The sequence below is a fragment of the Pristis pectinata genome, chromosome 7 (genome assembly GCF_009764475.1).
Source record: "Pristis pectinata isolate sPriPec2 chromosome 7, sPriPec2.1.pri, whole genome shotgun sequence".
Taxonomy (NCBI): domain Eukaryota; kingdom Metazoa; phylum Chordata; class Chondrichthyes; order Rhinopristiformes; family Pristidae; genus Pristis; species Pristis pectinata.
In genome coordinates, this window is record NC_067411.1 from 68,515,316 (window position 1) to 68,576,263 (window position 60,948).

General features: G+C 40.3%; 2 protein-coding genes across 3 annotated transcripts; one reads left to right on the top strand and one right to left on the bottom strand.

The window, feature by feature from the left end:
- Positions 1-29,218: 29,218 nt before the first annotated feature.
- On the bottom strand, positions 29,219-40,013 carry hint1 (histidine triad nucleotide binding protein 1). Its single transcript, XM_052019591.1, has 3 exons — positions 39,850-40,013; positions 35,280-35,384; positions 29,219-29,541 (listed from the first exon to the last, which is right to left on the bottom strand). The coding sequence occupies exons 1-3, from the start codon at positions 39,943-39,945 to the stop codon at positions 29,377-29,379; spliced, it is 366 nt and encodes a 121-aa protein (XP_051875551.1). The 5' UTR covers positions 39,946-40,013; the 3' UTR covers positions 29,219-29,376.
- Positions 40,014-43,430: 3,417 nt separating this feature from the next.
- On the top strand, positions 43,431-58,067 carry lyrm7 (LYR motif containing 7). 2 transcript variants are annotated; one of them, XM_052019593.1, is made up of 5 exons: positions 43,431-43,514; positions 48,429-48,501; positions 50,644-50,714; positions 51,625-51,710; positions 55,620-58,067. In XM_052019593.1, the coding sequence occupies exons 1-5, from the start codon at positions 43,497-43,499 to the stop codon at positions 55,624-55,626; spliced, it is 255 nt and encodes an 84-aa protein (XP_051875553.1). In that variant the 5' UTR covers positions 43,431-43,496; the 3' UTR covers positions 55,627-58,067. The 2 variants fall into 2 exon arrangements, with proteins under 2 accessions (XP_051875553.1, XP_051875552.1); XM_052019592.1 differs by having other exon boundaries at positions 51,625-51,706.
- Positions 58,068-60,948: the final 2,881 nt, after the last annotated feature.

Genomic DNA, 60,948 nt, shown 5'->3' on the forward strand with positions numbered 1-60,948 from the left:
ACTGAGTCCTTGCTTGCAATACATATAGAATTTGGCCAGAACTTGGGCAGCATTATAATCTTTTGCCAGCTGAATTTGCCATTTGAGAGCCCCATGCACTGATCCTTTGTACTATTAAATATGAGGTTCCATATTTATGTAAGACTGTAGCTGCAAAATGAAGAATAAAAACCTCAGAAACAATAACATGATAAGATATCCCTGTACAAATGTATGGCTTTGTATCACAATTACTTTTTCTGGAAAAAACAGGGATTTTCCATCTTGTGCACGTTTTTTGTATTCAGAAGCATGAGCTAATAGGTTTGATATTAGTAGCAAAACTGTCATAAATACCTAAATGGGCCAAAGTAATAACAATTTCTCATTGGATCTTCTTTCCAGAATGAAAATATACAATTTCTCATTGTTTTTGTTTCCATATAAAACACCTCAATTGCTGAAATTTGCCTTGTAGCTTTTCTGAATTGTTTCAACATCTTTCCAGCTTGTCACCAGAACTACACCCATCATCAAGGTGCAATCTGACTAGTGCACAATAAAAATTGATCATTACTTCTGATTTATAATTTATAGTTAATTGTCCTATTGGCTTTGTTGGTTGTTACTCTTCATTAGTTGGACATGTTAATGTCGAGTCTTTTAAGATTCCTGTATTTAATTTCAATTTCACTCACCAGTCAATCATAAAGTGTGTAAACTATTTATACTTTTCTCATCTTGGTCCTGATCATCCTACCCTGTATTCATAGAATGTAACCTTTGGTTCTTGATCTCCCGGTCAGGGGAACCATCCTGCCTATACCCAGTGATTCTAGTTGTTGTCAGAATGTTGTATGTTTCAATGAGATCCCCTCTCATTCTTTTAAACCCTAGACAACCCAGTCTATCCTCATATTAGAGTCCTGTCATCCCAGGAATTAATCCACTGAATTTTTGCTACATTTCTTTATAGCAAGTATATACTTTCTTAGATAGGGAGACCAAAACCATACAGAAGCTTCCATATAATTGTGGCAAGATATTCTTGCTCCAACATTCAAAACCTCTTGCCAACTTATCATTTGCCTTCTTAATTGCTTGCTGTAACTGCATGTTTGCTCTCAGTGACTGTGTACAAGAACACCCGGATCCTTTTGCATATAAACATTTTCCAATCTATCACCACTTAAATAATACTCTGCCTTTCTGTTTCTTTCCCAGCCAAAGTGAATAACTTCACATTTATTCACATTATACTGCATATGCCATAAATTTGTTGACTCAATCAACTTGTCTAAATCGTCTTGAAGTCTCTTTCCATCCTCTTCGCAATCCTCAATCATGCCCAGTTTCAAGTTGTTTGCACAGTTAGAAACATTAAATTTGGTTCCCTCTGCCAAAACATTGATGGGCATTATGAATGGATGGGGCCAAAGCAGTGATCCCTGCAGCGCCCCATAGTCTCTGCCTGCCACCCCAAGAGAGTCCCATTTACTCCTACTCTCTGTTTCCTGTCTACAACCAATTTTCAATCAATGAAATTCATCATTTCACACTATAAGTCTCTCACTGAGAAAGAACTCACATTAATACTGTGCTTTCTGCATAATAAGGAGATGTAAACAGCAAATGGCAATGAAACATTACTGCATCAGTTTAATAGATTGCTGCAAATAACTGATGCTGAGATGCAGGATGTTACTGTTGTTAATTCAGTTGAACTGCACACATCAATAATTTTGACTTGACTTGAAATTCTCAAAAATAAAAACTTGTAACTAATTTGCATGATTGTCAAAGGAAAGTTCTAGATTTTACAGTCAACCAGAAGCATGAATATACTGAAACTTAGGACGTTGCTGTTTCTGAAAGCTTGCTGTGAAATTACTGTCTGTCTCCATTGCTATGTTACAACAGTGACCACACTGAAATCAGTTATAAATCCATTTGAGATGTCCTGAAATTGTGAAAGCTGCAAGACTTTAAAGTATCCAAAGCGCATTGAGGATGCATGTCACATTACCCACTGTTGTAGAGGTGACTCGCATCAAGGGTTTTGTCTCATAGTTCAGTGAACTTCCTTAAAGCGGTTATTATCAATCATTCTATCACAAATTGATTTGTGTTCTAAAATATAAAGAGGATAATTGATTTATCTCCCTTTTCAAAGATGGAATTGCCCCAATATTTAACATATGGTGTTTCTGATGATGGTTTAGGAAATTGAGATTTGGTTGTCAACCATCTGTCATATATTGTAATTTGTGCTCATGTCAATAATGAAAATAGATTGGCAAGTCCTAATTGTAGGCAAATCTGTATTTTCTCTTGGCTTCTCATACTGTGTTATCACTGTTCTACATAAAACATGCATTAAAAAATAAATTCAGTATAACCTAATTACAGAGAAGTCAGATATAATATAATAGGAGGGTGGTAATGGCACCATGTATTATTAAAAGTATATTGGTTTTGTTTAATTCCCATTAAAATAATGTTTGCTTCCGTTTTTTTCACTTAAAATCATGCATATAACATACTGTAATAATGCTAATGATTTATTTGCTTCTTGCAGCTAATCTTAAGAAACATTGAAAGGGTTCTAATTTCAAATGGCTTGACTTTAATGGAAAGGAGATCTAAAATGTATTTTTCGGAGCTGGCAATACAATATGGGACGGAACAGGAAAGACATGCAGAGAATATGACATAACGAGCATATGGTGCAATGGCAAGGCTCATGCAAGTATAAAGGATAGGAAAAGAGTTCAGTTTGTGGTGTTCCTGATAGGAAGTTGTTCTACAGCACCAACTACCACCCAGATGGATAATTATTGCAAGTGTTGCCACTGGTGTCAAACCTGTCAGTTGTTTCAAAATGTGGATTGCCTTCACGAAAAGGGTCACACTGAGAAATCCTGGAAATATGTTAATTCGGCTCTGGAAATGATTATACAACTGTAGGAGAGACCCAAGGATAGACTGAATGGTCAACATGGCAAAACTTTGCAAAGGTCAACGGCAGAAAGCCAACAGAAGTAATATTAAGACAGCAAATCAGGAGGCCAACCACTAATGTAATTCCAAGACATAATAAGACTGGAGAGATTTGGAGCTATCTGAGAGGTGCCTTCCAGCAGAAAAGGTTGATACGAGATGGGAAATCTGTAACATTGGGTTGGATTTCAGTCCAGACATTCAATGGGCAGACAGCAGGTGAAAATCCCACCCTTTCCTACTGACAGTGGTCATGTCACTTCCCACTGTGAGCTGCAAACTCCAAACAGACATTTCATTGAGGCTCACTAACTCTGAGCTGAGACAACAGATGGCTAGAAGGTTATGTGGCCCGCAGGCAAGCACATAGAGGATGGGAGGAGTTGATTGGTGGGGAGGGGCTCTGGGCCAGTAGTGATCTTTACTATTCCCGCAGGGCATGGAGGAGGAAACTAATCATTCAAACTTAATTTGAACTAACTTTCGAGAGGTCCTATAGAGAAATGGCTGTCAAGGGAGGTGGGGTGGGGGGGGGGGGGGGGGTGGGGGAAGGTGGGGGGAATGGCAAGCAGAAGGGAAAACTGTGGGTTTGGTGCTCAAAATTTCCATCTAGGGTGCACAGAAATATTCCTGCTCTTCTAGGTTCCCCGGGAAAATAAAAACCGAGGCCACATTTGTTTTATTTTAATGAAACAAGTGAATTTTGCAATTTAAAGAAAAAAGAATGTAGACATTGTGTGAGATTTAGTATATCAAGGTCAGGATCACCAGAAAACAACAGGGAACAGAGCTGTTAATTTGAACAGTGTTGCAAGGGACGTTCAGTATTCAATGTTCAGTTATCACCAATGCTCATTGGTGATTAACATGCCTCCATCAGAAAGCTGGAAAATGACTGGTGTCATTCGTGCGCCTTCTAGTGGCAAGTTTCAAAGTGACAGCCTTTTGGTCTCTGAAAGCACTGACCATGAAGAAAAACAACTCAAGATCAAAGCTGATAAATACATTATTTCTAGCTGAGCTCATTGTTTACCTTATCTTGAACTCCTTTAAGATAATGACCTACTTCAAACCACTATATAAATGATTTATATATCTTTTTATCTTCCATTAGATTGTCAATCACCAAGGTCCTACTATGGGAGAGAAATTTGTCCTTAGTCGCTGGTGCTAAAACATGTAGATGAGTACTTCTTCTATATTTTTGGATCCATTGACATTAACGAAATTGAATGTGTGAAGGTGAGTCCAACCAATTGCTGATATTCTTATACATGTTTAGCACTAGCAACCAAAAAAGAATTTCCACCCCAAATCTTTACGACAAAGATGGTAACACAGGAAATGTGTCTCACTGTTCCAAGCAAAGAAAGATAGAGACTGAAAACAAGACAAGCGGTAGGTTCATGACATATAAAATTCATCTCAGAGAAATGTGAAGGGTTTCATATTGGTGGGAAGAATGAAGAGAGGAAACTACTGGTAATGATACATTTTGGTATTGGTATTGGTATTGGTTTATTATTGTCACTTGTACCGAGGTACAGTGAAAAACTTGACTTGCATAATATTCATGCAGATCAATTCATTACACAGTGCAGATACATTGAGTTAGTACAGAGTGCATTGAAGTAGTACTGATGAAAACAATAACAGAATACAGAGTGAAGTGTCACAGCTACAGGGAAGTGCATTGCAGGTAGACAATAAGGTGCAAGGTCATAACAAGGTAGATTGTGAGGTCAAGAGTCCATCTCATCGTATAAGGGAACCGTTCAATAGTCTTATCACAGTGGGATAGAAGCTGTCCTTGAGCCTGGTGGTATGTGCCTTCAGGCTCCTGTATCTTCTGCCTGATGGGAGAGGAGAGAAGAGAGAATGACCCGGGTGGATGGGGTCTTTGATTATGCTGGCTGCTTCACCAAGGCAGTGAGAGGTAAAGACAGAGTTCAAGGAGGAAAGGCTGGTTTCCGTGACGCACTGGGCTATGTCCACAGCTCTCTGCAGTTTCTTGCAGTCCTGGGCAAAACAGTTGCCATACCAAGCCGTGATGCATCCAGATAGGACGCTTTCTATGGTGCATCGATAAAAATGGGTGAATGTCAAAGGGGCATGCCAAATTTCTCTAGCCTCCTGAGGAAGTAGAGGCGTTGGTGAGCTTTCTTGGCCATGGCATCTACGTGGTTGGACCAGGACAGGCTATTGGTGATGTTCACTCCTAGGAACTTGAAGCTCTCAACCCTCCTGACCTCAGCACCATTGAGGTAGACAGGCACATCTACACCGCCCCCTTTCCTGAAGTCAATGACCAGCTTTTGACAATTGATAATGAAACAATTTTAAAATAAGTTCAGGAATGACAAGACCTGGTGTTATATGTGAACAAATCTTTGCTAGTGGGAGGACAAACTGAGAAGGCTATTAAGAAAACATGCGGTAATCTTTGAGTTTATTAACAGAGGTGAATAATACAAAAGTAAGGAAACTATGTTAAATCTTTACATATTATTGATTGGATTCTAGTTGGAGTATTGTGGCCAATTCTGGACACCATACTTTAGAAAGTAAGTCAACCTTAGAGAAGGTTTAGTTTTATTATAATGGTACCATGGAACATAATTGCATTATTACCCCAGAATGCTACATTTTGGAAAAATATACTAAAATATTACCAATAACCAAAAAGCATGTTGCTGGCAAATCCTGTGTTAACCATCTGCTATATACAAGAGCTACTCTCTTGAAGATATACTTCGAAACATAGAACATAAGTTCATTACATTTGTAATTAATGAAGTCTTATGAGAATTCTGGAACTACAATTAAATTGTAGAAATAAGGTTTAAAACAAAGATTTAAAAGTATTGAAATAGATGGGTCGAATTAAGCACTGGGAAAAGATTAAACAGAATAAATGAATTGTGAAAGTCTGTCAAGTGTAGAAAAGAGATCCAGTATTACTAGCTAATTAATCCCTTCAGTTAGTATCTTGCTTTGCTTTCAGTCTGATAGTATTCACATTTCCACAGTTAATGTTATTTTTTTCCCATTTCACACACCAATTCGTTCCAAAATCACACATAAGAAAACTGTTTCCAGAACTTTGAACAGAAAAGCTTCCTCTCAACGTAAGCAGAATGCAGGCGCCCAAATGGTTTAAATAAAATAAATACGCTTAGTAGGTTACATGGAACTGAATAAAGAATAAACATTACCATTTACTAATTTATTATCTTAGCATTCCTGTCTACCATGCAGCAATTTTAGGAATTAGTTGACTTCTTTACATTCAAGTGGTGATATAAGTATCATTTCAGGTACCAGAGATAGATTAAGATATCCATCAGAAACCAATGATCCCAAAATCCACCCCCACCCATCACCAGAACAAACCTCCTTCACACAACAGTACCTTTCATTTTTTTTCAATCTTCCTTATGTCATTGCCAGCCAATCTCATTCTATCACTTCCACTGGCACAGATGTAATATAAGTAACTGCTCAGACAATGGAGAATGCAATTATCATCACCTAATGATGATAATAATAGTGAACACCGTCATTTGAAGTAAAAAGGCCTCATAAATTCTACATTTATTGGATTGCTGATGGAAACAATAAAATTCCTTGATGATATAATGGTATAAATAATAGGTTCAGACATTTCATAAATTTCTCCCCACTACATTGTAAGATATAAAGTATACGTGCACCATTTGTTGTTCAAGATTTGCAGTGGTAATCTTCATTATACTTTTTATTATTTAATAGAAGAATACAGCACAGGAACAGCCCCTTCAGCCCACGATGTCTACGCCAACCATGATGCCAGATTTAACTAATCCTATCTGCCTGCACGTGGCCTATATCCCTGCATTTCCTGCCTGTTCATGAGTCTGTCTAAATGCCGGTTAAACATGGATATTGTATCTGCTTCTACTGGCATCACCTTCCAGGCAACCACCATTCTCTGTGATTAAAAACTTGCCTCATAAATCTCCTTTAAACTTTCCCCCTCTCACCTTAAACCGATGCCATCTAGTATTTGACATTTCCACCCTGGGAGAAAGACAGTACCCTATCTCTGTCTCTCACAATTATATATACATCTATCAGGTTACCCCTCAGTCTCTGACGCTCCGGAAAATACAATCCAAGTTTCTCTTAAATACTTCTATCAGACTCCTCAGCTTCCTTCGTCCCGGGAAAACAAGCCTAAGCTATTCAATTTCTCCCACAACTGAAGTCCTCCAATCCAGGCAATATCCTAGTGAATCTCCTCTGCACCCTCTCCAGCGTAATCAAGAGCAGCGGCCTTTCATCACCCCTCATCCTAAGATCATGCATTCTCTTTTTTTCTCCTTTGTAGCATAGGGCTAAGGGGATTTCAAATGGAAAGTCAATGTTTACAGTGCAACAGTCGAGTGTCTGCAAAGGTGATTAGCTAGGGCACTTTAAATCCTGACAGACTCCTCGGAACACCTTGAGTAGTCAAAGCAGAACCAAACTCCAGCTGTTGCAAGTACAGAATGGGTTTGCCATACTGTCTCATTACCGTCTCTACAACTCAGAATAGACTTCCCTAATGTCGGTAGTAATTTGGGCAGATAAAGAGTGACCTGGACTACCTGGGCCTGCCTATCACCTGAACTCACCTACCCCCTGCCTGTGTGTGCTCCTCCCCCTCCCTTCACCTTTGTATTCTAGCTTCTGCCCTCTTCCTTTCAAGTCCTGATGAAGGTTCTCAGCCTGAAAACTCAACTGTTTATTTCCCTCCACGGATGCTGCCTGACCTGCTGAGTTCCTCCAGCACTTATTGTGTATTGCTAGAGAGTGAAGAAGTCACCATGACCGTATGTAAACATGATTGTAAGTTACCTCTGGGTGCTGAGGGGCAATTGTGGGTTTCTCAAAGGGCAATTCAATTATAGTAGATTTCCAACAGTAACCATTCCCAACTCAAATTTTCTTTTTAATGTATTCATTCACCAGATGTGGACATCACTGGTGAGGTCAGCTTTTATTGTCCATCTCTAAGTTCCTTTGAGCAGCCTTCCTGAAACAGCAAAATCCACACACTCAGTGTTCTTCCATAGTCTGGTTAGGAAAGGAATTCCTGAATGTTGACATAGCAACAATGAAGGTCACAATGTATTTCCAATCCAGACTGGAAACTTGCAAGTGATGGTGTCCCCATGCACTTCCAACACATTTCATTCTAGTGATGGAGATCCTGTTAAAGAAGCTGTGGTGAGATGCTGCAGTGCACTTTGTGGCTGGTGCACACTGGAGCCATTGCGATGCAGTGGTATAGAGGAGTTGAATATTCAAGGTGCCACTCACGTATTCTGGATGCGGTCCATTTTCCTGATTGTTGTCGAAGCCATATTCATCACGGCACATGAAAAGTATTCCTGACTTGCACTGGAAAAGTTTTGTGGAGTCACTTGTCACAGGATACTCAGCCTCTCTGACCTGATCTGGTAGTCATAGTATTTATGTGGCGAGTTCAATTAAACTTCTGCTAATGGCAATTCCCGGGATGGTGATGATGGATTGAATTTGGCAAAGGTAAGGCTACTGAACAAGGAGGTAGGCAGTTAGACATTTGCTTGTCAGAAATCACAGAATCATAGGATCGTCGTGGCACAGAAGAAGAACTACAGTCAGTAGCTTTTGCAGTACATGCTGCTTCAGCAAAGCAAATTATTCTGTCCCATTCCCCAGCCCTTTCCCCTAGGAACTCGATTTACATTCCTTCAAGTGCCTATCCAATTCCCTTTTGAAAAAGTCAAAGCCAAAGTCAAAGTCGAGTTTATTGTTATGTGCGTAAGTACATGTATGCTCAGGTATGACGAAGAAACAAAGTCCATTGTTGTGCAAAGTGGTCAAAGTGGTCCTAGTGTTACTGTACTGTAGTGATCAGGGTTGTGCAGATCGGTTCAAGAACCGTATGGTTGAAGGGAAGTAGCTGGTCTTGAACCTGATGGTATGGGACTACAGGCTTCTGTACCTCCTGCTTAAGGGTAGCTGCAAGAAGATGGCATGGCCTGGATGATGGGGATCTTTGATGATAGATGTTGCCTTCTTGAGGCAGCGCCTCATGTAGATACTTTCGATGGTGGGGACGGATGTGACAGTGACGCGTTGGGCTACTCACTGCAGCTTCTTACACACCTGCATGTTCGAATTGCTGTACCAGACCATAATACAACCAATCAGGATACTTTCAACAGTACATCTGTAGAAGTTTGCTGGAGTGTTTGTTGACATGCTGAGCCTCCTTAACCTTCTAAGAAAGTAAAGACGCTGGCGTGCTTTCCTTATGATTGCATCTATGTGCTGGGCCCAGGACAGGTCATCCAATGTGTTAATGCCCAAGAATTTAAAGCTGTTGGCCCTCTCCACCACCAATCCACCAATGTACACTGGCACATTCTAGAACCCTAACAGACTCTTTTTCTAGCACCATTTGAAGGCAATGATTTCCACATCCTAACTAGACTCTGCCTAAAAATGTTTTTCTTCACACCCCCTCCCCCTCCTGTGTCATTCTTCTAGCAATTGAACCTATGTCCCTTGGTACTCGAATCTTCTGCCAGCAGTCATTGTCTTGTACTTGTCTGGAGCAAAAGTTGTTTGCTAGCCATCAAGCCTAACTCTGAAGCTATCCTACTTTAGCTGCACACAAGGGTGGACTGCATCATTGTCTGCGGAGGTTCAACTAGAACTGAAAACTATTCAATCACTGTACATCCACACTTTAGAACTTATGATAAAGCAGTTAAAGGTGATTAGGCCTAGGGCATTTCGCTTAGAAACTCCTACAGCAATAATCTGCCCTTCAACAACCACATCCATCTTATTTTGTGCCAGGTATGGTTCTGCTTAATAATTCCCAAGGATTTCAACCTTACTGGGCCTTCTTGAGGATGCATTGCTGCCTTGAGTTAAGAGGCAGTCACTCTCATCTGAGTTAAGAGGCAGTCATTCTCATCTGAGTTAAGAGGCAGTCACTCTCATCTGATACTTGGATCAAGGCTCTAATGATGCTGGGAGCAGTGGGTGATCCTGACAGAACACAAACTGACTTTGGTGTATAGGCTATCGGTGAAGTGTGCCACCTGATGATCACATTACTGATGGGGTGATAAATGGATGGATTGGGCTTATCCTGTGTTTTTGTGGACAGATCACATCTGGATAGTTTTGTGTTTTGTTCGGCAGTTGCCAATAGAGTAGTTGTATTGGAACAGCTTAGTTAGAAGTGCAGTTAATTGAGAAGCACAAAGTCTTAGCACCACAGCTGGGATGTTGTTAGAAACTGTAGACATCTCTTTACCCATTCCTTGGTATCATGTGGAGCTAATTAGCTGAAGAATGGCATCTGTGAAAGTGGAAACCTAGAAAACAGGCCAAAATTAAAATTCCACTCCACAATTCTGGTTGGAAATGATTGTAAATGCTTTAGCCCTATCTTTTACAATTATGTGTTGGTTTCATAGTTTAATTGTCTACAGCCGTTTATGACTGGACATGACAGGACTGCACAGCTGTGATCTGATCCATTGGTTTTACAATTATTTGGTTCTGTCTATAATAAGCTCTTTCTACTGTAAAGCATGTGTATTGTCCTATTTTATATATTGACCTGATGGAAATCTTAGGTTTATGTATATCTAGTTCTCATTACATCATGTTTGGTCCCCTAGTCTGATAATAATTAGAAAATCACAGCCATAACATACTCTATTTTACATCTTAAATTTATCTAGAAAAAACAGGCAGTAAATCAAAGGAAATTTCAGCACAGAGACAGCAATAAAATATGGTATATTAATTTACTCTTGTGGCTGTCTTTAATTTACTAGCAATATCCAAATATATCAGAAAGCTTTTCCTACTTCAGTTGTAGTTCACATGAGGTTTGCATTTCATTGGTGCATTTAGAACTTTTAATGTCTGTTGAGCAGAGGCAAACTCATGCAAACTGACTGGACTATCTTAAAACCCAGGCCCCAGAGGTAACAGCCCAGGAGTTCTGTCACATAACACAATGCTTATGTGTGCTACAGAATAGGATTTCTTGGAAATGCCATTCCTGTGACTTGTTATGCACTCCATAAAGTCTATGATTTTCCTTTCAGGCCCTTAACACATCTGATGCACTGCTGCTTGGACAAATGCATACATTGCAAATCTGGACACGACTTCTGTTATTTCCTTTGGCGCATGAGTGACCCATGAATAGTGTTGACTGCAGAAGTAGGTTCTTAAGAGGCTTTTCAGGCCTGCTTTCGTGTTTTGGTAACTGAGTAGATCCCAGTGCATGGAGTCCTATGCTGGGAACCAACTTCATTGAAAGTAAAAGACATCCTTCATGGCAGCTCTTCCTTAGACCCCCATGCCTCTCACTTTACAAACTGATAGTAACCTTTATCACTCTTCAGCAGCTGATTTCAACCCCCCACCTCTCCCTCATTGTCTCACCTGCACCCTTGAGATCCTTATTATCCACCTGATTGTCACATTCATCTTTCAACCACCAGGCCTTGTGACCCAGACCCAAGTGGAGACCTTTGAATATGTTAAACATGCAGCACTTGGTCTTTTGTGCATGGTGCTTTCAAACATGATGAGAATTGCAGCGGTGACTCCAAACGAAAGATGTGAATTGGCCTTCCGTACAACACACATTTAATGCACTTTTCCAGGTGACAAAGGATTTCCAGGTCAGTGTTCCATTAAGCTTCTTGCTCATGACTGTAATGGATAGCAACAGAAATAAAGATTTCTAATGATAGAGACATGAATCTATATAAACCTTCAGGAGAAAGTTTTCTCTCTTCACTTTTTGACAGTTTTCAGTGGAGAAGTGTTAAAAGGAGAACCATGATAAATCTCCTCATAAGTTACTTCTGTGATCAACCATGAAGAAAATTATTTTCTCCTGTTAATTTAACTTGAGAAATCCCAGGGGCTAAATTGGATAGCACTGGAAATGCAATATGCGATTAGCACACAGCAGCTTGGTCCAGTTCAGGACAAACATAAAATTAAAACTGCAGACTCATTAATTTCAAGTCAGTTAGCTCTAACCATCCTGTTCATTGTCTTAGAGTATCATCTGGCACCCAGTCTTGTGAATACCAGCAACAGTTCAAGCCAGCTAATTCTTAAGGGCCGAGAAGTGTATGGATATTGGTTGTAAGTTAAAGTCAGCCACAAGAGCAAATTAGTTGATTAAAGTGAATTTCTTATCTTAAAGGGCTGGTAGTTTATGACTAGAACTCTTGGTGTAAGTCATTCCAGAGGTCTTACTTAGTAGCTTGGTGGTAAAGATAGGAGCAGGGTGAGGGTTGGCACCAAATGTCCATGTCTGCTAGCTGCTGGTTGTGGTTAGAGTGTACAGGTCTAACAGCAGTCACAATTCTCCCTGAAAACTTCTACGTTCTCATAATATCAAATAACACCAGTTCTTCACAGCCAGCCCTCCTGCCAGTCAATCACCAACAAACCAACAAGCAATGACCCTTCATATAAAAAAGATGTTATGATAAAAGTACACATTATTTTTAAAAATGCTTTAACTCAGTGACTGCATTGCCAAGACAAGGTACATCATAGCTACAAACCTTGATTTTGCAAGCACTGATAAGAGATCATAGAGTATAGTCCTTCTGGATTTACAGACTTCCCATTTCATTAAATATCTTTCATTCTGCTGTACCATTTAACCTCAGACTGTATCTGTCAAAGTACTCATGGATGATTTTAGTCAAAGTACTCCCTGTTCTCTATTGCACTTATGATGCATCCTTAAGTCTCATGTGTGCTCACAAAAAATATTTTATAAAAACATCCTGAAGAAAGTCCCATGGCAAAGTACAGTGCAATCTATTTTTAAATCCAAACTGTAAAAATGATCCAAATGTGTTTAAAGGTCAGAAGTGTAGGGATATTGTGGAGGATTACAGGATGGTTCACTCTTTTAAAATTATAAAAGAAATTGCAAAGTACATTTTTCAAGGGCACCACTTTATTCTTATGCACCACAAATGAAAATGCTGAATCTGCTTCAAAAAGTCTCTCCCCAGATATAGTTCAGCTATCACTCAGCAATTCCAAGGTTTGTCTCATGGAACTTAAAGCATCAAAGTTATCAGAAGTTGGTAATATGGTATTTAGATGTTGTGCTGCTGAAAAAGATCAACTTCAATTAAATCATTATTGAAAAATAAAAATAAAAAAATTGTAAAACTTGCAGCCTCTTCTTCATTATTTTGACAGGAATAGACTGACAATGCAGAACAGTTTGGTACATGTTAAAGGAGATTTAAGAGGCTCTTAGACACATGAATGATAGAAAAATAGGGGGCTATGTGGCAGGGAAGGGTTAGGTAGATCTTAGAGCAGGATAAAACGTCGGCACAACATTGTGGGCTGAAGGGCCTGTACTGTGCTGTAATGTTCGATGTTCTATAAGGTACATCATTGGTTACTCGCCTCTGAGTTATTGGTATGCTTCTATGGCTAAGAGAACAAACAGAGAAGTTCCCAGGACTTTATTTATGATCTTCTGAAGTACATGCTGGAAGGAGGGCAGACGTACATCTTCCTGTCCAAAGCTTTTCAAGGGCCAGATGCAGCTCAGAGGAAAGGTCTTTGTCCCTGAGTCAGAAGGTGACAGGGTGAAGATTTATCTTAGGACTCGAGCTTGAGGCCATAATTCAGTAGCATGAGTGTTCCCCTGCTGCTGATGCTATCTCTAGTGTGAGGTGATGGAGTGGGGTTCAGTAATACCATGTCATGCAACATTAAAAGAAGCTCAGGAAAGATGTCCTAGTCAATGGGTTGGATAGCAATTTCCCTGGTCAGCGGGTTAGAAGGGTAGTGCCCCCTTGCTACAAGCCAACATCCTCATAACTTCTGCATTGCAGTGTGTAAGTTCTGGGTGCACTGGAGGTCAGATGTCAGTGCATCCGATCTCTCATTCTGCTGCTGGACTCACCACTCAGGCCAAAGGTAGTTTCAGGTGGTCCTGAGCTGAGAGACCAGGTGCATTGTATCCAGAGCAGCCCCATTCACTGGGATGGGGTCACCACCCTTCATTAAAAAAGTTAAGTGAAGCAGGTTTTTCTTCTTCCTTTTCCTTTATATTATTCTATTTTTATCATTTAATTTACACAGCATTTCAGGGATGTTTATTTTTAATTTTATTTTAAGTAACATTTAATTCTTTTATTTAACTGACATGTAGGTTCAGCTGTAAAGTCCTTCTCAGGGCAACAGCTGTCAGGAGGCCATCAGAACAGTCCATGGGCGGGGCCTCAGGTTTGCCATCTGGGACCACTTGTAGCCCACTCTGCCTCCTGCACCCCATCCCCCTTTCTTGCTTCCCTCCAACTAAGACAGTCCCTCCTTTACTCCAAACTCCACCCTCATTCAGTTTTTCCTCTTCCTTTTCCTCTTCTTTCTTACTGCCTGCCCACTCCCTAACCCTGACTCTGTCCTCACTTCCCCATCTACCACTTATATTTGCCCCTGATTCCAGTGGCTACCATTACCTCCTCCTCACCTTCCTGCCCCACCCCCACCCTGAACCTACCCTGAAAAGGCCATGGTAAACTTCCCCTTTGGCTGCCGGATGCTGGCAGACTGCTGTCTCCATTATGTTTTGGGTGGGTTGTTGGCTGCTGATTCATCCTTTCTCAGTCCATGGGGAGGAATCCGTCCCCACTTTGGGAGAGTGCTTCACACCTCCGCCATGACTTGAACCTGTGCCACGACAGGCGCCAATAACTGCTGGACCAACCACCACCCAACCTGAACCCTGATTCGAACTTTCCATCAGCCTAATCCCCAAATGACAGTGGCAACAGAAGTGTAGCTGTGAGGAATCAATGTTGAGGGCCTCAAGAGCTACTCAAAGACAGCTCAGCTCAGGCCGTGTCCCACAGACAACCTGACAACTCACTGGATATGTCACTTAAGGCCTGGTTTACAATAAGATGAATATGCCATACCATCCCAAAGGTTCCATAAATTAAAATATCTACAATTTGTCCTGTATAAAGCATTGAAATATATGACACATATTCCTAATCAACAGATTGGGAGGAAACTTGACAATCTATTTAAATAAAAACAAAAAACGCAGCAAGTCTGGTCATACCCATGAATAGAAAAATAACACTCACATTTTAGATAAAGACCTATCATGAGAATGATTCATGTTTTAATTTGCAGAATTTAACTTTTATACGATAATCAATGTGTTTGCCCTAAGGCTAAAGTGACAATCATTGAGCATTTTTTGACTGAGGTTTTGACAGAGACTGAGACCACATTTATAACCATCTCCATGTGCTTCAAAGTCATCAAAAGGAGCAATACAGAGTTATAGCTTTGGAATTTGATCTTAACTCCCTTTGTTGATCTTGGCATGAAACAAAGAGCAGACGCCTTTAAATATTGAAAAGAAGGGAACAAATCTTTGCTCAGGTATAATATTGAGAAAATAAATGTTAGCAAAGCTTTCCCAATGTTAGCAAGGATTTCCCAGGATCAAATTTTTAGAGAGAATGTTAATTTTTTTCAGTGTTTGGTTTTGATTGAGATGACTGGGGATTTGATTGAAGTAATTGAACATTTGACTCCATGTGACGTATCAGTAAATAGAGTGGCCTATAACTCCATTTTATTCACAGAAGTATGGCCTATGCCTCTGTCCTTGAAAAGCAGCAACATTGGGCAGTCAAGAAATTAATTTAGTTATGATTGCAACAGTCCTTGAGGCCTTGAAAGAGGTGGGATCTTGTGTAATGATAATTGGTCTGCAGATTGGTTTCTTTGGTCTTTTGCTTACCTCATCTACACCATTTACTTTTTAGCAAGCACCACATAGATGTTTCATTATTGAAAATGGAGGCTACTGTAATGCTAGTGCTAGTTAAATGGGGATGTGATGAACTGTTCCAATAAATGTGATCTATTTGGTCTGAACCAAATATTAACATTTTGACTGGTAGACCATCTGCCTTAGCAGCAACCTCTCATTTGAAGTTTCCACAAAGCCAACACTTGTCTTCGATATACCATTTAAATAATCAGATAGATTGAATGCAAACATTATGTGGTGTGTTGCTCCAGCCAATGCTTTGCCATATGGTTAAAATATAGGCCAACACATATCACTTTGCCAAATAAATCATGGATACTGATGTGTACTTGTTCATTTCTTTCTTCCTACATTGAGAATCCTGTGCCATTAATATATCAGAATTCACAAATTCTACAATAACTGCAAAAGTTGGAAGAGGTTACTAAGGTTTTCAAATTGCAAAATAAATCTATATTCCATTTGCATAAAAATTAATGACAAAGTATTTTGTTTGACTTTTTAATTAAAATGCAAATGACAATTCTGCCATATTGCATTCTTTTAAAAATGGTATGTTATAAAAGGAAACAGTAATAAAGTAGGTCATAACCTCAAATAAATTTAATTTCATGAATATCATATTAGTTCTCCAGACATATTGGCATGCTAAGCTGTCTAATATTAAGACATTTTAAAATAATTTTACATACTGTATGTATGAACTATGCACCATACTGGAACATGTTATTAGACTGATATCCAAGATGCACATTAAAATGAGCCAATTAAAAAGGTAATGATGATATGTATAATAATTACAAAACAGCAATCCAATCCTGCTAGCTCCAAGACTGAGCAAGGAACTTTGAAAAATTGTTTTACAGCCCTCCTGGTCATAGCTCTGTAAAAGAAAATTAACATAATATTTGAAAAAGTGCGGCATGCTTGCTGAACATACAAATTTGTTTGTCTGACCAGAATACATTCTGAGTCAGTTGTATTAATGGAAATAAAATTGTTATTTCTTGCTAATGCACTGAGTGTCCTGCAATTCTCCTCTGGTGAGCATCCTTACCAAATTTGTGCTTTAAAATGTTCTGTGTAATTTAAAGTTGATTTAAAAACAGAAAATATTATAGACATTAATGCTCAGAGAGTATTTGTGAACAGATTCACAGCTAAAACAGTCACTAACAGTTCTGATGAAAGATCACCTACCTGCAATCTCAACTCTATTTCCCTATCCACAGATACTGCCTGACCTGTTGGTTATTTCCAATGTCTTCTGGTTTTATTTTCAGTTTGTCAGCAAGCGAGGTATTTGCTTTTGCTTTAGTTTTGGTTTTCCTGAATTATTGCAGCCAAATTGAAATCAGGTGCATTCAAGATATTTTCACTGTGCCTTTGGAAGGCCAGAATCCATTCTGCAATTTGGAGAGCAGCTCTTATGGAGTAAGTAGGGGTCATTTGAAAGGTGAGCTGAGATCTCATTTTAGCTAAGTGTGGAAAAAAGAATGAGAATTAATGTCTTTGCTCTCGCCTGCATTATAATTCACAGTGCCAGTGTTCTTTCTATTTAGATATTTTGTCACCTCATTCCGTAAGTTCTAGAATTCCTTCTCCAATTCCACTCTCCTTCCTAGGCTGGTACCATTCATTAATGTGTTTACTCCGGACATAGATAATGGTTTCTCCAGCCTGATCCCATTGCTGTATTCACTGTCTCTGTGGCAGATAGTTGAATATTCTGCTGGCTATGTTACTTTCTGCTCCTTTCCAATGGTTGGACATGTGTGACATGCCAAAAAGAAACAGCTTTGCTTCAGCTGCATCTTTAGCCATCAGGGTGATGATATAATTGACACAATGTCAGGTTTGCAATCAAAATTCATTGCAGACATCTCAGCACTGGTGCTCATGAAGAAATATTCTCTCCAAGTGTTCAGAAATATGTTGGCAAGTTTTCGTAGTTAAACAGAAAGGGTAAGGGGGAATCTAGCTCAGATTGTTGAAATGGTAAAATTCATAGTGGCCTCCTTTTAGCACAGGGGTCGTATGTGGCATATCCTATGCAGTTGTATGTGGGTAGCTCAGGCAAATATACTAAGTGAAAGTACTGTCACTGCCTAATCATTGTAAGAATTGGAGTCAAAAGGTGGCACTAAGTCAATGATAAGTTCACTAAATGTGTAAACTACCCAGCAGCTTGCAACAAGAAAGAGGTACCATATGAGTTGTGGATTGTCTAACAACTCTTGGTTGCTAGACAACTTTTGTTTCTCCACATAGAAACAGCATCTGGGCCCCAACCATGAATTTCAAGAAATCATTCCAGTTGCATGTTATTTGCCAATTAGACTACCCACAGAACGTCTGGTTAGTTTTTAACAACAACATTACATTTTAATGGAAAAATTTCTGTTCTTGCAGTGTCATTCAACCAAGCAAGCCAATAAGGGGAACGTTTATTCTGTGAACTCCTGTACCTACAGCTAGCAATTCGTTGTAACATGTGATTAAAATTTATAACCTTACTTTTTTTTCTTACTTTTCCTCTTTCCCACATTTTTTCTCTCTTAATCTGATTGTATTCCTTCATTTTTCTTTCTGCACCTGCTTTAATTCCAGTTCACGACCTTTATTTCTCTGTTATTCTTCTGTTCCCTGTCAGTCTTTAAAATCAATTGGTTGCTGAGATTCCCTGTTAGTCACTTCTTTCTCCAAGGTTTTGGATTCCCTCTTGAGCTTGCTGCACCATAATCAGTTCGCACTTTCAACTTGACTGAGGGAAATGATCGAGCTAATGGCATGTGTCACTGGACATCCCTTCCTCAATAAATTCCTGATGTTAATAATAAGGTAATCTGCCAAAGACAGATAGTAATTGTTTCCATGTTGCTTGGAAGCTGATATTAAATGATAAAAAGATTCTCATCCCCCCATCACAAAAAGTAAGGATTGACTTGCTTTATTTCCAAGTTAATCTGCAAACTATACTCAGATGTTTGTAACTGTACGTCTTTCTGCTGCTCCTCAATTCAGATTAAATAAACACATTTAAAACTGCGGATAAATAGCTTAAGAGCAGGGTATACATTCATTTAATGATACAAGGTATAATTTTTCTGTGTTAATGAAATGAATTGCCTGGTCAGCAAGACGTTACTTATCCTACTTTTCTTAAAAGATCAGTTAATGCACTGCAAAAAAATTAAATCTAAAATTTACAAGTTGCTCGATGAAGGACTTTCAGATGTTGCTTCAATTTATCTTTGCCCGGTAAAGTATATATTGAGAATGGATCTTTTGTCCCTTGAGACCATGGGGATGCACATCACCCAGCAAGGAAGGAGATGATAAGACAGGTGGAATACTGAGCTGTCTGGCCTTCTCCCATGTTTTGCTTTAACTTTGGCTCCTGATGAACATTTTCGTGTTCCCTGTGGGAACATCCGACTCCCTGCACTGTAATTATGACCTCTTATCTGCATATTAATGCTGGAGTCAGGGTACAGATAAGCTTGGGAAATTGGTGAGGACACTCATGGCTAGAAATTCAATTTCACCCTGATTTGGTTAAATGTGTTTTGCACACAACACTCGTGCTAAACCACGGGTCACCAAAAAAGTTGCAAATTGGAGACATCCTTGCTTTAAGCAGTCTTTATCATTTAGAATCAGTAAAGCACGACATTTCTATGCTGCCCAGTAGGAAGTGAGTCATTTCAGTAAAAGTGCACCCTCCGTGGCCCCGCACAGGGTAAAGAGAGGGTGAAGGGGGGAAATGGTGAGGGGAAGAGGGAAGTGGCTCCCCAGCCTCTTCATGAAGTTTTTCCCTGCAACAAAGAGCAGTGCAAGCAAACCATGTGCAGCCTCAAGCCACTGTGAGCAATGGGATCAATGGAGTCCTTGACAGCAACATCTTACACTGAGGGGCACAGTTCCAAGATGCTGTGATGTGAGCTGGTGCTGCTTGTGGTGAAAAGTTCAGCAAACAAAAATAGATGTGGGATATCAGTGCTTATAAAATTGATGTCCCAGTGTGGACCCTTTAATCCACATACAATTCCTAACCTGCTGCATGGTTTGCCCCTTTTACTGCGAATGAGACAGGAAGTTTGATTTTTGACTAAAAGAAAATAATCGATGCCACATACATGAATCACGATTGGGAAACGATACCTGTGTTGAGGTGAAATGTAGCCACAAGAGACTGCAGATGCTGGAATCTGGAACAACAAAAAATCTGCTGGAGGAACTCAGCGGGTCGAGCAGCATCTGCGGAGGGAAAGGAATTGTCGATGTTTCAGGTTGAAACCCTGCATCAGAACTGAGAGTGGAGACGGGAGATGGCCAGTATAAAGAGGGGAAGGGCAGTGCTGAGAATGGAGCCCGAGGTGATTGGTGGACTGAGGAGAGGTATGGAAGGGGAGTGGGAGTGGGGGTGAAATGTGCCAGGTAGAGCCTGAACCAATTTCCAGATGGGCGAGACCTCAACAGGAAATGGCTGCAATACCTCAAAACATATGCATGATGAATTTTATGTCCAGCAATGTCTGAAAGATTGTCAGTTAGAAAGATTTACCTAAATCAAATTGCTGTTCCATAATTGCCCACATGAGGGCAGTTGTGATCATAATTCAAAATAGCAGTTGACAGCAATGCCAGATTAATTAAATTATCCTGTTGAAGACAAAACTAAATTACATTGAAATTAGGGGCAATGCAAACTCAGCATAAATCTAAGTAATTCTGTGAATGTAGTTAGGTATGTATTTATTATATGCAGAATTGTATTCACTTGAAACATGCTAATAAACCTTCTACAGATATCTCCAAGAATAACCTTCCCAATCAGTGTGTAGTTGTTTACTTAATTAATACAGTTAATGCTGCTATGATTCCACTGAGAATTCCATCCCAAATAAATAAAATACTTCCTGGGATCACTACGAAACCCGTGTTAGTCTCTGCCTCCTTACTTGTAAATACACCGTTGATTTTCCTGTGAATACCCCGTGACTTAATGGCATTGGGATTAAATTTCCTTTGGGGTGCAGTCATAAAAATGTAGAATCAGAGGAATCAATGTGAACTGATATTTCTGCACTGGATTGTCAGGCTGTGGACTAGGCTGGGAACATTTCCGAGCTTTGTATTCAATTTGGATTAACAAGCAGCTCACATCCCCTGTAGTAGGGAATTTAAGTCTGTTTGTCTAATGCTATGTTCAGAGACCCTCTTGTTGCATCCAATTGAATATCATGGCGTGTGAAATTGAAAATGATCCATAGCCAATCAGTGACACATTCACTGCCGGCATTATTGCTCAAGATTATAGGCCCTTTAGATATGTACATTAGGGGCCTAAAGCCTTCTGAAGGAACATGGTAAGAGTTCTCTCTTGTCCCAGAAAATTGTTCAGCCACCCCAGCAGCCTCAGCAAAAAGGAGGGTATATTTTGATAATATTTTGGAGTCAAAGCTCGCTGGATATGAGTGTTCCCTGACTCCACAGTTATGATGAGAAGCCTCACCCTACCCATATCTCATTCCAGCACCACCCACCCACAGCCCCTCAAACCCATCTACCCAGCAATACCTGGCCACAACCTACTCCAATAGCCCCACCATCTGACCACTCCTATTCCCACACTTTCAAGCACTCCATGCCACAGGCCCCTGCATTCCTCAGTTCATTCCCTGTAAATATCCTCCTCCATAACCCACTCCAAATTTCAAGCCTTTCCAAGCTCTGCTCCAACATAGCCTACCGAAAAGCAGAGACCGTTCTAAATCACAGCCTCCCTTCCATTACCAAAACTCCCTCCTCAGCAGACACCATCAACCCCACCCCCCCACAGTCCATTCCAATCCCTACCCCTTGGCCAAATTCCAACCCTCCTACAGACCAATGCAACACCCAGCATTCTACAATGCTTTCCATCCACTCTCCTGGAACCAGAGCCCACTCCATCCACCTCCCTTCTAACCCACTCCATCAAGGCCCTTTGATTCCTTTGGCCATTTGATCAAGTGTGTGCTGCTTGCACAGCACTAAGGCTGGGTCTGAAAATAGTATTTGGACAAAATCATCGCCACAACTTAACAGTTTGTTATTAGAGGAAGTCTGAAATCAATCCCACTAACTCAGGAGCAATCCTCTTGGCAGGAATTCATGCTCCTCCTACAATTCTATTAAAAGTCCTGCTACTTGAAAAAGATAATGCTAAGACAAGTACTCCCATTTGGTTTCTACTGATACAAAAAAATGAATACTGCCTTTAAACCTTTCCATTGTAAATTTTAAGGTACCAATGTAAGAGTCACAGATTCTTGCTCTGTATTTTTGCAGTAGTGGGGAATGTATGCACTGATACCCATTCTACACCCAAATAATAATTTAGGTGTCACTTTGAGGTCAATGCCAATGATAAACAGAAGAGATATGAATGGGACATTGATCCAATGTCATTTAACATACTAATCCCAAATCAAAATCATCCGTTCTACACTTCACTCAAACTCTCTTATTAATACTGCATCTCCAAGATCATGTTCTCCTGTGTAAGTAAATCTATAAAATCTAAGTCTCCAGTGCAAAAGTTTATTTGCCCACATCTTCTTTCTAAGACATGCATAACGGAATCCAACCAAGTATCAAATGCTCAATGACAACCTTGCAACGACCTTCAGCTTAGCACACACAATACCAGCACTGTCCCTACCACCATATTTTTGTAATGTCATTAATTGTTTGTGGAAATTGTTTGAAGAGGCAAACCATAGCCCCAACCCTCTTTCCATGTGGTCATAAGCTCTTCTGACAGGTTTTAACCACTTTTTAGATTCTTTACAGTTTAGTTTGAGATGGGTTGGAGAAAACACAGGATGTCTCAGCAGAGTACTTCAGGGTAGTGCCCCAGGCCCAACCATCTTCGGCTGCTTCGTCAATGACCTTCCTTCCTTAAATCCTAAGGTCAGAAGTGCAGACGTTCGTTGATGATTGCATCATGTTCAGCACCATTCGCAAATAATGAAGCAATCCACATCCAGGCCTGGGCTCATAAGTGGAAAGTAACATTCACGCCACACAAGTGCCGGGCAATGACGATATCCAGCAAGAGAAAATCCAGCTATCAGCCCCTGACATTCAATGGCATTATCATCACTGAACCCCCCCCCCCCCCCACTATCAATATCCTGAGGGTTATCATTGATAAGAAACTGAACTGAAGTAGCCACATACACAATGTGGTTATAAAAGCAGGTCAGAGGATAGGAATTCTGTGGCAAGTAGCTCACCTCCTAACTCCGCAAAGCCTGCCCACCATCTGCAACACTCAAGTCAGGAGTCTGATGGAATAATCTCCACTTGCCTGGATGACTGCAGCTTAAACAACACTCACGAAGCTCGACACCATACAGGACATAACAGCCCGCTTCATAGGCACCCCATCCACAACCATTCACTCACTCCACCACCAACGCACATAGCAGTCATTTGTACCATCTACAGGATGCACTGCAGCAGCTCACCAAGACTCCTTAAACAGCACCTTGCAACCCATAACATCTATCAGCTAGGACAAGGGCAGCAAAAGTATGGGAACACCACCACCTGGAAATTGCCCTCCAAGCCACACACCATCCTGACTTGAAAAGATATTGCCACACTGTCACTATCACTGTGTCAAAATCCTGGAACACGATCCTGAACATCATTGTGGTTATACTCACACCTTAGGGATTGAAGCTGTTCTAGAAGGTCACAGACCACCGCCTTCTCAAGGGTAACTCGAGATGGGCAATTAAATGCAGGCTTGGCCGAGACAGTCCACATCCCTTGAATGGATAACAAAAATTAAAAAGGGAGGTGCAGTTTATTGGGACCCGATGTATAGCGAAAACAAAGAAGATACAGGAGTTCAGCACCATACTCGGTGACGGACTTAGCTGTTAAACCACTCATGCTTTTTTATCGGAAATATCTATTTTTTTCTTTCATGACTTTTCCTTCCATTTTTATTAGCTTCATTGCCCTGAAGAAATGCACATAGCAGTCAGAATGAGCTTGTTAAATTTGATAAGTGGTGATAGTCAACTATTAACATTAATTGAGGGTGAAATTCAAACTAATGACCTTCTGTTTAGAACATTATGGTTTTTTTACAGGAATTCACAATTCTGGTGCAACTTGCTTCCAATTCCTACTAAATACAGACATATCGGAAAGCTGATAAAATACATGCTAGCATTTAAGATGTTGGGATTATTCATTTGCCTCTATCAAAATTAATAGACATTGTCCTTGAAGCCCCTTTTACCATTTTTGATAAGTTTTAATGTAGTGGAGAAAGAGCAAAGATTCAGTCGGCTTCCCTTAGAATGAGGGAAAATACCCAAGGACCCACTGCTTGCTATATTTTATTGTAAAAATAGCTGTCCCATTTGGCCAGCAGTCTTTGCAAATGATGATAATCATATTTAACTGAAGACAAAAGCAACAAGATTGCACACTTCTTGCTCATCAGTTTTGAAAGGTTGCAGCCTAAAGTACAAAGTCATTGATCATGGAAGGATGAAGTCATCCAAAAATGCTTCTGTTGAATGCTGACCCGTAACACCTACATGTACATGTGTGAGTACAAATTAAAAGCAATGGGAGAAAATAGGAAATTCAGGAGGAACCTTTTACCAAAATTTTGGGAACTGCTTTGCACAGATTACCAGTATAGGCTGCATCAAAAGTTCTTCACAGGTTTCAAGTCAGGCATCGTCAACAAATAGGATTTAACCTATTGGCAAAACATGGAGGGGATACTTGTAGATGGGTAAGCTATATGAACTGAAGCCTAATATTGTTGCTATAACATTACTAACATGCCAACAGGTGCCTCTGTAATATAAGAGAGTATCTTTGTACCAAGCAGCAGATGAGAAACAGGGGGGAAAGATACTGCAGAAGGAAAATATATTGGTTTAAATGAGATTTCTCATTTGGTTTCAGAGTACATGAAGTAGTTAGATAGTTATGCAGAGTAAGATTCGTCCTCTGTAATAGGGAAGCAGGTAGTTATGGTTCAGGAAGACATTATCACAATAAGTACTTAGAACAGGATTGAATGTGGCCTCCTAAGGTAGAATAGGGGTGGAAGAGTGGTGCTGCAGTGAATGCAACTGTCTCACAGCTCCAGCGAACCAGGTCCAGTTCTGACCTCTGGTGCTCCCTTTGTGGAGTTTACGTATTCTCCCTTTGACCGCTGGGTGCTCTGGTTTCCTCCCATATCCCAAAGAAATACTGCTTGTTAGGTCAAATGGCCACTGTAAAATGGCCCCAGTATGTGGATGAATGGTAGAAACTGGGGGGGGAAGAATCAGTTACAGGGAAAAATTAGTAGGGGGATGGGATTGCTCTGTGCCAGGTTGAATGGCCCCCTAGGTCATAAGAAAATATGAAATATCACAATCAGGGTCATTGGTCAATTGCAGCTTGTTTTGTTCCATGACCCACATTCCTTTCCAATGTTTTAGCAAGAAAGAAAATGGGGAGTGATGTAAACAAGCTGCAATTAATTAGATGCCCACATTGCACCAATGCCAATGACCAATTTTACCATTGAAGTGCCTAAACTGTAGCTCTTAAATCAATAGCACAAGGTTGGACCACAGGGCTAAACAGGGTACTGTAAGGGAAAGTCTGAGTGCAGATTTCCCAAACATTGATTTACATGGTTGCAGCCTCTTTGAGTGTATTCTGGTGCAGACATCAAAAAAATTATAGAAGTTTATACACAACACAATTGAATTTGTGTCTGTGCGTGTGGTTGGGGGCAGAGGGTGGAGCAGGGTTTTAGGTGGTGGGAAGTGGTTTGCAGTGTGAAGGTGCTAGTTGAAGGGCTATGTAAACAAAAATTGGTGGATCTTCCTGTCTGTATTTCTTTAAGGTCTTCACTGAACGATCAGGAAAATAAAGAGAACAGTTCATGGGTCAGGACATTCTGAGAAATGCTGGAAGCTGCATGCCAAACTGCTGAAGTTTCTTTGCATAAATGCCACCAAATTCAGATTTGTGTGAAAATGTGTTAATCCAAAACTTGCTGCATTATCTTCATTGGAGCAATAGCAATAGCAAGTCCATTCACTTTTGACGGAGGAATGGCTGCAAGGGAGAAATCATTAGGGTAATTTACACTTTAAATTAATTGTACTTATAATTTTTTTATTGTTATGTATTTAAAAGTACTTGAGTATTTTATTTTTTAATAAGTTTAAACAATTCTGATTCAATAATTTTAATCATTTTGACTGTTTCTGAACATCAGGGGACATTCAGAAATAGGAATCATAGCTTTGTCCATAAAGTTTTGTTCCTGGGTGCAGCTTGTTTGGACCCCTCCCCACATGCCATCATCATGTTGCACAAGGCCCTGCCGCCATGGAGGGCCTCACCATTTTGGATCAGGATCACACTTACCAGCAGATCAACACTGGCAAATTCCACAGTAGGTTAGTTTGTATGCAGGTTAACAGCAAGCACAGGCAGCTCAACCCTAATAGCAATTCTGGACCAGAACTTTCAGAAAAAAATAATTGCCTTGTTCACAACTTTTACAATCATCATGTAGACTACAGTTATGAAACTGATAGCAAATATTAAAGTTTTCTTTTAATGTTCATGGTATCTTTTGCCAATTTTGAAACAACAATGACACCTAGTGTTCAAAATGCAGAGAAAGCTACACTGATCTATTCCAATGATTTCTGGTTGTTTTCAACATCATTTGACATTTGGACAATAATTGTGGTATGAATCCAAGGTTGCTGTCAATCAATAGGCAGGAAAACTTGGTGAGGAGCCATTATGTGGAACTCTAGTTAACTTGAAGAAACATATTGTTCTTTAACATTTAATTCAAATGACTAAGGAAATAAATTCTGGGAAGTAAGACCTACCAACCTTCTGCGATTATAAATAAAAAGGCACTCCAATGACATATTTTGGTAAGATATCAAATTGTTAATTTGCATCAATAGGATCTCTTTCTGTTAGCTATACCAACATGGTAAATGCATGCTAAAAGTGTCCTTGTATATTTTGTTGGAGGAATATTTTAAAGAGTTATCAATGCTGTAAAATAGTTATTTTTCTTTCTTCTTATGTAAGATGCATTTTCCATTCTGCAAGGCTCATATTATCAATTTAGATCAGGCATGCAGCAGCAGGCAAGTCAGGTACGGTCTGTGCCATTGGACTTTCACTCATTTTGAAATTAACATTCTTCCCTCTGCCACTTAGATAGGGCTGAAGTACTTTCAAACAATGATATGCAATGATGCAATTCGATTTTATAATCTGTTAAAATCCTTGAATTGCTACACTGAAAATGGCAACTAAATCCACTATACTCCTACCAGTTCTTCCACTCTGGGCATCTCCCCTAATCTCATTTCAGTTCTTTATACATTCTCATATACTTTAGCCTTCTCAAATACACCCAACTCCTCTTTTCTGTCTTTTCCTCAAACCTGAAAAATCCAACTTGCCCAATTTCTTACCACAAAGCATCCAATGCTTTTCTTCCACTGGCACAATTATTGCCCTATACTTCAGGAAAACCAACATCCCTCTTAAAGTGAATGGGTGAAACAGATGCCAAATGTGCCACACACTCCAATTCTCCTGGAAAACATGTGCGATATTCGCATTTCTTTGACTATGCCTGTTAAATAAAGTATCACAGCAGAGAAGTGTCCAGTTTCTTGTGCATGCATGTTTAAAAAGGTACAGAAACAATCAATAGGAACATGTGAAAGAGATGCAGTTAACTTCAGCCAGTGGAAGCTGAAAAGTTGGTTATTTGAAGGGATAGCATCTTTGAAATCAAAATACTGGAATTCAGCACAAATACCCAGAAGCTGCAGAGAATTAAGCAGCTGTATTGTAGATAGTCAATTTATTGGAAATCAAGTCAGGAGTCTGCATTTGGCCTCTTCAGGGAGAGTGCAAATATAAGCAGTATTTTCTCCCCACCTCATGCAGTTGCAAAAAAAAACCCTAACAAGATTTTTCTGTGGATCACACTGGGTCATTCTGAATTCTACAGATGTGTATTCCTCAGATACGTCATGCAAGGACAAATGCATTTGAACATTCAGCATCCGTGTGAGAAAGTTAGCATTAGTTTCCAAGTGATGGGTCAGATGGTACTCAGAAAATTCATTCCAATAATAGTTTGGCAATGACTATAAACCTGAAAGATGCATTTTAATAACCGTTTGAGAAGTCTACAAGCCTCTAATTTCAAATGCTAAGTAAATGATCACCTCATTTCTCAAGTGGTTCAGTTGATAGCACTCTCACCTTGAGAGAGTTCAGCAACAAGATTCCTTTACTGAGATTGGAGGGCAAAAAACTCCAGAAAGGGCCTTGAACTACTGGAAGTTCAGTCTTTTCCACAAGATATTAAACTGAAACCCAAGCTGGTCTCTCAAGTGGATGCAAAGATTTAAGGAGAGTTACTCCAAATGTCCTAGCTAATATTTATTCCTCACTCAAAGTTACTAAAGCAGACCACCCAGTCATTATCACAATGCTGTTTGTGGGAGCTTTGCCTGGTTACCTGAAATTAGAAAATTCAATGTTGTGGTGTTCTCGGAACATATTCCACCTAGATAGTCTACAGCCCAATGAAATGAACATTGAGTTTTCCAATTTCAGGTGACTTACACTCCCTGTACTCCTTTTGCTCTTCCTCCGATCCATTGATGTTCTCCCCTCCCCACATAGTTCCATCCATCAGCCACACACAATATCCCCTCCCCCATGGGTTCCCCCTGCCCATCATTTCTCCCTCATCTGGTTCCACCCATCACCTTCCTTGTTTGTCAGATTCCGCAACTGCAGCCTCAGGTCTCCACATTACCTCCTAGCCTGTCTCTACCTTCACCCTCCCATCTCCATCTGCCCCTTCCCTGCCCTCTCCTTATTTGTCTCTACTATCACCCACCAGCAGCCATCTCCCAACTTCACCCACACCTCCCAAAACGTGGTTCCATCTGCCCACCATTTCCCTCCTCACCTGTTTCCACCTATCAGATGCCAGCTCACCTCACCCCCTCCCTCTCACTTCTATCTTCCCTTTACACTCAGTCCTGATGCAGGGCCTTAACCCAATATGTTGACTATCCCTCTGCCTCCACAGATGCTGCTCAACTTGGAGTTCCTCCATCTGTTTTTTCGCTCTTTACACAAAATAATTGGTTGCAAAAATCAGTCTTGCATACATGGTGATGTATGGCACAAGATCTCTTTGTAAGGCAACACAGTTTAAATAAACAACATGCAAAGAAGAGATTCCTTGAAAAGGAATTTATTTTACAATCATTACAGCAATTGATACATCACAGTAAAACTGTAATGGCACTTTCAAATTGGTACTCCATTTTTTCCATGTTCTTTGTTTAAAACAAAGCATGAACCATTCTACAGATGAAGTAAATGTTCAGTAACAATTAACCAGGTGGCCATTTCATTTGACGCCCACCACAAACGTGCAGGTGGATCTGGTAGACAGACTGTCCGCCATCCGGGCCTTCATTTAGAATAAGCCTGTAGCCTTTCGTTAAGCCCAACTCTGTTGCACATTTTTTACCAACAATCATCAGGTGTCCCAGAAGCTGCAAGATATTTTTAAAAAAATGAAATGAGTAGTTTAACAAATTCATCAAATTAAGTTTACCAGGTAAAATGCAACAATTATACAACTATCAGCATTTAATATGGGGGCTCAAGACATTGCTCAATGCATGCTTGGCCTCATGCCTGTTACTTAACCACAATGGCATTGTTTGATTCCATTCTGACCACACTTAAATTAGAATACTACAATCAGCTAGGGGAAGGGGGAAAAAAAAAGCACTTTCCAGCTACAAATCAGCCTGTATTCCTTTAGTGAAAGGGTATAGATGAATATCAGGAAGACAGATCGGACTCAATTTATATGGAGCCTTTACGCAAACATTTTAAGATGCTTTACACAACCAGTGAAAAACAGAAATTGACACCAAGCACATAAGGAGCTGAGGGCAGATTACCAAGAACGATGTCAGAGGTTTGCAAGGCTGGTGGAGACTAACAATTGACAGCAGCAAGAGAATGGCATCAACCACAATGATTTGTGACAATTGATAGCAGATCATTTAACTTCACATAGGAAAACTGACCACACGTTATGGTGAACCAACACATTTCTAATCTGATAATTCACTATTTTAAGACCACAATGTAAAAATTGGTATATTCAACTGCTTTTTCCTGTAACCTGCTGCAAATTCTAGTCCAAAAGTACCAAAATAAAATCAAGTCTTTCAGTGAGATCAGAATCAATCTAGAAATCTGGCACTAAAACTAAATTATATAAACCTGGAAAGCAAAATAAAACTGTAGACACTGAAAACCTGGAATAAATATAAGATGTGGGAAATAACCAGTTAACTTTTCAGGTTAGACTCTGCAATCCTGACAAAAAGGTCTCAAATGTTTTCCCTTCAGATTAGAAGGCTGCAGCGTGATTCACTTGGTATTTAAAATGATCTTTCATTAAAGTCATAAATCTTTCCAATAATGCAAAATTTGAGTTACCTTCAGCAATATCCTGAACTGTGCATGGCCCACCCTCAAGCAGTGGGCAGACCAGAAAAGTTGCTGCAAACATGGGTCTCTGGAATGGCAGTGTGGCACATCCCTTTTGACTCGCTGATTTGGGTAGAGAGGTGGTTTAAAGCCTTGCAGTTGGAGCAACTGCCCTTGCCCCTGCAGGAACCTGCCCAATTGCCCATGCTGACCCAATTTTAAATTAATTAAATGGAGCGAATGAAGAAATTACTTCCCCCTCATGGGGAATGCAGAATAAAGGCATAGTCGCAAAGCAACCATCAGGAGTTAGGAGTGAGGCCCTGAGTCATTATTTAAAAAGCTGTGGGAATCTGGCAGTCTATCCACCAAAGGGTCAAACAAAACAGGCAAGCCCAAGGAAAGATAGTCGTTGGGCATGGGTATCCAGAGATACGGAATAAGTAGATGCAAAATGATGCCGAGGTATACATCAGCTGTGAGTTAATATAAGTTTAAGAGCAGGAGATCAAGAGACTTGACAGAACTCATTCATATTCAATGACAGGAAGCTAGATACAAGCAATTCTTGTAATAAATAGATTTGTACAAGCGAACAGGAGCAAAATAAGTTGTGTATCAGCTTTCTGCTGATGTCTTCCTGTAATCTGGTAGATTGTTGATTGATTAATAGCAACATCCCTTCTACTGATTCTCAACAATCAGGCTCACACCCACCCTCATCTGAAGGCTTTTAGCAGATTCACACACACACACGCTTGGCCTGCTGCTCGACATTCAACCACCACAGAAAAATTTATTCTTCCAACACTGATCAAGTACTCATTCCACAGGCCCCACAGCTAACATTCCACACAGGTCAAATGCTACTCAACTCATTAACCATGGATGTTTCTTTTAAATCCCACATAACCATTCCCACATGGCCTCTCCACTACACCCAGCCCCTCCCAAGGCATATTTTCAAGCTTGCTTCCCATCTACAGCCTCTAAACTCCTTAAACAACAGCCCCCTACAACCCCACTATAGCTCGTCCTTCTCCCCCTTCCAAACCACTCCCAATCTTCCATCCTTGATAATGGCTTCCTGAAGCTGAACCATTTCCCTGCCACTTCACTTGTTGAGCCTTATTCATCTCCAGTGTAAAAGCAACTGACACGCCTCCTCCACTCAGCCCAGCTTGCCCCAGTCCAGCAACGACGACTAGCATATATATTTGATGCAAGTCTAATATAGGTCTATACTAACCAGAGTACTTCAGGTGTATAAATCAGGCAAAAATGGCCTAGTTCTGAAACACCATCTATCCGCAGCTTTGCTTCCATCTCATTTACTGCCACACGAGTTTCCAGATTTCTAGCTGTCTCAGCTTCAGACCATCAACTCCTGAAACCATCAATACCCATTTTCAGACCACCTCTTCAGAACTTCCATTACCAGCTCCTTTCAAAAAAAAAATCCCAATGTAATCTTTTCATTTTTCAATTATCACCCCATCTTCAACCTTCCTTTTCTCTCAAGTCTTTCAACATATTGTCAGCTATTATTTCACAAAGTCCCTGTTCAAAACCCTCCAGAATGGTTTCCTTCCATCTCAGCACCAAACAGTAATTAGGGAGTTTGTTTCTTTTATCCACAGTGCTGACTATTCCTCTGCAAGTCCTCCACTGCACAGCTCTGTAGGTCCCAGATAAAAACAGAAAATGCTGGAAACATTCAGCATCTGTGGGATGAGAAAGAGAGTTAACTTTTCAGGATGAAGACTCCGTCACAACTGTGACAGGGAAAAATTAGTTTTAAATTGTAGAGAATGATAGATAGCACAAAGGGTACATCTCTGATAGAGGGAAGCTAGAGTTGCTGTGAGGATAAGCTTCAGATGGAATCATGTAATGGAGGGGTTAGACAGAAAATAAAGGAACATAAAGGTAATGGAATGGGAGCAGTCAGAAAGAAAGAACAATGCAATACACAAAAAAGGTGTGCAATACAAAGCTATAGAAATTAGTCAAAGAGAAAGAAAAAAAGCCATTGCTGCAGATGACCTATGGCAGAATTTAACAGTTCTGCAGCAAACAGATGAGTTAGAACTTAAGAATCCAAAACGCCATAACATGCCCTGACAGAAGACGAGGTAATGTTCCTCAAGCTTGTTGAGTCTCAATATAAAGGAAGCTCACAGTCATCCCCTGCAGACCAAACCCAGGTGCTATGCAAGGCAGTTGCCCAATATGCATTTGGTTTCTGCAGCGTAGAGTAAACTACACTGTGAATACCAAATACAGTACATTAGATCAGAAGATGTACAAGCGAATTGTTGCTTCATTTGGGAAACCTGGTTGGGTCCCTCAGTGGCATGAAGGGAAAGGTAAAAGGACATGCAGAACAGAACAGCAAGCACAGGAACAGGCCCTTCGCCCACAATGTTGCACCAAACTAATTGAATTTCAACCCTGGGAAAAAGATACCGGTTGTCTACCCTACCTATGCCTCAGTCTTATAAACTTCCATCATGTCTTCCCTCAGCTGCCACCAGTCCAGAGAAAACAACCCAAGTTTGTCTAACCTCTCCATATAGCACATGCTCTCTAACCCAGACAGCATCCTAGTAAACATCTTCTGCACCCTCTCCAAAGCCTCCACATCCTTCTTATAATGGGGCAACCAGAATTGAATCCAATACTCCAGATGCAACCTAACTAGTTTTACAAAGCTGCAACATAACTTCCCAACACTTCCTCAACCAATAAAGGCAAGCATGCCATATGCCTTCTTTACCATCCTATCAACCTGTGCTTCCACTTTCAGGGAGCTAAGAACTTAGACCCAAAGATCCCTCTGTATATCAACACTATTAAGGGTTCTGCCATTAACTCTGTACTGTCCCTTTACATTTGATCTCCCAAAATGCATCACCTCACACTTGGCCAGATTAAACTCCATCTGCCATTTCTCCACCTATATCTGCAAATGATCTATATCCTGCTGTATCCTTTGGCAATCTTTCACAATATCCACAACTCCACCATTCTTTGTATCATCTGTGCAATAACCCACCCACATTTTCATCCAAGTCATTTATATACATCACAAACAGCAGAGGTCCCAGTATGGATCCCTGCAGAACATTAGTCAGAATAAGTGCGATTGACGACTATCCTGTGTCCTCTATAGGCAAGAGAATTCTGAACCCAAACTGTGGATCCCATGCATCTTAATAGTCTGGATGGCCCTACCATGAGGGACCTGGTCAAACACCATACTAAAATCCACAGAGCAGTGGATGTTGTCGACCTTCAATCATCAGACCCGTGTTGCATGGGAAAGTGTTGTAGTTAGGGGTGGGGCTGATGAAGAAGAAAAAGCAGAGCAGTGAGTTGTGAAGGGGCAGTCCCTTTGGAACACTGAAAGTGGAGGCAAGGTGAATATATGTCTGTGATGAAATTTTGAGAGTGTCATGGAAATCAAGAAAAATGATCTATTGAATGCAGCGGCTGATGGGGTGGGACCAGGGGATCTCTATTAAGAGTTATCCCCATGGCAATCCTAGCCTCATATCAGAGATAGCACGTTATTTTCAGCTCTCACTTTTCAATCTTTGATTACCCAAAAGCCATTCCAAAGTCTAGTCTCAAATTTCAGCTCCCTTCAAAAGTTGTCAACTTGCAACCCTCCACTCCATGATTGCATCTTCCACTCCTGCTCTAGTTATTCACACCCTCTGCACCTATTCAACTCCTGAGCTGTGCCTCAAGCTTCACATCCACTCCATCTTTGCAAAATAGTCATGTCCAATGCTGACGTATTAACCGGTCACCTACAGACTCAATTCCAAACACTTATCTTCTACCCATCATAAACTCAAAGTTGGGCAACTCGTTGCTGCATACATCATGTCTGCTCTTCCCATTACCCTAAAACCTACCGATCTACACTGGCTGCTGGTTCCCAGTTCCTCAACTTTAAGTTCTTTTCCTTTAACTTGCCCAACCAATCTTCACCTCCACCCCTTTCCTGGCCCTCAGACTCACCATTCTGACTTGAAGCTTTGCAATAAGAACAAGAACATCAACAGAAGAGTTGACCTTTCTTCTTACAAAGCTAAATAACCGCCAGCTTCCTTGGCCACTTGTTTCATCTCTCTGTACCTTCTGCAGATGTTGTGCGATCTCGTCAAAGGTCATGTCCATCTAGTTTTGATCCAATATCATCTCCATTTTCTACCCTTCCTTCTTTTGATACCACCACTGTCAATAGACCCCTCAGCTGCATAGTTTATATTCTCTGGTGTACCCTCCTTTAGACCCTTTTCCCTTGCTATTTCCTTCCTTTTAAAAATAATCTAAGCCCAATTCTTCAACCAAACATTTGGTCAGTTCCCAAATATTCTTATAACTTGCTAGCTTTTTTCCTACAGTTTTAGTTAAACACACTGAAATATTTACACAAAGTTAACTAAGTGGGATGATGTAATTTACAATTATTTTTTTCTTGAAAAAGCAAAGACCCTGGAGTTCCCATCCAAACCAATAGATACAATTACTACACAATGCAGAGGTGACAGTATTGGGATCTACCCAAGTCTACATTTTTAAAGAATGCCCATAGAAAAGATAAAGTCAGTTAAAGTAGACCACCAGCAGGCTCTCAGCATATACTTCTGTGGCTTTACCAACTGATAGTATGATCCAATAAGGTGAGAATGGTATTAAAGTATACAGTTAAAATTTTTTTTAAACATGGTCAAATTTTTTTTAAGCTAAAAATTTAAACATCACTCACCTCTGCATCAGAATCTTCTGCTTTAGACAATTGGGATATAGGCTTTTTGGGAACCACTAGAAAATGTGTGGGAGCTTGTGGTTCAATATCATTGAAGGCAACACACTGTGAAAACAATACCCAGTTAGTACTAATGAAATGATAACTATTTCTCTTTCCACCACTGATGATTTTATTGCACAATAGACTCAACAGACCAGTTCTGTAAAGGATAATGGTAACAGGTTTTTATTTATACAAAAGCTCCTTAGATAGCAAATATATCCTAGTTAATATATGAATAACATTAATTTTGAAAACAAAGTGCATTTGAATTATTCAGTCTCAGTAATTTGAAAAGTTAAGCAAATTTGTGTGCAACTTTAAATTACTCCCCCTCCACCCACCCCAAAAAAATGTCTATTTCTGATCAAGCGCAGGTCCTTAAAACAATTGAGTCAAAACAGTGCAAAGTTATGGACATGCAAGAGATGCATTTACTGATGCAAGCTTGTGAATAACAGATTTTTCCCTGGATTATTTAGTCAGTGACCAAGAAATGATGCTCGCTATTGATCTTGAAGAAGGCTGCTTATAATGATTTAGTGGGCTAAATTATAGATTTCCTATTTTCTAACACATGTTGCATTCCAGAGCCAACTACAGGGAATCAATCTTTTACAAAGGTAACATTATGAAGCTCCAATCAAACCGAAGAATTATGACATTATGAAAGTTTAAAAAACACCAACTTTGTTTAATTTTCTAAACATGTTACACAAGGTGAAATAAAGATTGGGGTATGACTTATGGGATTAAGATAAAATATCAAACTTAAAATATTAAATTCAAAATGTATCTAATTATGTTATTCTGAGGAATGAGAGACCAGAATTACAAAATTAGATTTTCACAGGAAATTTTAATCTACATATTGATTTGACAAACCAAACTGGCAAAGGTATTGTAGAAGATCTTGTAGAATGCATCAGGGATTGCTCTTTAGAGCAGTACATTGCAGAGCCTACACAGCAACAGGCTATTTTAGCATTGATCTAATGTAACGAGGAAAGATTAACAAATGATCTTGTAGTTAAAGATTTCCCCAAGGGATAGTAGTGAACATGATTTGGTAGAATTCCAAATGCAGTTGAAGGATGAACACCATGCATCCAGAACCAGTGTCTTCAATTTAAATAAGGGCAATTATAATAATGGTTTGAGGAAGTTATAGTCCAGGTAAACAAGTTAAGAGACAGATCAGTAGAAGAACAGTGGCAGATATTCAAACAGCTGGTCTATAATGCTCAGAAATCAAAAGGAGGGATTCCATGTGAAAGAGGCACGATCTGTGTTTAACAAAGGAGGTAAAGGATAATGTTAAATTGAAAACTAGCATATACAAAGTGCAAGAGCTAGTGGTAGACCGGAGGACTGGGAAGTTTTTAGGAGCTAGCAGAAGACTAAAATGCTCATAAGGGAGAAAATAAGTGTTGAGAGAAAGTTTGCATGTAGTATAAAAACAAACAATAAAAGTTTCTAAGGATATACAAATAGGAAGCAAGCAGCTAAGTTAAATGCTAAGAGAATGAGGCTGGTGAATTTATAACAGCAAACAAAAATGGCAGATATGTTGAACAACTTTTTTTTTGCATTAGTCTTCACCATGGAAGACATTGCTAATATCCCTAAGAAGTCAGATGAGCAAATTTCAAATAACATGGTAGAACTTACCAAAATCCCAAATACACAGGATAAAGTATTGGAGAAACTCAGGAAGCTAAAGGCAGACAAATTGCCAGAACTTAATGGACAGCATGCTAGGGTTTTAAAGGAAGTGGCTGCAGAGATAGTGGACCTATTTGATGAAAATTTTCATAACTCACTGAACTACGGGTGAGTACCAGAAGATTAGAACAACCAATGTGATTCTCTTGTTCAAATAAAAGAAAGGCAGAAGGCAGGGGACCACAAGCCAGTTAGCTTTGGCAAGATTGCTAGAATCAATGGTTAAAGATAAAATAGCTAATCATTTAGAAAAGCCAAGTATAATTAACCCTAGTCAAAATGGTTTATGAAAGGCAAATTATGTTTGACAACTGTGCTCAAATTGTTTGAGGATGTAACAGGAAGAGTTCATAGAGGGGAACTTGTAGATGTAGTGTACTTAAGTTTGCAGAAGGCATTTGACAAGGTGCCACATGGAAGGCACGTGCATAAATTAAAAGCCTATGCTATTGGAGAAGTGTGTTAGTCAGTTTTCAACCCATTCTGTCTCAAAGAAAACAGTTGGAATAAATGGTCCTTTTCAGACTGAAAGCAGGTAACTAGTGGAGTACCACAAGGTTCAGTTCTTGGCCTGCAATTGTTCCCTATTTGATCTGGAGCAAAGAACAGTTATACAAAGTTTCCAAATTTGTCGATGATACGAAAATAGGTGGAAGAGCATGTTGTGATAAAGAAACTGCAATTGTGAAATGGGATATATATAGATTGAGTGGCAAAATATTGGAAAATTGAGGTCATGCACATCAGTAAGAGAAAAAGGCAGAATATTATCTAAAATGGAGAGAGATTGCAAGTGAGTGTAATAAGAGAGATCTAAGCAGGAATCACAAAAAGCTAGCAGGCAGGTCCAACAAGTAGTTCACATGACAAATGACATTTGGGCCTTCATTGCACAGGGGCTGGAATTTAAAAATAGGGTGATTTTGTTGCAGTTGTGCAGGGTGTTGGTGAGGCCTCACTGCAATACTGCATACAGTTTTGGTTCCCCTACCTATGAAAACATAGTAACTTTGGAAGCAGTACAAAGGAGATTCACCAAGCTAATACCTGGGATGAGAGTGTTGTCCTACCAAGAGAGACTAAATAGTTTGAGCCTATATTCCTTGGAGTTTAGGAGAATGATGGGTGACCTTATTCAAACATACAAGATCCTAAGGGGGTTTGACAGTGTAGATGTTGGGATGTTTTCTCCATTAGGAGAGCCTTGAACAAGATGACATAACTGCAAGACAAGGGGCCTGTGATTTAAAACTGAGGCATGCAGAAATTTCTTCTGAGAGGGTGGGACACCTCTGGAATTCACTGCTCTGGCAGGTGGTGGAAGCTGAATAACTAGTATTTAATGTGGAGGTGGACACATATTTGATAGATTGAGGAACTTATTTAGTAACTGTAAACATCCACCCAGAGTCATCAAAATAAGATACTAGAGGAGATAACCAAAAGCTTGATCACTGGAATATTGTTTTAAGGAATTACTAAAAGGAGGGGGGAAAAAAGACAACAGACGGTTTTAGCAAGGGTTTTCTAATGCTTGGAGTACTAGTAGCTGAAGCCATGACTGCTAATAATTTAAAATAGGGGCACAATTAAAGGCCAGGTATCTTGAAGGGCTTTAGGCCTGGGAGAGGTTGCTTATATTGCTATTCCTCATTTTAGCAGAGATAAACAAAACAAAATAAAACTGACGTCTTGCTTAAGTTACACCTTACAGAGGATGAGATTGTGCAATTTGGCACCCAGAACAAAGTGTTTTGGGCAAGCTTAAATTTGCAGACTGTGGTAAGGTACCTAGGGATCTTAATGTTACAAAAAGTACGATGAATTAGCAGAAAATGAGCTGAAGCAGGGCAAGGGCAGACATATTTATCAGTAATTATATCCTATTATGCCATTAAAAATAGTTATGCTTCATACCCTTCAAGCACCAGAGAAATACCATGAAAACATCTTCCAAAGCCACTGGGAAGATTGATAAATCAATGATCTCTAGGGAGCAGGCCACATTGTGTGTTTGCCTAATACCACATTCCCAAAGCAAGCACTCTGGCACAGTGAATGATTCCCAGGAAGGAGCACACAATCCAATGAAACCCACCTAACCCCTCTCCTCCTTCCTCGCCCAACCCCCGCGATGGATTACATTTGGACTCGTTAGTCACCTCAGAAATGCATTGGAAGCGAGTCATTCTTGACCCCGAAGGACTCCTTGGAAGATTAAATTTGAGTGTCTCGTTCGTTTTGTTTTGCTGCACTAAAATTTGAACCTCCCACCCTTTACTGTAAACTGGTTGCGTTTTACTGTGTCATCAAAAACTGCCATATCTAATGAAGTGTTAACAGTTTCACTGACGGTGCAACTGCAATTTCCGAACGAAATGCAAACTTCACGCCGGAGCGAAGCCATTAAGAGGGAAAATTAGGCACGGGGATTTTTATTTTTAAAACATGCACGGACACAATTTGCTCAACAGCCTCCTTCGGTGCTACACCCATCTGCGACGTTTGCAGAATTTAAGTAATCCCAAAACCTCTCAGTAGAAGATATGGCCTTGGATTCATTCAACCCCTTCATGCTTCGATGAACAAATAGCAATGGCAGAGGTTTTATTTTCAGCCACCCCTGCAACAACAGTTAATGCCCTGATAGAATAGAGGCGAGGGAATAGGAAGACAGCATTGCGGAAACCCTTGCCCACATTCCTGACAAGTCCAGCCCAGTTGCCAAAATAAACCAAGCCCGAGGACAGGCGGGGTGAACCCAGCTGCCTTGCAGCCACAGGTTTCACATTCTCTCCTTTACCTTGTCATCTTCGTACAGGAACTTGCACGGGATTTCTCTGCGAATGATTTTACCGAAGATGGTGTCCCCGCCAGCTTTGGCGGCCTCAGCAGCCATGGCGCTCTATCTGCTCCCTATCCGCAAACCACGCACTGAACAAGGAAACCTCCCCAGGATTCCCCGCCATCGGAGCCGCCAATCATCGCAGCTCGGTCGACTGATTGGCTGATGAGAGGCGGTGCCGCTTTGATTGACGGCTAACTGCAGCCTTGCTGCAGGACCTGTCATGTGGGCGGCGATGATGATGCAAAGAGCAGGTGCCTGCTCAGCCTTGAAATTTCAATGACTGCAGTTCCGCTACTTGCGGATATTTAAATCTTTTTTTTATTGCGCTCTCTCGTAATTGTTCAAATTTTAACATTAGATTGCAACATAATTCTTGCTCACATTTTTGCTTGCAACCTTTTTGTGATCATCGACCTGGTCACGAATATTAAAAGTTCCCATACTGGTTTACATTAAACGTTTTTTTTGGTGGCTGAATTAACATTATTTCGACTGGAGAGTATTTTTTTCTCTCTCTATTTGTTTTGACCCTGCTACACGTCCCGAAGGATCCAGCAGACAGAAGTCAGAAACAGGCCTGGAGTTTGCAATGTGCAAATAAACAGCATTGTCAACTTGCCATGTTTTAACACATTAACCAAAGCGATTGAACGTGGTCTGAGCTTTTCTGGTGCACTCTGAGTAACTAATAGGTAGATAACTACAACCTCACAGTCTTTGTAAAACCAAATTTCTCAGGACAGTTCCAGTCCAGCAAAGTTTGTTAAGACTTAGGAAAAATCAGAAGCAACTCTGTGATTTCCATGCAGAACCTCAGAAGTATGTTCACCAGACTTTATTATGACAATGAGTGTTCCAAGCATTGCCATTGTACCCATCACAGAACCCAGGCCAGTGTCAAACCAACTTTAATGTCAATAATCAATGATTCGATATCCATATAACTGCTCTAATTTCCTCCCAGTCCAAATATAACTCTGAGGCATAAATCATTCGGGCTGAAATGGAAACTTAGTTTTGTCATATCTTTGATTATGTCAATAAGCTGTACTACAAGCTTTAATTCATTCTTTAAAAGGGAAGTGCAGTGTGATGCACTTTGGGAAGGTTAATAAGGGTAGGCAGTATTGAGGAATAGGGGGACTTAAAGGATCTCTGAAGACAGCACAGGTTGTGAAGAAGCCATGCCGGAAAAACTTGACCATGTTCTATACGATACACACAAAATGTGCTGGAGGAATTCAGCAGGTCAGGCAGCATCCATGGAGGGAAAAGAAAACAGTCAACGTTTTGGGCCGAGACCCTTCATCAGGACTGGAAAGGAAGAGGGCAGAAGCCAGAATAAGAAGATGGGGAGGGGAGAGGGAGAGGGGAGGGGGAGGGGACATGCAGGCAAGGGATAGGTGAGTTCAGGTGATAGGTGAATCCAGGTGAGAGGAGGATGGTAGGGGGGTGGGGGAGGGGGAGAAGATGTAATAAGCTGAGAGGCGCTAGGTAGAAGAGGCAAAGGACTGAAGAAGAAGGAATCCGGTAGGAGAGGGCAGTGGGCCATAGAATAATGGATGGAGGAAGGGAGGAGAGGAGATGGGCAGGTCATCAAGGTGGGGGAAGGGAGCCACAGGAATAAGGGAAGACAAAGGAGTTGGGGGGAGGGGGGAGAAAAAGGGTTGGAGTTACCGGAAGTTAGAGAAATCGATGTTGAGGCCATCAGGTTGGAGACTCCCAAGGAAGAATATGAGGTGTTGTTCCTCCAACCTGCATCTGGCCTCAACCTGGCAGTAGAGGAGGCCATGGGTAGACATGTCAGTATGGGAGTGGGATGTGGAATTGAAGTAGGTGGCCACCGGGAGGTCCTGGCTGTTGCAGCGTACGGAGTGAAGGTGCTCAACGAAGCATTTACCTAATCTGCGTCTATTCTCGCCGATGTAGCGGAGGCCGCACCAGGAGCACTGGATGCAATAAATGACACCCTCAGACTCACAGGTGAAGCGCTGCCTCACCTGGAAGGATTGTCTGGGACCCTGAATGGTGGTGAGGGAGGAGGTATAGGGACAGGTGTAGCACTTGGTGCAGTTGCAGGCATAAGTGCCAGTGGGATTACCAGTGGGGAGGGACGAGTGGACAAGGGAGTTCCGGAGAGAGCAGTCTCTTCAGAAAGCGAAGAGAGGGTGTGTATTGTTTGAAGCAATAGAGAAGTTACATTTCAAAGGTAGGTTTGGCCCAGCCAATCTGTTTTCATATTTAACCTACACTCTGAGAAGTGCAACTGACTTAATTGAAATGTTATCACATCAACCAAACAGTGAAATGTAGGGAAGTATGAGATCATTCACTTTGGATCCAAGAATGTTTTTTAAAAGGGGGTAATCTAAAAATTGTGGCAAGGCCAAGAGATTTGGGCTCTAAATGCAGAAATCATTAAAAGCTACTGGACAAATACAACAGTACAAACTAAAAATTGTAGGTCTTTCTTTCAAAGAATCAGGAATACAAGGTCTGGGTATTCTTTTGCAGGTGTATCAAATTCTGGTTAGATAACAAGAACGACATTTAGGAAGGCTATATTGGCTTTCAAGGATGTAAGACAATAATATCAGAGCCAAAAGGGTTAAATTATGAGGAAGGGTTGCATGGGCATTTTTTAATATTTCTTTAAATGTGTAAGATTAAGAAATAATCTGTGAAGTACTTATAATGGCTAGAGAATTTAATGGAGCAGATAGAGAGGAAATATTTCCTCTGATTGGGGAGATGAAAATAAGAAGGTATTATCTAAAAATATATATTGGTTAGCGAATGGTGGTCAGAAAGCGGAGTAGAAAAATCTCTTCCAAAAAGATTGTTGAGAACCTTTCATAACTGCAATTGATAGATTTTTGTTAGATAGCAGTGTTAAAGATTACACAACAAAAGCAAATGGAGTTAAGATGGCTGCAAAAAATAAAAAAGGAAATATTATGAAGTATCTGTCATGATCTCTGAATGTCCCAAAGCACTTTATAGCCAATTACTTTGGAAATGGGGGCCTTGTTGCAATGTAGGAAACATGGCAGCCAATTTGTGCCCAGCAAACTCCCACAAACAGGAACGTGTTTATTTTGGTCATGTTGATTGAGGAGTAAATAGTTACAACATTGGCACAAACCAAAGAGGCTGAATGGCCTAGAAACCGTTCACAATTGTAACGTCAAACTTGTATATAACGTTTTTAAAACTATATAAGCACTTAAATCCATGGAATAATTATTTAAATCGACCTACAGTTATTTTGTTATGCCCTACAATATCCCGCTACCGCTCCTTTCGTCCTAAACAGATATAAAGGTCTTGGTGCCGGCCTGGCTCTGACAGCAAGGCAGAATTGCCATTTTGACAAGGTTTGTGCCGTAGTTTGTCCCTCGGCGGCGCTTGTCGGAGGAAGGAAGATTTGAAGCATTATTGCGTCAGGGGGCGGGGCTAAGCTATGAAGTGTTGTTATGTCAGGGGCGGGGCTAAGATATGAAGCGTTATTGCGTCAGGGACGGGGCGGGGCTACATCGAGTCACGTTGGGCTGCGCGGCCGCTCAGTCCCCGCGGGCGGTGGAACTCGGGGACCGCGCGCCATGGGCTCGCGCGTTCAGGTGAGTCCCGGGGGCGGGCGCGAGTCCCGGGCAGTGCCTGCAGCGGCCGGGGGGCTGCAGCGGCCGTGATGTTGCTGAGCGACCGTCCCGCAGCCTGCAGCTCACTGACATTTCGCCTGAGCTGGCACTCAACTTCACACTGTCAACCCTGCAAGGTGACTTGCAAAGACAGGAAGGGGGCAATCTACCAAATGTCTTTCCAGTTAACAAACTGTACCTGAGTAGAGGGTGATCCATTCCCTCTGTCTTAATCTCCTATTCGGGCTAATTCATAGGATAGTAGAAGAGCTGGAGGGTGTTACACCGATGCCATGGCACTAATAGTAATCAGTTTTGCTTTAAAAGCCCACCAGGTTTCATTGCAGTCACTCCTAAAATCAAGTTGCTCCATCAACATAAATGGCTTTGCATGCTGCCTCATTCTTTCACCATCATTCTTCTGATGCTGTTAGGTCACATATTTTGGTTTGTCAACATTGCCCCCATTCTCTTAAAACTGGGGATGGTTTGCCCCACTCCAGTTCTGCTGAGTGGCACAAAAAAATCTGCAGATGCTGGAATCTGGAGCAATACACAAAAAGTGCTGGAGGAATGCAGCAGGTCAGGTAGCATCCATGGAGGGAAATAGTCTGCCCTCTTCCAGTCCTGATGATGGGTCTCTGCCTGAAACGTCAACTGTTTATTTCCTTCTATGGATGCTGCCTGACCTGTTGAGTTCCTCCAGCACTTTTAGTGTATTTGCTGAGTGACAGGTGCCTGAGTGGTTTTTTTGTTGTGTGCTGTTGGAGTAGCCTAGGCAGGAAAATGCAGTGCATTTTGCAGCTAGGACACACTGGTGATGAAAGGAATAAGCATTTAGGGTGCTGTGCAATGAAGTGGATTGTTTTATGCTGCATAATGTCAGGTTTCTTGAGTTTTGTTAGAGCTGTACTAATCCAGGCAAGTGGAATGTTTTCCATCTTGTTCCTGATTTGCGCCTTGTGGGTGGAGGAAGGACTGTTTGATGTCAGGTGGTGCATCACTCCCCCCACCCAAGGATCGTCAACTTGAAACCTGCTGCCTATTGCCACTGAGAATAGGTTGAAAGCCTACTTAAAAGTGACTTTAAAGGTTTATGATGACAAAGAACTGGTGGTAATAATGCTATTGGAAGTTGAGGATAGATGATGAGATTCCCTTTTATTGGAAATGGTCATTTTTTCACCCTTGGGAGCACAAATATTGCCACTTACTAGTCTGAGCCAGAATCCTGTCTAGATTTTGCTGCATGCAGGCAAATGTTTCATTTCCTCCTGAAAATGTCCAAATGAACATCTCCATGTATGATGAGAGGAAGGTCATTTATGAAGTAACTGAAGATAGTTGAGCTGAGGGTACCACTCTGGGGAAACTCCTGCAGCGATGCCCCAGGTCTTCAAATGATGGGCTTCCAACGACCATACTTTGTACAAATTATGACTCCATCAGTGGAGTATTTTCCTCTTGGTGCTGATTGACTTCATTTGTACAAGGTCTCCCTGATGCCATATTTGGTCAAATGCAATCTATGTTTAGACCAAAGCTGCAATGAGGGATAGGGCTGAATGGTTCAGGCAGAACCCAAACTGAACCTTGGTGAGCAGTTTATTGGTAAGTACCATGTAATGAAATTGTTGATAGCATATTCCATGGCTTTGCTGATTAAAAGTAGAACTCTTAGGTGATTGGATTTGTGCTATCTTGTGCATGACACAGACATCAGTTTTCCACATTGTCAGAAAGATGCCAGTGTTGTAAATGTTGGCCAGGGATGCAGCTAGTTCAGGAGGGGAAGTCTTCTGCAGCACAGCCGGAATATTGTCTGTTTCCTATTGCTGTCTCAGTATCCAGTGCTCTCAGCAGTTTCCTTGTTGAGTGAAGTGACTGTGATGACAAAGTTCATAGACAGAAACAGAAGATCATGCACTAATGTTTCTGGCTAAAGATATCGGAAATGCTTTAATTTTGTATTTGAAATGTGCATGCTGGCATGCAGATATTGGAGAGGTGCAAAAATAACAGGGTTGTTGTCATGGGTGATCTCAACTTCCCTAATATTGATTGACACCACCTTCGTGCAAAGGGAATAGATGGGGTGGAGTTTGTAGGTGTGTCCAGGAAGGATTCCTGACATAGTATGTTTTCAGGCCGGCTAGAGGAGAGGCTATACTGAACCTGGTACTAGGCAATGAGCCAGATCAGGTTTCAGATCTCTCATTGGGAGAGCATTTTGGAGATAATGACCATAACTCCTTGACCTTTCCTATCCCTCTCCAAGGCTATGGTAGCAGATGATATGGGAAAGTATTTAACTGGGGGAGGGGGAATTATGATGCTATTAGGCAGGAACTTGGGAGTGTAAATTGGGAACGGATGTACTTGGGGAAGTGCACAGCGGAAATGTGGAGGTTGTTTAGGGAGTACTTGCATGGGGTTCTGGATTGGTTTGTCCATTGAGGCAGGGTAAGGATGGTAGAGTGAAGGAACCGTGGTTGACACAAGATGTAGAATATCTTGTCAAGAGGAAGAAAGAAGCTTACCTGAGGTTTAGAAAGCATGGATCAGACAGGGCTCTGGAGAGTTACAAGGCAGCCAGGAGGGAGCTTACAAATGGACTTGGGAGAGAAGTTCTTGGCGAGTAGGATCAGGGAAAACTCCAAGGCATTCTACACATATGTGAATAATAGGAGGATGACCAGAGTGAGGGTATGACTGATCAGGGATAAAAGAGGAAACAAATGCCTGGGGTTGGAAGAGGTAGGGGAGGTCCTTAATGAATATTTTGAATACTTTGCTTCACTATTCACGAGAGAGAGACCTTGACATTTGTGAGGATGGCGTACGATAGACTGATATGCTAGGGCATGTCGCCGTGAAGAAAGAGGATGTGCTAGAACTTTTGAAAAACATTAGGATAGTTAAGTCACCAGGCGGGATATATCCAAGGTTATTACGGGAAGTGATTGGAAGAGATTGCTGCGCCTTTGGAGATGATCTTTGCATCCTCACTGGCCACATGAGTAGTGACAGATGATTGGAGGGTGGCAAATGTTGTTTCTTTGTTTAAGAAAGGATGTAGGAATAACCATGGGAATTACAGACCAGCGAGTCTTACTTCAGTGGTGGGCAAATTACTGGAGAAGATTCTTAGATTTATGGGCATTTGGAGAAGCATAGACCGATTAGGGACAGTCAGCATGGCTTTGTGAGGGGCAGGTCATGCTTCAGAAGCCTGATTGAATTCTTTGAGGATGTGACAAAGCACATTGAAGGTAGAGCATTGGATGTGGTGTACATGGATTTTTAGTAAGGCGTTTGATAAGATTCCTCATGGAAGGCTCATTCAGAACGTCAGGGGGCATGGGATCCAGGGAAACTTGGCTGTGTGGATTCAGAATTGACTCGCTCATAGAAGACAAGGGTGGTGGTAGATGGATCGTATTCTGCTTGGAGGTTGGTAACCAGTGGTGTTTTGCAGGGATCTGTTCTGGGACCCCTGCTCTTTGTGATTTTTATAAATGACTTGGATGAGGATGTGGAAGGATGGGTTAGTAAGTTTGCTGATGATACAAAGGTTGGTGGTTTTGTGGATAGTGTACAAGGTTGCTGTAGATTATAACCGGATATTGATAGAATGCAGAGCTGGGCTGAGAAGTGGCAGATGGAGTTCAACCTGGATAAGTGTGAAGTGATACACTTCAGGAGATCGAATTTGAAGGCAGAATACAAGGTTAATGGCAGGACTCCTAGCAGTGTGGAGGAACAGAGGGATCTTGGGGTCCTCGTCCATAGATCCCTCAAGGTTGCCATGTAGGTCAATAGGGTTGTTAAGAAGGTGTATGGTGTGTTGGTCTTCATTAGTCAGGGTATTGAGTTCAAGAGCCACAAGGTGATGTTGCAGTTCTAAAGAACTCTGGTTAGACCACTCTTGGAGTATTGTGTTCAGTTCTGGTCGCCTCATTATAGGAAGGATGTGGAAGCTTTAGAGAGGGTACAGAGGAGATTTACCAGGATGTTGCCTGGATTGGAGAGCATGTCTTATGAGGATAGGTTGAGTGAGCTAGGGCTTTCTCTTTGAGAGAAGGAGGATGAGAGGAGACTTGATAGGAGGTGTACAAGATGATAAGCGGCATAGATAGAGTGGACAGTCAGAGACTTCTTCCCAGGGTGACAATGGCTAACATGAGGGAGCATAATTTTAGGGTGATTGGAGGAAGGTATAAGGGGAATGTCAGGGGTACTTTTTTTTTACACGGAGTGCACTGGAATGCACTGCCAGCAGCGGTTGTGGGAGCAGATACATTGGGGACATTTAAGAGACTCTTATATAGACACATGAATGATAGAGAAATGGGGGGCTATGTGGGATAGAAGGATTAGATAGATCCTAGAGCAGGATAAAATGTTGGCACAACATTGTGGGCCGAAGGGCCTGTACTGTGCTGTTATGTTCTATCATTCACAGCTTGATGTGAAAAAAATCAGAACCTTGATGTGAAAAAAAATTAGAGCTTCGATGTGATTTTCTTTAATATATATCACATTCCTTTCTTTGGGATCTAAGCATCATTGGAAAGGTGAGTACTTATTCCCCATCCTTAAATATCCTCAGTCCTCCTGATGAAGTTTCTCCCAGATTGCTATTGGGTAGGAAGTTCCAGGAGTTAAATCCAACAGCAGATAAGGAATGGCAATATATTTCCAAGTCAGGATGTTGTGTAACTTGGGGAACATGCAGGTAGTGGTGTTCCTGGGCATCTGAGTCCTTCTTGATAGGAGGGAACTCTGCAGTTGTAATGCCATTGAATCTCAAGGGTAGTTGATTGTGTAGCATAACAGATGTTCTTTGGCAGCTCCTCACTGGAATGTATCTTTCTCATCTTTTTCCTTTGGAAGGTATTGCAACTTTTCAAGGCTTTACATAGAACAAGGAAAGAGGTCTTCAGAGGTGATAATCAAGCACTAGAAGGTAAGCTGAATTATTATTCAGAGTTATGCGAAAGTTATTTTTCTAAGTAAATAGAGGCAAAAAAAATGCACTTTGTCATCACCTGGTACAATAACTATTTCTTCACTTCTGGAAAGAAATAGAAAACTGAAGGTACTGCAGTTGTATTGACTACCAAAGCTGTACCTTCTCTCCCCTATTGCAGTTAAATGTGAGCTAGATGTTACAGATAGTATGCATCTTACCAATTTTCCGAGTCTGCTAAGCTCCCACTGTTAAAGGTTGAAAAATATGACTCTCAGTGAACCTTTCTCCAAAGAAAGATTATTCTTCCCCTCTGCCTTTTGAGATATTGGCTGAATTCACAGGAAGTTGTCAGGGCTACGCAATGTCAATGAAGTATTTGGTTGTGGGTGATGCCTTGGGTGGTACTTGCACCTATTAGCAATCAGGAGGGCCAAAGATTCAGCTCATAACCTGCCTTGGGCAAGAACAGTCTGAACTGAGATCAGCTGACTGAGATAAAAGCAACGAGAAAATATAGAAGCAGAGTCTTTCATGATGGATGTCATGATCCAGTTTTCCTGTTGAGATGCTTGTTTTCTTTCAAATATTTGGTCTGACTTTGGATGCAGGATGTGAAATTGCTTAAAATCAGGCTTTGCAGCCTGTTCTTAGCATATTTGATGTTTTTGGGGAAAGTTGGGTCTTTTAATTAAAATGGGTGCCTTTGATCAATCTCTTCCCTTGACAAATGATCAGTTAACTGGCTATGAACAAGGAGGTGTTTTGGCAAATGGAGTTGAGTTTCACTCATTGCATTTTGGTGAAAAATAATACAAGGTTGAGAGATGAAATTCCAATTGTTCTTGGCAGTTACGTCAGAATGTAAGAAATAAGAGTAGACCGTCTGGCCCATTGAACCTGTTCCTCCATCCAGTACGACTGTGGTCAATTTAATCTTTGGCTGCAACTCCACATTCCTGCCTGATCCCCATAACCCTTGGTTTCCCCTATAGTGCAGAAGTTAAAAATACTTAGTGACTTGGCATCTACAACTCACTCTCTAGGATAAAAAATTCCAAAGATTTCTCGTACCTCAATCTTAAGTGGTCAGTCCAAAGACTGTTATCCTACTGCATTTTGCATCCACCGCATTAACTTATTTTACTATTTATAATCATGAGGAAACATCCACTGTTATTTTCTACTGTAAACACTAATCCAGGAGGCATCCCTCCAATTACAGTTTCCCAGTTTGAAAGTTGCTTGCATTCTTACCCTATAAAGCACAATGCTGCCTCAAAATGCATTAACATGTCGCACTACCAGCACATGTACGAAGCCTGAACTATTATTTGCCTTGTCTGTAATATTTGGTTTATTAAAGTGAATTGATTGCAGTAACAGGCAATAAGGAATGGAAATGAGAGAGACAAATGGAGGCAGTAGAAAAGTTTGGCCCATTGAGTCTGCTCACTCTGCGAGCAACCCCATTCCCCAAGTTTCTCTGCAACCTACTCTCAACATGCCCATTTAATTTTCTACACACATGTGCACGCACACACTCTTCCAACAGCTATATCTACACTGGGTGATTTACAGAAGCCTGGGGTGGGGGGGGGGGGGGGGGGCAACCCATGTGGTCACAAGAAAGTGCAAGCTCCACACTGCATCAGAAATTAGAATCAAACCCGGGTCTCTAGACCGTAAGACAGCTATATGACCTGCAGTGTCACTATGCTGCCCTAAGAATATTCACAGCAGGACCTTCCATGAAATGGGCCTCACTGTTTGCTTCCAATAACAACTCAACCTGATTAGTTCAAAGTAAGATTGTGACCTAGCTTATTTGTTCTATGTTGGTTTTCATTTTCATGTATATTACATTGTGTACAAAGAAGGTTGAATTATACATCAGTTTACATTATGTACTGGAAAGAAGGAAGATCAACTCAATTATACTAATAAATAATTTCCATTTTGTTTATTAAAGGGAATTTACTGATCTTTGTTTAGCATCATTGAGTTTTGTCTGCAGAGGATATGCAGTATATTTGGAAATCATATGTGGTTTCTTGGGGCTATGAAATAATTACTGTACTATATCAAGTTTTAAGGTTGAATGTTACATTGAAACTAGCTTTGTGCCCTGTTTTGCAGCTGCAAGACAGAAGATTAATTCTGAATTCCGGAGTCACTTTACTGAATCATCTCCAGAGCAAATAACCAAGGTCTATTCAGTGTAGTAATTATTACCAAGTATTCCACTAATCAAGTGTGTGTGTGTTTAGCTAAATCAGGAAATTTAACTTCACTGTTGAGGCATGCAGGAACTAGAGAACACTATGGTGCAGCAGTTAGTTCTGCTATCCCTCAGCTCCAGTGACTGATTCAATCCTGACTTGGATGCTATCTGTGAGTTTGCCCATTCTCCTTGGGCTTCTTCCATGTTCTCTGGTTTCCTCCCACAAGCCAAAGATTAGCTTGTAAGTTAATGTCTACTGAAAATTGTCTCTAGTGTAGGTGGGGTGGAGGTGAAGAGTTGATGGGCACTTGTGAGAAAATAGGTTATAGAGACGTAAGTGGGGTAATGGGACTGGTGGTATTGTTCAGAGCTGGAATAGACTTGATGGGTTGAATGACCTCCTGACCTATGTGTAAAGAAACATGAGAATGAGATTTTCATTGGGGTAACAAAGTTAGATTTAAAAGATGAGGAGAAACTGTTTTTACCAGCAGAAGGCTCAATAACGTAGGGGACAGATTTAAGATGATTGGCTGAAAACCAGGACTCCAGTAGGGGCAGTGTGGAATGGGGACTAATGCCCAAAGATTGGTATTATACTGTGCTTTGTGATTAAATGCAGATTAATCTGTTCTATGGAATCGCAATTCTGAAGATAATTTTTCTTCACTGCTGAAGAAATGCGTGTTAAACAATTTCTTACAGCATTCTGCTCCCTTTGCACTGACGAGGCACCCATGCATTTCTTCCACTCGCTTTCCACGCTGACGCTCCTGCCCTTAACTTCCCTCTTTGACCGGCGGTCTGATTGTGTTGCATTGGATCCGTTGATAGTTTTAAACAAATTATTGATACATTTAATAGTTTTTGTATTAAATGTTCTGTTTTCTTCACAGTTACTTAAATTAGGGTCAGATGTAGAAGTTATTCTCAGGAAGACTGTAATCCAGGGAGTTCACACAAACCATGATACCATTTGTAAGTAAGATTCCTACCTTGTATATTTAAAACAAAAATCTAACTACAAGACTGACTATACCTTAAAACAGTGTTTGCAACTTTTGTTTTTTTTAGTCATATTGTGGTTGAAACCAATGGTAAAATAGAGTGTAATTTGGAAATTTCCTTTTGTTATTCTATCAAATTTCATAGGGTAGTGCAGTGATGCCACAAGTTGAGCTGCTACCTCATCTCCAGGGACCAGAGTTCAGTCCTGACCTCTGATGCTGTATGTGTGGAGTTTGCATGTTCTCCCTGTGACCATGTGTTTCCCTTCAGTGCTTCCAATGTCTCGAGAAACAAAAGAATGCAAATCTAGATGAAAAACACTATGATGCTGGAGGAACTCAGCAGGCCAGGCAGCATCCGTGGAGAAAAGCAGGCGGTCAATGTTTCAGGTCAGGACCTTTCTTTAGGACTGAAGATGGGAAAGGGAAAATCCCAATATATGGGAGGGAAAAGCAGAGCAGTGATAAGTGGACAAAGGAGGGGAGGGTGGGCACAAGGTGGTGATGGGTGGATGCAGGTAAGAGATAGTGATAGGCTGGTATGGGGGAGGAGGAGAGAGCAGATCCACTGGGGGATGGCTCAAAGGTAAGGAGGAAAAAGGGGGAGGGGTAGAAAAAAGAGGAAAGGGAAGAAAAGAAGAGGCATGGTTGGGGTGTGTGTGTGAGGATTACTTAAAGTGGGAGAATTCAATGTTCATGCTGTTAGGCTGCAAGGTTCCAAGATGGAAAATGAGGTGCGGTTCCTCCAGTTTGCACTTGAATTATCCCAATATCTTCCTACATCCAAAGAATATGCTGGTTGGTAGGTTAATTGACCACTAAATTTTCCCTAGTGTAGGTGGATGAGAGAGAGAAGAGGTTACAGAAGAAAAAAAATCTGGGAATGGCATTGCTGGGAGCTGGCATAGACTAGATAGGTTAATGGCCACCTTCTATATAGTAAGGAAATGTTCTTTCTTTTAAATTCATAAGTTACTTTTACATTTGAATCTGTCTGAAAAAGATATAATTCTGGAATTGAACCATACAATTTTGCAGTGCTGGGGATGGGCATTTGGCCACTGTGTTCTTGTGTTATCAAGAAATGAAATGGGAAGCAAACCATTCAGCCTCTTGTGCCTGGCTGATCTTTTACCTTGGTGTCCCTTTCCTGCACTGATCCCATATCTCTTGATTCTGTTATATTCTAAAATCCATTGATCTGTCTTGAATAGTGTCCATACCCCTCTTGGGTAGAGAATTACAAAGATTCATTATCTTCTGAAGAAATTTCTTTTCATCTGAGTCCTGAAAGGCAGAATCCTTATTTTGAAATTGTGTTTTCTGGTTCTAGACACCCCAGCCAGGAGAAACATCATGCTGTATCCACCTAGTAAAGCTTGTCAGAATTTTGTATGTTTCAATGAGATGCTCTTATTCTTCTAGACTCTAGAGAAGGGCCCACTCTCCATGGTCTTTCCTCTTGTACTAATCCCAGGAACCAATCTGTTGAGCCTCTTGCATTTCCGCTATTGCAATTATAACCTTCATTGGAAAGGGAGATAAGATATGTACACAGTATTTCAGGTGCAATCTCTCTAGAGCCCTACATAATTGTAATTTCTACTCATCCTCTTTCAATAAAGATCAACAGACCATTTTCCTTCCTAATTTGCAGTACTTGGGTATTAATTTGTGGTGATTCTTGGACAGCAATACTTTTTGATCTCTAACTATTTCAAAAATATCTTTGCTTTTCTATTCTTTCTACCAAAGTGAATAACTTCGCTTTTCCACATTGTGTTGCTTTTGCCATGTCCTCACCCATTCAATTAGCTTGTCTTTATCCCTCAAAGTGCTTCTGTATCCACCTTGCAAGTTGCCCTACTCACTGAAAGGTCCCAGACATGGTTTCACCACTCTGTTAAAAGTTCAATTTGGCTTTTCCAATACATTTCAGATAGGACATTCCATGTTCTAGTAACCTGTTCTTTTTAAATTCTATTCTCTCCTTGCTTTTCACTTTTTTCTTTGTCTTAATTTCTACCAATTCACTACTAGTGTGAGCAGTTTTTCATGAGTGCCATATTCTGATCTTCTCAATGTTATTGTAATGAAAAGGCACCCTGGTTCTATTGTTTGTTCTCATAATTAAAGCCCAGTATCCAGGGTAAATTGGTCAATCTGATCTGTACTCAATCATGCATCTTGCACATGGCGATCACCAGTCCATATCCTTTCAGTCTGAAAAGCAAACTGCAGTTAGCTGGCCTTTGATCTGATTCTAGTATATTCTATTTTAATGTCATTTGTCATTTTTATCAGTGTACTAAATAACATCACATGAAATGGCTTCTGAAAAAGCTTTTTACATGAATTGCAGGTGCTATATCCACACACTGAGATTTCCCATTGCAGCAAATGGCACTAACCCAAATTAGTTGCTTAGAGGGAGATTTTAATAACCTAGATTTTGTGGATATAATGACAATGAGGCTGTCAATGTTCACTGACATTACACTGATACTGAGAGCAACTTTTATGTACATATGCATGACCAAATTAGACTAGAATATAATGGTAATAATCCAAAAGCAGCAGCAATGATTCTCTGCTGTTTGAAGTTTTCCCCAGCATCACCACTTAAACCAGTATCTGACAAGAATTTCAACTATTTATAAACTTTCCTCACTTAAAATATTCTGGAAAATATTATGCTTATTGCATGAATTAGAAGTTTTTCATGCTTAAGTAGCAATAAATGCTGTTTATCAAACATTTTGGCCTAAATTTTATGTATATGGATTATAGTTCTGCTCAATAAATGTTTGAAAATTAGGCTGGGTTTTAACTTTAATAAATGTTTGATATTTCAGCACCTGTGTATGCATTCCATTTCAAACCTCGGCCAGAGTCTTCCTATTGTAACGCCTGTGGGTTGCTGTTAGTCACAAAACTTAAGATATACAATCTGTCATAATTTTTTTTAAGAAGTCCATAGTAAAATGATGCTTGAATGGAGCCTTAAGAGTAATAATTATTAATGCAGAGAAATATAACAAAATCAAGAGCTAGAAGATGCTCAGTTAAGAGTTTATAAATGAGCAGACTGACAGTGCTGGCGAACAACACTGAGTTGTCCTGTTCATGATTTCCACTCCAATGCATTTCAGCAGAGAAGTCAGGAAACCCTAGGGTCAGATGCTGGTACATCTGATCTCTGCTCCACTGCTAGACTCAAACTGAGCCCTGGAGTGGAATACAAATGCCATAAACTGAAGGGTGAATGCACAATATCTAAATATCTGGCCCCTTGGCATTATGCTAACCTTTAACATGGCCCCATTCATTTGAATGGGAGGTGGGGGAGTTTACTGACGTGGATGGAAAGTATAAATGCAGATAAGTAATTGGGTTTCTTTTATATTTATGTTGGTCAAACATGTTCTTAAATGCATTTATAATTTTAATTTAATAAATATCTGTTAGTTATTTAGAAACATTTGTAAAGTCTTTGAGCAGCACATGCTGTCAAATGGCCACCAGAGGTTTGGGGGTGAGCCTTAGGATCCCCACTGCCTAAAACCTAGTTGCTGTTTGTCAACTGCCCTGCTTCATGGGTCAGCTGCAGCAACAATGCCTGGAACTTGATTTGTCCTGCGGGGCCATGAGAGATTGTGCTGTCAAAAGGATTCAGCAGAGGCAAATGCAAGACATGGGTTTGGACCAGTGGTTTTCATCGCGGCTGGCATTCTCCCAGAACTTGATGTCTTCTACTTACTGAGTTCCTCCTTTTTCCTCCCTCAAGGAAAATCTCCATTGGTACATATTTAATATCTCTACAGTCCTCTGTATTCATTCTCAAAGGAAACCTAAATAGCCATTTTTAAAATTTTTTGTTTCAGTTCTTAGACCCAGAGAAGATGTTCTTCTGGATAACGTGCCTTTCAACGATAATCCTACGAAGAAAACTACTTAGTATGAGAAATATCGGTGATGGTTTGAATGTCTTGTATTCTTATTGAAACTGCATCTTGGAGTTGCTGAAAGGCTGTCCACATTAGTTTTAAGGACTAAATGTACTCAGGATGTGGTTACGCAGCACCTGATTTGTTTTTCTCTGGACATACTAGATTAATTATCTACGTAGTTGCCCCTGACATTGCAAAAATGCAGAACCACTGTTGGTGTACAATAGCTGTGCACAATAAAAATTCTCAACATTTGGAAGTACCACAATGAGTAGAATATACAGTCATAGAACAATACAGCACAGATACAGGCCCTTTGGCCCAATGAGTTCATGCTGACCACATGGTCCACCTAACTAGTCCCAATTTCCTGCGTTTGGCCCATATCCCTCCAGGCCCCTCCCCTCCATGTACCTATCCAAGTGCTGCTTAAATGATACTATTGTACCTGCCTCAACCACTTCCTCTGGTAGCTCGTTCCATATACTCACCACCCTCTGCATGGAAAAAGTTGTCCCTCATGTCCCTTTTAAATCTTTTCCCTCTCACCCCAAATCTATACTCTTTAGTTTTGGACACCCTACCCTGGGGAAAACAGTTACCGTCCATCTTATCTATGCCTCTCATAATTTTAAACACTTGTCCCTCATTCTCCTAAGTTCTGAGGAATAAAGGCCTAGCCTGGCCAACCTCTCCCTGTAACTCGGGCCCTCTAATCCTGGCAACATCCTTGTAAATCTTTTCTGCACTCTTTCCAGTTTAACCATGTCTTTCCTGTATCAGGATGACCAAAACTCTACACAGTACTCCAAGTGTGGCCTCACCAGTGACTTGTACAACCACAACATAGTGTCCCAACTCCTATACTCAGTGCCCTGACTGAAGGCCAGTGTGCTAAATGCCTTTTTTACCACCCTGTCTACCTGTGACGCTGCTTTCAATGAACTATGCACTTGTATTCCTTGGTCCCTCTGTTCCATTACACTCCCTAGTGCCCTACCTTTCATAGTACAATCCCATGCTGGTTTGACTTTCTAATATGGTGTAAAATTACAGTGTAAAGTATTTAGGTATCTCCTCTATCCCTAACCATTAAAGGAATTAGATTTCCTTGATCCCAATAGCTTGGCTGAACAGCAGTGTAGTTGCTGTTAAGAGACCAGCTGCTAACTTGTGGGAACATTACAGAATTGATAACACTTAGGAAAACTGAAATTTCTGGATGAGAAAAAGACCATGGTCCATTGAGTTCACTTTCTTCTGTTCTGGTGGTTGCATGATGTGTCTGTTGCCTAACCATTGCAATTAGTTTCTATTGGTTATTCAACAAACATGATGCAAGTCAAACACCACAACTGGAAATCTTTGGGAACTTGGTCCAAGGTTATAATTTCTGCAAGAAATCAGCCTGATTTATATTTGATGGAAACAATGCCATGTATTTTTACTGGAACAGATTCCAAAGGTTGAAGATTTGATACTTGAAATAATGATTTCACAGGCTAGTTTTGAATTTCTTTCAAATGCAGGAAGTATCCTCAGAATTTACTGTTCTGGGAAAGATCAAATAGCTTCTCCTGGTCTACATTCTTTTATAATGCTACAAATAGAAATTGTATTGACCCTCTTCATTTTTCCAACTTGAACATGATCAATTTATTTAATTGCTCTTCATAATTCAATCCTTTGTTCCCTTTTGATTTCCATCTCCATTTTTTTGAGTTCAAATGTACAAATTATTTATAGATTGGAGGATTACTTTATTATCAGCACTATTTTGACCACTTAAAATCATTGTACCATCTGATTTTTCTTGTTTACTTTCACTGAACATTTTTGCCACAGCTCCAATTTATTATTGATCAGGATTGCTCCTAGCCCCAGACTACCTGCTTTGCATGCTTTACTTTTTCTGTAATTTTTTAAATGTTTAATAATCTAAATATTAAATTAACATTTTGTTCATTTCATTTTCTATTTGTGCTGCAAATTGTGCATTGTTCTTTTGCACACTGGTTTCCCATCATTTATTGCATCTTCTCTAGGAAGTTTGAAGTGGATCCACGTGCATGGTTTAGTTGCTCTATTTGGTTATTTCCTGAGCTGCTGTGAATCCCAGAAGTGCTGTGATAGGATGTGTGAATAAAATTGTATTGGTAATCTAAGCCTTTTGTTTTTGTAGATAATTTAATAAAGTTAACTAAGCTAAATCATCATTGGGTCCACGTTAATGAATAAACTTTACATGGCAATACCCAAAGCAGCTGTTTTTTTTTCTTTAAAACAATGTTTTACAACCTGAGACAATTAGAATTTTTCATATTTTGTAACTGTATTTACATGTTTTCATTCATTTTTATACAAATAAAATATTGGGAGATAAAATGACTTATGCTTGTCTTTTCACTTTATTTGTGCTTAAAACGTGCAAACATGAATTCTGAGCCAAAATAGGCCACTTGGCCCCTTAAGCCTGCTCTGCATTTAATTAGGTCATGGCTGCTCTGAATAGCTGATACATGAAAGAGATTAATGTTGGTCCATTGCTTGTATTTCAGAACAAAGATTGTGATTCCGTCTCCAAAATGTACCTTATCAGTATCACGTGCTCTAATTTATCATCACATTCTAGAAAGGTGCAACTGATTAGAAAAGTCCACGCCATTATGAATAAAAAAATTTACATAGTACAGTCAGACTGACAAGCAAGATCGTGCATCATCTAGTTTGGTTGCTGCTTATTGTATGTGGTATGTTCAAATGTGTAAATGACATTAGATTTTGCATTAACATGGCTTATTGTAATATCTAATACATTGAAAGATGTGAGGGGGTTTTGGCTTATTACACACTGCTGTCTCAGGTGTTACGGACTCAGTGAAAGTCCCTTTAAGATAGTGTGTATGTGTGTGTGGGGTGTGCTTACGTCAATAGAAGATAAAGGACGTAATGACTTTGTTGAAGAAGAAGGAGAGAGAGAGAAAAGGGAGAGAGACACCAGCCTGCTAGTTTTCTCTATCGATGGATGAGAAACAATAACTGTGTCTGCCACTGAAATCCATGTATGGAAATTGGAAGTAATCCGGTGGAGTTCACTTTGTTGCTGACCTGTAGAAGGAAACAGGTATTTGTGTGTGGATGACCACGATTCGGATGCTTTTCGGGGTGAGGAAGTCACTACTGAGTAAACACTGGAGTGTCATTTGGGTTCCATCGTGGAATATTTGGATTTCATATTTACTCTCTCTCTGTTTTTCTACATCTACGTCTTCTGACAATGGTGGTTGTTGAAGAAACCCTTGCTCATGTTTCACCTTATGGCTTGTGGAACTGAACTTTAAGAACCATTCCTGAACTGGGAGTTTTGGACTTTGCCACACACACACACGAAGAGTTTAGTTTTGGGGTTATCGTTCAAGGTTTAACATTTTTGAATTCTAACATACTAACACTTTTATTTTACGTATTATCTTAAGTAGTGATTAATAAAATAGTTTTTAACACTGAATCATGCTCAGTGTGTTTCTTTTGTTGCTGGTTCGTGACACAGGATATAGTGCACAAGCCAGAATTTGATATTTTAGGATAAATTATGAAACTACTTATTGACCTACAGTATAAGAAAGCTTTTCACAAATATCCAATAATTTTATCATTTCCCCTTCAATGACAAAGATTGCTATTGAGCATCAATTCTGGGGAAACTTTGGCATCAATAACACTAATACCAGCAAGTGGGATGAGTAACAGCATAGAAGAATTCTCAGTAAACTTTTTACCTTTTTCTAACAATTATTGAGCATTAACTAAAGATTGGAATACAAGATTGAGGTACAAGTTGAATTGTGGAATATTTGAGAGGAGGAGAATGTATTTAAAAAATTGATGTTTTGTTTTAATTATAATGGAGGGAAAAAAATTAAGGATGTGCTTAGTTTCTTTCAAATGCACCATTCCAACAAATTCCTGAGAAGCCCATGACTGTTCATAGTGGAGAAGGAGCATTTGGAATGCTATTGAGAACCCTGACCATGTATCAGAAACTCTGCCTAAGGACTGAAGAAAGTGCACCACCTTGCAAACAACCCTCTCTCTTTCCCTATCAGCTACCACCTTCCCCATATGTGAAAGAGTTTGCAGTTCCCACGTTGACTTCCTTAGCCAAGTCAGAAGCTGCAAAACTGGAATGGAGGCAAGTTATCCTTGATCTCAAGATACAGCTTAAAAACATAAGAAATAGGAGCAGGAGTAGGTTCCAGGAATAATTGAAACCATAAAATCTTAGTAAATCATTCCATTTATTAATGCTAATGTGTTTCCAAGAATGGGTGAAGCTCCCATTTATAAATGGTAAAGAAAGAAAAAAAGTCTGCTCAATCAATACGACCTCCAATGTCTTAAGTCATCCAGCCTTGCTCCCATTTTATTTAACCTTAAAAGCTGAATTCTTGACACCTATAATTCTTTACTTCATTAACCAATATCAATTCACACACTACTTCACATGGGGTCTGATCTTTATGTTACACAACAGCACCAACCTTGACTTAAATGCTATTCACAAGATGGGATTAACACAGATGGGTGCCCACTGGTCAGTATGGGCCCAGTGGCTGGTTTCTATGCTGTCTGACGCTATGACTATAAAAGAAACTGATTAATTTGGCTTTTTTTAACCAGCTAAACATGATGGCTTTGAAGATTTGGTCATTTTATGTCCTTAACTATTTTGTGATAAACTGCAATACATTTAGTATATATTTTTGTTGAATACCTGCTCATGTAATCTATCTACATTTGACACTTAACTGTCTTCCTGTTGGATTATTTACTTAAATGACCCACTTCCTCTCACATCTGTTAACCATCTTGCCGAATGCTTGTGTTGCTTGCAATTTAGCAAATGTGGAATTTTGTTTGTGATCTTAAACCTAGTCATTAAAGCAAAATTTTAAAATAGCAAGCATCCAGTTGAAGACCCAAGTATATTGAATGTTATATCAATGTCAAACAAAAGAGTAAGTCACAAGTTGGTTAAAACAGGCATGTTAGTAATAATCTTGGTCAGTGTGATTTATAGCAGTAATAGATTATAACTTATAAAACTATTGACAATCTTTGAGAAGGTGGCTATGGTTGTAGATGAGTTAATCAATCAGAAACTGATAAGGGAATTCAATAGTTTTGAAAGGGGAGGGGAGTCACAATGTTACCTTGCTTCTATGACAAATTATCTGAAGGGATTTAAGTTTGCCATTGTAAC

Coding starts and splice junctions, on each gene's coding strand:
- lyrm7 (XM_052019592.1), top strand. Junction 48,502..50,643: donor TGATAATCAAGCACTAGAAG/GTAAGCTGAATT, acceptor CCTGTTTTGCAG/CTGCAAGACAGAAGATTAAT. Junction 51,707..55,619: donor CACAAACCATGATACCATTT/GTAAGTAAGATT, acceptor TTTTTGTTTCAG/TTCTTAGACCCAGAGAAGAT.
- hint1 (XM_052019591.1), bottom strand. CDS start 39,945: ATGGCTGCTGAGGCCGCCAAAGCTGGCGGGGACACCATCTTCGGTAAA. Junction 35,385..39,849: donor TCCTGTACGAAGATGACAAG/GTAAAGGAGAGA, acceptor TTGTTTTCACAG/TGTGTTGCCTTCAATGATAT. Junction 29,542..35,279: donor CAGAAGATTCTGATGCAGAG/GTGAGTGATGTT, acceptor AATATCTTGCAG/CTTCTGGGACACCTGATGAT.